Source organism: Monodon monoceros, unplaced genomic scaffold (genome assembly GCF_005190385.1).
Source record: "Monodon monoceros isolate NGI ecotype Baffin Bay Population unplaced genomic scaffold, NGI_Narwhal_1 Super_Scaffold_4, whole genome shotgun sequence".
In the NCBI taxonomy this organism is placed as follows: domain Eukaryota; kingdom Metazoa; phylum Chordata; class Mammalia; order Artiodactyla; family Monodontidae; genus Monodon; species Monodon monoceros.
In genome coordinates, this window is record NW_021703781.1 from 37676448 (window position 1) to 37747448 (window position 71001).

The 71001-nt window shown below is 49.4% G+C and overlaps 1 protein-coding gene across 4 annotated transcripts; it reads left to right on the plus strand.

Moving 5' to 3' along the window:
- The first annotated feature begins 31200 nt into the window (after window positions 1–31200).
- On the plus strand, window positions 31201–59327 carry CXCL12 (C-X-C motif chemokine ligand 12). Of its 4 annotated transcripts, XM_029244732.1 has the most exons (5): window positions 31201–31342; window positions 35358–35475; window positions 37655–37741; window positions 51821–51927; window positions 59001–59327. In XM_029244732.1, the coding sequence occupies exons 1-5, from the start codon at window positions 31282–31284 to the stop codon at window positions 59024–59026; spliced, it is 399 nt and encodes a 132-aa protein (XP_029100565.1). In that variant the 5' UTR covers window positions 31201–31281; the 3' UTR covers window positions 59027–59327. The 4 variants fall into 4 exon arrangements, with proteins under 4 accessions (XP_029100565.1, XP_029100567.1, XP_029100568.1 ...); XM_029244734.1 differs by lacking the exon at window positions 51821–51927; XM_029244735.1 differs by lacking the exons at window positions 51821–51927; window positions 59001–59327 and adding an exon at window positions 42948–46158.
- The last annotated feature ends 11674 nt before the right edge of the window (window positions 59328–71001 follow it).

Here is a 71001-nt window from a genome sequence, read left to right on the forward strand (position 1 = left end):
CTCTGCTCTCTGATGCTGGGTGTGTATGTTGGGGGGCGGGGGGGAGTGGGTTCAATAATCCACAGACAAGACCAAGTCCAGTCACAGATGCCAGGCAGGCTGGTTACTGCCAGCTGCTCACAAGCCCCAATGCTCTACCTGTGCCCCTGCGCACCATCAGTGTGGGGACCTGGGTGGCAGTCGGGGGGGCTGTGTGGGAGTCTGCAGCCCTCTCCCCAGTTCTTGCCTCCCCATCACTGTTTGATCCTCTGTTGTGTCCCTACTCGGCACTAGCCTCTCTCTATTAATGTTTACGACTATATATTTGCACCCTAATGGCCACTAGCAGCGCTGGCCAGTTCAGACACCTGGGTAGACGGTCCCCAGAGGTCTCTACTGTCCATGCATGTCCAGACACATGACTCTCCACTTGGGACTGGAAAGGAACAGGTGTGCACAGATGGGGTGTGGGGACGCACAGAGCAGGTAAGATATGAGGAGAAGGAGCCCAGGCATCCGGGAAGACTTCTAACCAGCAGACTGCTGGCATCAGCTCCCCTGAGCATCCTGGACACAAGGCTGCCACAAGCCTCAGGGGGCACGCCCGCTGCCTTAATCACTTTGGTAAATCCAATGCCCTGCTCAAGTCCTGGAAGCTTTAAACAATGAGACCAGACCATTCAAGTTCACCTTTTGCTGTGGGAAAGCCAGTCTCTGGGAGTGATGCTGGCCTCACCAGGAGTCCTATGAGATGCAGCGAGGGTCTCCAACCTAACCAAGCGGCCACTTTACGCCACACTGCTACCCGCTCTCCGAGAGTGGAAAGAGAGTCACCACTTTGTTCCACAGCCCCACCTGAGACCCTAAACTAGGTAGCGTGACGGAGCTAATCCTGCCCTTCTCTGAGCGTCCTGGAGATGCTCAGGCATATAGAGAAAGGCAGGCATATAGAAATCTGCATAAGCAGAAACATGGCAGCCGTGAGCCTTCCTTGGGATCCTCCTGTCTTTATTCAAGAGAGATGGAAACGAAATGAGGCTCAGGGCCTGATTCTGGGTAGCAAACACCCCGATTCTGCTTTGCCCACCCAAGGCCAGGGCAGGATGGCTCCCCCTCTGGGCTCCAGGCGTGGCCCCAACTCTCTGACTCACCGCTCTCTTGAGCAGATCATTCACATCCATGGGACAACCCTGATATCGGGGTGCCCTTTCAGGGCCACTCTCACTGCTCTGGGAAGCCCCGGTGTCTCTCTGTGACAGCAGGCAAGGCCAGCCTGGGGTCACAGGCTCTCAGAGGAGGTCGACGTGGGCTAGTAAGATACACAAGTCAGACACCGAAGAGCATGGATGACATGACAAACAAAGGGCTGGAGAGAAATGAAAGCCAGAGGAGAGCTGCTTTGGCCTCCATTTCCTGTGTGCCCGGCGTGCTGGGCCCTCCACAGGGGTCCTCCCATTAGCCCCTGTGTCAGCTGCAAGGTGGGCATCGCCCCCATGCTGTCCCTGCAGAGCTGGAACACCTCTCCCAAGAGCACGCATCTTATGAGAAGCTGAGCCTCAGCTCACCCCCCGGAACACATGGCCACAGAGCCACCCTCTTCCCCTGCCCACTGCAGTCCCTGTAAGGGGCACATGGTGACCTCGCTGAGGCCTTACCGGGCAGAGTTGTCCCTGTTATCACTTCCCTGGGAAACCCAGTGTGCCCATGGAGGCCACCCTTTGGACACTGTCCCGGGAGCCACATAAGCCACGGGGGAGCTCCTGCATCTTCTCTCGGTATCACTTGCAGCCCTGTAAAAGGAGAGCTCAGATCTGCAATCGGGTTCTGGTGGGTTCACAATGTGCTTTTATCAAGTTACAGCATCTGGAGTGAAGAAGAAATAACAGACTTTGGCCTGTGGGCTGCTGTTGGACAAAAGCCACATTTGGCGCTGGGCTTTTGGCCAAAGTAATAATCATTTTTTTAAATTGACCCCAATGGAGGGGTGCAGCCGTGGGCCACCAAGGCAGGAGTGGGCGTGCTGAGGAATTCCTCCCTGGCCAATCCATCAGCCCAAAGCTTGATGGAGATTCTGTTCAGATGTGGACACCCGGGGGCCATGTAGAGTCGACGCCCAGCCCTGTTTTCTTAATAAGCAGAGAGGCCGAGATAATGGGTCCCGGGTAAACATTAGGGTCAGATGTCTTCAGGGTCTCTACTGTCAAAATATGAAAAGAAAACTGTCTGGGAGGCACAATCAGCGTACAGACCTCTTGATTAGCCCCGTAGAAGCTGCACTTCATTTAATCATGCCTTCGATGGCGTTCAAGAGAAGGGAACTTTGAGGATTAAATGAGTTTCCAAAGCAAAGATTCTTCCCCTTGCTCCTATCTGCAATATTCGTGTTGGGGGTCAGCTGTGTCCTGGTCATTATGGGGCATGTGCAGGGGACAGCAGGGCTTGTCCAGGGCCAGAGGGTCGAGTAGGACATTCAGAGATTTGGGGAGGCCCACCTCCCCCTCCAGCTCATGGTCAAGAGGCAGAAATGTAAAAATGAAATGAAAATCCAGGAGCCAGGAAGTGGGGAACAAAGTGCAGGGAAGCAAGAAGGTGTCCTCTAGAGTTAAGGCAGCTGGGGTGAAGGACAGGCTGTCAGGGAGCTGGGGCTGCAGATCACCCCTACCCCTGCAGATGGACTTCCAGCAGCAGGGAGGTGTGGGTGGGAGCTGCGTGGGGCAGGGGCAGGCCGCTCAACCCACTGTAAAACCTGCAGAGAAGTAGTGAGGGACGGCCTCCCTCGTGGTCTCTCACCAAGCAAGGGGCAAGGCCTCCATCTCCCACCACCCCGTGGAAGCATCAGGCTGTGATTCTTTCTCGTGTCTTTTTTCAAGCTGCCCCTCAACTCACAATGCCCTCCCCCCACTCTCTTTGGTAGACAAAGCTGAGGCATCTCACCCTCTGGAAGCTTCCCTACAAGTTCCCTGGCCCCCTCCCTGTGCACCCTGAGCCACGAGCTTCCCCTTGGTTGTGTCCTTAGCACCTTTATCCTTACACTTTTTAGTATGTTGTGGTTGTCTGTCTACTCCCATTCCACTGGGAGTGCCTTATGGGCACATATCAACTCCTATTAATTTATATATGCCTAGAGTCAGTAAGCCCTGAGCTGTGCTTGTAGAATGAATGCATGGATGAATGAGTGAATGAGAAAGGAGCAGTGGCTGGAGGGCAGGCCCCAGCAGCTCAGAGGGAAAGAGACCGTGGGCTTGGTCTTAGGTAACATGTGCTCTTCTGAGCACCCCTGCTCCATCTCCAAAGTCTGGTTGTTAACCTCCAAGTCAAAAGAAAACAAAGACTTCCAGGCCCCGGTGTAAACTCTGTCCTTAACGTATTTAATAAATGCCTCAAATGTGAAAACAGGCTGGGTGTCTCCCACAGAAAGCATCAAGAAATCCAGTGGGGAAATGCCACAGTAAGCAGGAGTGTACCCTTGGATTTCATTTACAAACTAGCCGTGTCTGAGCAGGGCCTCTCCTCGTCCCCTCCGTCAGAGTGTGTTGTTGCTGAAATATGCTATTCTGTATTAGCTCTTACTGCCGCTCTTGGGTATTGAGGATACCTGGTGGCTGGAGGATTGTTCACTAGGAAGAAAAAGTTCCCATTTATTTAAACTTGATAATGACTTAGATTTTAAAACACAAACAAGAATGGCTTAACTGGAGAATGTGAAATTTCAGTGACTGGAGACGCGCAGATGGGATTTGCTGTGGTGTGAACGAGGCAGATGGACTTGACTGAAGCATTGGCCTGAGCCCAGAGTCTCCCACCTCTATGAGCTCTCCCCCCAACACACACACACACACACACACACACACACACACACACACACACAGTCTTATCAGAATCAGAGAAGGCAGGAAGGCCCAAAAAGGCTAGACTCTGAAAGCTAAGTGACATTTACTTCTCACAAACCACAGGAGCATTCAATCATTGTTTCTCAACTGTATAAATCTCTTTGCATGTATTTGTCATGTGTCCCAGCAAGGAGCAATGGCAGGGGGCAGAATCATTCTCAAAAGAGCTAGAAGATGGCCAATGGGAGAAGGACAGGCACGCATTTCTGCTACTCCATGCAGGGAATTCTCAACAAATAGGATGAAGGGATCTGGGCTTGGCTGATCTGCGTCTGGAGGGGAAGGGCCCATTTAAACTTGAGTGCCTCGACCTAGATGGCAACTCTCAAAGAGGATATTCCAGGGAGCTGTCAAGATTACTGTCAAAGATGGGCAATTATGGGACTCCATATTTTCAGGGGGAAAACCTATGTACTTTAGCCCCAGGGAGAATGTTCAGGAAGAGACTCAGACAAAGGAAATGCAAAGAGAGGAAGCCAGGCCTGAAGCACAGAGTTTGCTTTGTCCAGAGAGACAGAGTCAGGCTCTGCTCTGGAAAATTGTCCTAAAGCGTGGGCTCTGAGGACAGTCTACCACCCCACCCTCTGGACACCCCGGGCTGGCCTGTGTGTTGGGAAGTGGCTGGTGGGGCCCTGACAGCTCAGACTCAGGTCCTACTCGTCAAGTCCAAAAACGCCTGACACTTTTTTCTAACTAAACCCAGATTGGCCAAGGCAGAAGTCTTCCTTTTCCTGACTCTCCTTCATGATCAGCTGTCCCAAAGACTGTCCCCTCCTTCTTTCCAGAATCAATGGACAGCTTCTTGTCAATAATCACACATCTATTTTTCCTTACCTTTCCTATCAAACCAGATCTAACAACATAGACAAGATGTGTATACATAAAGCATAATAATAATTTCTCAAAGGGTAGCTTTACTATAGACAGCAGTGGTCCTACTAGGGCAACCAGTCAGATAAATTACTTCATGGAGAGTTAATGTGGAGTTCACAGGCCTCCCACTTTGGGATGACTGATCACTGATGCTCACAAAACACATCTGTGTCTCCTGAAAGAGGTGCTCTAAGGGTGGGCATCGTTACCATGTGGCAGGACGAGGATGGAGATGTCCTTTTCAGTTCCTTGATGGCTCCCACTCTTCCTGACACTGGAGCTAATGGCAATCTCATTGGCTGAGCAAAAACAACTCAACAATCCACACACTGGCTAAGAGAGCCAAGGAAATCTAACTCCGACAGTGGCCTTGAGCTCCCCACACTGCTTCCAGTTTTCTGACTACACAACTATGGGCTCAAATTCACTTTTATATATAAAAACAACAATCATGTTTTGCTTAGTGTTTTCCAACTAGTAACTTAAATGCAGTAAACCTGCAGAGGGGATTGGATCCTGGTAGGTGGCTAGGTGACCTGCTATATGATTCTAAGAAGGCGCTGATGTTTTTGTAAATGAAAGTAAGTGGCAGGCAGATTTGTGTAGCTGTAGAGCACCCAGGACCAGAATGGTAGAAAGAGAAATGCGACATCAAAAACACGGAGCTTCAAAGACTCCTGTGGCCTCCCAGCTTGTGTCCCCACTGTGTACAGAGGCGCAGGTTGAACACTTAATTGTGCACTTAGGTAATTAGATCCCTGACAGAGCCTCTTCTCCCCAGCTTCGCAGAAGGCCCGGCACTACTGCCATCTGGTTTTGTAATATGGTAGCGCTTTGCACTCTCAAGTGCCTCCCTTGGAGTCCATGATCAATAATTTTTTCCTTTAAAGCTGAGCTGGCAGGGTGTTTGTCAGTGCGCGCTCCCACAAGCCTGGTCAGCAGCCCTGAGCAGTGCCGAGCTAGAGAGCCATGGTTTTTCTAGGTGGGTGTCAGAGCAGGTCAGGCCTGGGTGCAAGCCCTGGTTCTTCCATTTACTCAGTAGCTTTGTGATTTCAGGCAACTTGCTTAGCACCTCTGAGCTTCAATTTACTCATCTATAAAATGGGGATAATAATAGTGCTTATACTCAAGGTTACCTGAGAATTCAGACGATGCACGTAAGCCCCTTAGCACAGTATCCACCCTATGGTAGCTCTCGTTAAATGCTGGTTAGATGTATTTTTGTTGTTGTTCAAAGTGCCTCATGGTACACATGTTGACAGAGAATAATTGAGTTAATAAGTCTGAGAGGACCTTCTGGAGAAAATGGGTTTCCAGAAGATTTTCAGTGAACAAAGGACAATGGGAACTGATCACACTGAAGCGAAGTATTGTGTGTCCTGGACCCACTCTCCAGATACAGGGAGACTTTGCGGAACACAGCAATGAATGCAATTTTTATTAAATCCCCCTGTGATAACTATTTTATATAATATTGCGAGATGGAATATGATTGTCACCACCACCCTTCCAGCTCTTTCTTCTGAAAGTGTAGGTGTGCTGTCTAGGCAGGGAAGACACCATCCTCCACACACCCCCACCAACCCACACCCTTCATAGATGTTCACTGAGCCAACTTAACCCTGTAATATGACCACAGTATTTAACTAGCAGTGCTTTTTCCTTCATTCCTCCTTATTTTATTTCCTTCTTCCCCCCTTTCTTCTTTCCTCTGCTGCTCAAACACGGATCCAGAACTTACCATGTGAACAAATCCAAGCACGGTCCTGTGCACTGCGGAGCCCAGCCCTGAAGAGGCCTCCCTCTAGGGAAGATGAGCTATGCACATAACTCCACCACATGGCAGGATGTAAAGGTGCCAGGAGAGGGGAACCTACCAAGTCCTCAGGGATTCATGGAGAAAGGACCCAACCTCCAGCTGGGAAACCAGAGCTGACCCAAGATTAAAAGTGCCATTGAGGCTGAGACTAAAGGATACTTAATGGATGGGTAATATCTTGAGAGATGTGGAAGCAGAAGAAGCTAAATGCCCATTACCTTGCCCTAGAAGTGCAGATATGATGAAACGTGGGATTTGAGGGCTAGAAGGGAATTTATGGACCACTTTGTCTGTGCATGCCCCCAACCATCAGAATGATCTTCTTTAAAAGTAAATAATGCCAAGTAACCACCAAGTTCCAATCCCTCCACTGGCTCCCCATGCACTTAGCGTAACATCCATGTTCCTGCCCTTGGCCCCTGTGGCTCTGCATGATCTGCATTCTGGCTACCTCTCCAACCTCGTCTCAATTCATCTCCTCTCACCCACTGCAGCAAGGCTGCCCTTCTTTCTTTTTCTCAGACACACCAATCATGTTCCCACCATAGGGCCTTTGCATGAGATATTCCCACTCTCTGCAACACATTTCTGCCACACCATTTTGCGACTGTCTCCACATCATGATTCAGATCTCAGCTTAAATCTCACTTCTCACCAAGGTTTCCATGGCCACTCCTAGATGAAGGGGCTCTTCCCCAAAACATAGCCACCCAGGTAATCTCTAGATATAGGGCAGCACCCTCTTTAATATTTTTCAAAATACTTATCCCTCCCTGGAATTGCCTTTTTGTGTGTGTGCGTGTGTGTGTGGATTGTCTCCACAATCTTCTCACTAGAATGTGAAGTCCACAGAACAGGAATCGAGTTAGATTTAATCATAGTGCTAGCCCCAGACAGTGCCATACAGCTGGCCCTCAGTAAATACCTGTTGTTGAATGCCTCGCTCTCACTTCATCTCCCTTCTGAGTCTCAATAGCCCATCTCTAAAATGAAGAGTGTTATGGATTAAATTATGCCTTCTGAAAATTCATACATTGAACTTCTAATCCCCAGTACTTCAGTATGTTGCCTTATTTGGAAATTGGGTCTTTGCAGATGGAATTTGTTAAGTCAACATGAGGTCATACTGAAGTAGGATAGGCCCTAATCCAATATGACTGTTGTCCTTAAAAAAGGGGGAAATTTGGACACAGAGACAGGCATAGAGGGAATACAGTGTGAAGACATAGGGAGAAGATGGCCATCTTCAAGCCAAAGAGAGAGCCTTGGAATAGATCCTTCCTTCACAGCCCTCAGAAGGAACAAACCCTGCCAACACCTCAATTTCACACTTCTAGCCTCCAGAAATGTGAGACAATCAATTTCTGTTGTTTTAACCACCAAGTCTGTGGTACTTTGTTACAGCAGCTTTACCAAACTAATACAAAGGCTGCAAAAGATGATTTCCAAATTTCTCTCCTATGACTCCCCAGTTTCTTCTCTCCCCTGGTCCTATGGGAAGGACACTTTCCATCATTCACTTGGGGAGAATATGTGGCCAAAAGTTCAGGCTGAGTTTGCTTACTTAACATTCTTTAGCAACTGGACTTATTCACTTCCCCCTCACGTGAAATTAAATTCCTTGGCTGGACAGAGTCCTAATCTCTCCACACTGTTCCTTAAATAATATTTGTTCTACCATTTCCAACAAACAACTTGGTGGAGGGAGTTTATGACATGGCTTACAAGAGGAAGCTTTTACTTCCTCTCTCAAACCACTATTACAAAAACTTCTCCAGGGAACTGGGAGCCCATCCAGTGCCAGGGCACTGAGAAGGTCCTCCAGGGCTTACCTTGACAATCCTAATGGTCCAGCTTCGTTTCTGCCTTGGTGCCATTCCATCCATAACAATTCTTCTAGCCGGCACCCCTCATGTCAGAATACATAAACCCTGGTTAAAGCACAACTTAATCTTCATTCCCATTTTCCAAAGCTTCTTCCAAAATGGGAAAACTATAGTGCTCTGGAGACTGGCTGAACGACTTGCGGTTTCTGGCAAATACAAACATGCGCAGATGTGTTTTTCAAATCAAGAGCAGGGCCTCACCAGCCAGTTCACATGGGCCCTCTCTCCAAGAAAAAGAGGCAAGCAGTAGTTCTGGCTCACATATCTGAGAAAGTGTTGCTCTCTGTGGGCTTAGATCTGAGGAAGGGGCTTCTAGGTTCAGCTCAAGAGATGCAGAGAGCCGAGAAAAGCATCAGCCTTACAACAAGAAAGACACTAGACAAATTGCAAATCAATGATATTTCTTGAACCCATCAGAGAACTGAGGTCACAGGTCAACCAACAACCCAAAATCTGGGGAAAGACAGACGCATTCAGGGAGAAACAGGATTTGAGTGTTTGCTTACCTGGGGCAGATACCACTGGGTGTCATATAAACTGGTAAGGAGATTCAACTAAAACATTTTGATAAGTTGATAAATGCCACCTGTGGGCTAGCATGAGCAAATCAAACTCCTGAGGAGGAGGTGGTGAATGGAGGTATAGGGACATTATCAGCCTCTGGCAGGCTTTTCCTCCATGAAGCCACAACCAGGCACTTACAGGGGAGATTTGGAAAATTCTGAAATACTCTAACTCACTGTGATGGATGGGGAAAGGTAAAAACAGACTTAAACTTCAGAATAAGAGCAACAAATATTGCCACCTTAGGGCACTGGTAGAAACACAGTGCATCTGGGAGAACAGCTAAAGTAAATCTCTATGCCTGGAGAAGCCCAGAAAAATGTGCTAGGCCCAATGTTATATCTGAAGGAGGTAAAGGAGGACTCATGAAAGTCATGCCCCCTGACACCCAGCTTCACTGTGCCTGCCTGAGTTTGAGGCTTAACCAGAACAGCAGAGATTGTTTTTTTCCCCTTTCCCCAACACCATGATAACAAACATCAAGTAAACATAACAGTGGACATAGCTGGGAGAGTGACAACAAACAGACTCTCTCTAGGGAGCAATACAAAGTGGGGACTGAACATGAACCAGCTAGACCTCAAGCCTAGCAGGGTGCAGACAGTGGGAAAAACCCTTTGGAAAATAAGGTTACACCCTGAACACAAGGTATTACCAGAGGAATCTGAGCTCTCTGGTCTCTGGTGTGCTGTGGGTAACCAAAGCAACAACAAACTTCAAACATAACTCAACTCCTAACTATGTTAACACAAACTCCCAAACAAAAAGCCTAGCAGAAGTAAAGGCATGCTCATATCCAAGCATAAAATTATATCCCTACCTCAATATCTACCATCCTACATAAGATGTCCAACTTTCAACAACAACAACAAAAATAGGAGGCATATGAAAAGGCAAAATAATATACTGCATGAGACAAAGCAAGCATCAGAATCAGAAGCTGGAACTGTCAGACAAGGAATTTAAAATAACTATGACTAATACGTTAAAGGTTCTAATGGAAAAAGTACAGCATGCAAAAACAGGAGGGTAATTTCAGAAGGGAGATAGAAATTCTAAGAAAGAGTTCAGTAGAAATGCTAGAGATGAAAAACATAGTAACATAGATGAAAAACACCTTCAACATGGGTATGACACCAATGGGTATGACATAGCTGAGTAATTAATCAATGAATTTGAAGATAAGTTGATAGAAGTCAGCTAAACTTAAATACAAAGAGAAAAAAAAGAGTAAAAAAAAAGTACATTAGAAAGCTATGGGACAATATCAAGTATTTTAAGACACACATAGTTGTGATACCAGGAGAAGAGAAAGACAATGGAGTAGAAGAAATATTTGAGGAAATAGCAACAAGAACAAGAATTTTCCCAAATTAATGACAGACACCAAACCACAGATCCAAAAAGCTCAAAGAACACTGAACAGGATAAACATCAAAACAACACAAGATTGCAATAGACTTCTCATTAGAAATTATTACAATGAAGTGATTTTTAAAAATGCTTAAGGGAAAAAAAAACTGTTAGCACAGAATTCCATAGCCAGTAAAAATATCTTTCAAAAATGAAGGAAAAATAAGGACTTTCTCAGACAAACAAAAACTGAGATAATTCACTCCAGCAGACCTCCTCCACAAGAAATGTTAAAGGAATTTCTTCAGGAAGAAGGAATATGACATAGGTTAGAAAACAGAATCTACGCAAAGAAATGAAGAACACTGGAAATAGAATAAATGAAGGTTAGATAAAATTTATTATTTTTATTTGCTCTAAAAGATAATGGAATTTCTTTAAAGCAATACTAGTAAAAATGTATAGTATATTTATATCTTATGTAAAAGTAAAATATATGACAGCTATAGCACTAAAGATGGGAGGAAAATTGGGAATAAAGATCCTTATATGACATTTGAGGTGGTATAATAATATTTGAAGGTGAACTCAGATTATTATTATTATTATTTATTTTTTTGTGTGTGTGGTACGTGGGCCTCTCATTGTTGTGGCCTCTCCCGTTGCGGAGCACAGGCTCCGGACGCGCAGGCTCAGCGGCCATGGCTCACGGGTCTAGTCGCTCCATGGCATGTGGGATCTTCCCGGCCCAGGGCACGAACCTGTGTCCCCTGCATCGGCAGGCGGACTCTCAACCACTGCACCACCAGGGAAGCCCAAGATTATTTTAAAATGTATATTGTAAACCCTAACACAACAACTACAAGATTTTTTTTAAGTGTATAGATATAGACATACTTAAATTGAAAACATAAAATAGAAATAGACTAGGTAAGGATTTCTTTCAATGGAGTCTAAACAGGTGCGGAGGGAATCAGAGCTGGAAGGAGGCAGGGTTGGGGGAGGGTGGGTGGGGTGGGGGTTGTGATCACTTGGTTAAAATCAAGAGTACTGCTTGGGACCAGTGTCCACAACTGCCTTTTGTTCCTTAGCTTATGCAAAAATCAGTACTTCCTTTTGTTACTAGACAACTTGTCCACTCATAAAATGATTTTACTGAATAATTTCCTTTACCTTTCAGTTCTGTATCTAGTCCTTCAAGTTAACAGTGGCCAAGGGATTACAACAAAAATACCAGACATACTTGAAAAAACTTTTTTGACCAAAACAAGGCCTACATAATGCGGCGTATTTATCAATAACGAGCTACGCTGTTCTTAATATTGTATGTTAGCCTGTTGACTATTATCTTTTTATCCATCTTTTGCTTCTAAACAATGAAAAATTACCAAATTGGGAAATAGGCATGTACACAATTATCTTCTTAGTGACGCAACATTAAATCCTTTAAATTTACCAATCCATTGATCATTCATGACTACAAAAAGAGAGAAGAGAAGATGAGAGGTGAGGAGAAGAGAGGAGAGGAGAGGAGAAAAAATTTTAAAAAAGTGATTTCTATACCAGCATTTGTCAGGGTTATTGACATAGAATCTAGAAGTAGTCTTTCAAATTTAGAACAGCAATTTATTTTAGAAAAAATAGACATCCATTTTCAGATTAAATTCTATCAAAAAGGGACCATCTACATATAGCCGAGGCACTGACTCTCTTATAATGAGAATTTGGAACTGTGGTCACCACACAAGCCATATCGAAATTTAAATAACTTCACCAAAAGCAAATTTCTCATGAGAAACCAAACTAAAAGCACTAAAATACAACCAAGCAACTGTAAATTTTCACATGGAAACCACTTCTCCAGATGGTTGAGGCTCTTGAGGACAGCATCATTGCTCCAGAGGCTAATTTACTGCCTATATGAACTTGAAAATGGTTCTTCTTCAGTGAAAGTTAAACTTTCCATTCAGAACTTTGGCCATTAATAATTTTTCCCAAGGAATTTCTGGATTTTTTCATAATAAAAATCAAGATCATGAGAAAATGCACTCCAATTTTTTTTTAATGCTTGTTTTAAAGAGTAAATCTTTCCTTTTAGAAAATAAAGCTTTCTTTTTTCTGGTGAGGTATTTGTAAATTTTTAGTTATTCTAAAATAAAAATTGTATACATTTAATGTTTACAACATGATATTTTGATATACCTATACATAGTGAAATGCTATAGTCAAGCTAATTAACATAGTTGGCTTCCTCATATAGTTGCCATTTTTTGTGTGGTAAGAATATCTGAGATCTATGGTCTTAGTAAACTTCAAGTATCCATTACCATATTATTAACTATAGTCACCATGGTGTGCATTACATCTCTAGAATTTATTCATCTAGAGATGAACTTTGTACTTTGTACTATTTGACTAACATCTCCCCATTCCCCCCACCTCCCCATCTCCCGGCAACCACCATTCTGCCCTCTACTTCTATGAATTCGACTTTTTAAAAAGATTCCACATATAAGTGAGATCATGCTGTATTTGTCTTTCTGTGTCTGACTAATTTCACTTAACATAATGTGCTCCAGGTTCTCATCTCAAAACAGTACTATTAGCTACACTAAAGATGGAAGACAAAGGGTCACATTGTCCAAATTGGGTATTTATAACACAGAAAGGGCATATGGCCTAGCTGGTAGCAACTGTGACGGGAATCCGAACCTGAACATCAGTTGTCTGTGCTGGAGACTAGAGGCTTCCAGCCTGCACACCATCAAGGTACGGGCTCCACAAACATGCCCTGAGCCCTGCTTGTCTGCTGGCATCTAGACGGGGCACTAGAGGCCCAAACATGAAAAGGACACTCCTCCTCCTCAAAGAGTCACATCCTGGAGAAGACAGACAGACTTAGAATTAATTAAAAATGCCATTTCAAGTAAATGTAGCCAAGCCTCCTGCTCAGTAATTTCTCAAATGAACCAAAATAACTTAATCTAGGAAAAATGAAAAATATTCTTCTACACAAAACCAGGGAAGTCCCGCCTCATTCCAGAATCTCTGTAGACTAGCCTCAGACACACCACAGTTGGGAATGAGCTCAGGGACAGAGGTCGTCACATCACAAAACTAGCCACCCCAGGACAACGCTATCTGGCTGAGGGCGTGTCCCCACTGCCCTCCAGCAAGGAGAGTGAGGGCCAGCGGCTGGCACTCCCCTGAGACTCGAGGGTAAACCCCAATTCACTTCTCCCACCCAGTGCTGGTCCGTATGGGCAGAAGGACTAGAGAAACGTGTTACCAAATAAGGTTTCTATTTTCTGTGACCAGGTTTCACAGACGGGAGGGGTGAGGTGAGGAGACATCTGACTTTATAACAATAGATCATAAATGACTCGATAGAGGAAAAAATACACTGACGTCGAATCATGAAAAGTTCTTGAGCCACAAGGCATTTTTCTAATCTGACTTTGTACTGACATATCAAGTCTTATAACATGGTAGTATATCTATTTATTTTAAATTTTAAGTTATACAATAAAACTAAAAATCAACTATATCCCTTCCGAGTTCCTGAAGATGGTTTTTGAGATGGAAGAAAACAGACCATAGTTCAAAAGATAGAAAAAAATTTAAAACAACAAAGAAGCGTTAAAATAGAACACAAAAGCTATGTCTTACAGCATCTATTTTATGCAGTAAATATAAATGTATAAACCCAACTCACAGAAGAAAGGCTTATCTCAGTCAGGACTAAAACAAAACAAATCTCAGGCATTCTACAGAAATATGCAATTAAAATAAAGGAACTTAGGAAGGTTGAAAGTAAAGAGAATAACAAAAATACCCCAGTTCATTGTACCTAAATAGAAATCTGGGTGTTAATATCATACACAGTTACATTCAGGGCCAAAAAAGAGGATTGTGTCATAATAATATTGAACTGTATTCAATATAAAAATATTGTGCTCAACATAAATATTCAATATAAAAATATAAAATACTGTATGATTTTTTGTTCAATGATTTACAGTCAGTTTTATTTATTAAATAGCATAGCACTAATAAACAAAGCAATAGCCAAAGTAAGTAAAAGTATAAATTTGGCAAATCACAAAATCATTAGAAGATTTTAATGTAGCTCTCTCATTCAAATGAATAAGTCAAGAAATTAAGGATGATTAAAATGCAGAGAATCTAAATAATACAATTAATTAGACTGATCATATATATAAAACACATACATATATTTATATAAACACATTTATTTATATGAGTAGGTCTCCATGCATTGCAAACATAAAGTTTACATTCTCTTCTACTGTCCGTTTTCTTATATTACTTCATGAAGATCTCAAATTAAAAAAGAAAATAAGATGAAAAATAGCAGAAACTACTTTCTATAAAATCAATAGAGTCAAACTAGAAATACATAGTAAAGGTTAGTCACTGCCAATAATAACAAGGAACAATTTTGGAATTTTAAAAACTCTTCCCCAAACAATACTTTGGTCAAGAAAAGCTGAAGATAGCTCATGGAACTTTCTTAAAACTCCTTATCAAAAAATGTGGGATTCTGTTTATAACTGTAATCATAGGAAAATGTGCAGCCATTAATATTTTTAGTAATAAATATGAAAAAACAAAAACAAGTGAATTGAGAATTCCATTCAATACATTTAAAAAATTAAATTTGCTAAAAAGGACATTAAACAGAATATAAGCAAATTAAGAAGTTAACACAGAAAAGCAGCATACAATTCATCATGATACAAAAGGTATTTCTTTGGGGGTAGGAAGGAGAATAGAATACAATACAATAGAATATTTATTTGCCTAGTCAAGAAAAACAAAAATAAACTAATAAAAGAAAAAGAAAGGAAGAAAGGAAGATGGGAAAAAATAGAGTAAGAGAAAGCACAAATATACAAACTTAGGTATTAAAAAAGAAGAAACAGAATTATACATACATGTTAGTGACTCTGAAAACCTGAATAAGATGCCCTCTTTTCTAGGAAAATACAAATTATCAAAATGGACTCCAGAAGAGATAGGAAAGCCTAAAGAGCAAATCCAAACAGTTGTCAAAGAACTACGCCCTTTAAAACACCTGATCCAAACTTTTTTCTAGCTGAGCTTTTTGCAAACACTGAATTTAAACTGATCCAGATTGTAAAGTTAGGGGGGGAAAAAAGCCTCTCAATTATTTTTTGGAAAGCTAGTAGTACATCTCTGACATGAAACTAAAAGAGATAGCACAGAAAAAGTATAGAAAACTCTCACAGATATTGATGCATAAATCCTAAATTAAACATTAGCTTAAGGATGCATAAATGAGAAATGGGGCAACGTGCCAACGGCAGCCAATTTGTGAGTATCTTTCATGGTCATTGAGTCCAACTACGTTTCTGAGACTGAAAGCAGGGTCCTGGCTGGAGGAAATGGAATGCGATTGAGTGCTTGGACCAAGGGCCTCTGGGGCTTGACCAAGTGCGGCTGGGCTAGGGGTGTTTGTAGAGGACGGGTCTGGAGCAAAATGCAGGTACCAGGCAAAGACTCTAGGCGGGTCTGAGTCTGAGAGGTTGAAACGCCTCTGTAAATTGTTCTGGGACCCTGCTGGAAAGTAGCGGTGAGCACTGACGCCTGGCCTCAGAGGTGCGGTGGGCAATGAGGGCTGGGCTCCCCCTCCAGGACAGAGGTGCAGGGGCGTGGGGTGACCACAGTGGCCTCTGGGAGAGAGAACTCTCCTCTAAGCAGGAACAGAGTGGTCTGCAAGACAGGGGCCTAAAGCCCAGATCCAGGGGCTTCACAGTTCCTGATCACAGAGGAGATTTATCTTAGATGGCGGGGAGGAACTTTGAGAAAAATAAAAGTGTAAAGAGTGAAAACATCAAAGTAGCAACAAAAGACAAAGAGAAATGTGCCATGCTTTACAACTTACCAAGCTTCTTTACAGCTTTTAGCCTGTTTCTTGTCAAGGTTTGGACAATGACCACGCCCAGGGAGGCTGGGAAGTTAGGGAGCACACGCCTCTCCTGCTGTGCTCCCCCTCCAACTATGATGAGTCACAAAATAAGTCACATGCCAGGCCCAGCCACCCATCCAGGCCACGTTCTCCCCACTGTTGGGGCTTTCCAGCTTGAAGTCCAACCCAGCTTGGAACGCCCCAGCGTCTTCTGAACCCATGAAGCTGTCCCTCTGCCCTTTGCCACATTTAACTCCATTGATTCCACACCCTCCGCAAGGCCCTGGAGAAAGTGATTTGTGTAAATGATGAGGTAAAGCGAGAAGGTTATATGACAGAGCATGATTGATTCCCTGGGGCTTTACTGTAATAACTTTAATCTTCTGGAGCTCATCTGGTATGAATTTAGGAACAGTGCGGCATTTTGCTGAAATTCCCCCTTAATGCAGCCCTCGCTCTGCTGGCCTCGGTGGTTACGGAGTTTGCCATGTTTATGATTTGGCCCCAGGCTCCTTATTAATAGGCCTTGAAAAGAGGGTGTGGAATGTGTTGGCGCCTTTAGTTGTGCTTTTCTTGGGGGAAGAAACAAACAGAAATCTCTACCTTGAACCGTCTGCGCTCTGCCTTCCTCGAAAGAGAAGTAAATCAATTTGTGCTTCCCAGGCCCAGCTGGGGTTGGCAAGAGTCTGGCACCTGTACGGTCTCTGAGCTCTTGATGTTTGCAGATCAGTGGGGAGAAGTGGGCTTCCTGAGGTCTTTGTAACAAGGAACTCAGGTCCTTCCACCGCTGGGCCCACCAGGGTTAATTTTTAAAAAGACACGTGATTTGGGGTGCAGCTCCCTCTAGTTTAACAGCTCTCCAGGTCAAATCTGCCCACACTGGACATCAGGAGACTTGGGGTCAGATCCCCAGGCTTACCGACTTCGGACAGGTCACCTAACCTCCCTCCACATCAATCCCTCAGAGCACTTCCTGGAGTGGCCTCCAGGAAGGAGGGGTCCTCTGTGCTTTGCATCCACTGGGCATCAGGGTACCAAGGTCAGGGAAGCAGAGGCTGATCATTCCAGTGACAGTGAGTCTAGTGCACCTTCCAAGCTTCGCATTCAGAGCCTCCTCTGCAAAACCACCTGCCAGCAGATGACAATAGGCCAGGTGCTGCGTTAATGGAATGAGACGTCAGTGTTCCCATTACCCTCCGAGGCTTTTGTAAATCAACAGAACGCAAGCACACAGAGGTGCCCTCGTAACCTTGATGGAGCCGTGTTGTGACCAGCTGAGATGGTAAGAATTGTGGCACCTTAAGGTGCAATGTGCCCTTCACAGTTTCCAAAGCACTTTCACATACTTATTCTTTGTAACCAAAGGCTTTGGTCAGCCTTGTCTGCAAGCATGGAGGCTCAGCACTGTTAAATGACTTTCCCTGGAACACAGCAGGAGTGCTGCCTGATAGAGACAGGCAGTGTGGTCTTCCCAGGATTCAATCAGAAAGCCCACATTTTAGTCCTGGACATTCATCAGCTCTACGGTTGGGCAAGTTATTTATGTCTCCTATGCCTGTTTCAAGTTAACAAATGGTAATAAGATTGCCTGCTTTGTAGAGTTCCTGTGTCAACTAAAAATCTAACGTATGTCTATTTCCCAGGAGCATGTCAACACAGTATATGCTCAGTAGAGCTAAGTTCACCTCCTCGCTTCTTTCACTGTGTTTCCTGCACTGTAGATATTGCACAGATATTAACAGACAGTAGTAACCAGAAGAGAATGTTCAATTTGTGCACTTGCTGGCACATCTGTTTGAAGGCTGGTGATGCCCAGACCTGGCTCTCGGGTCACCTGGCAGCTGGTATCCTCCACGCCCTCCTTGTCTGGCACTGTCTACTGTGAGCTCAGGATTAAGGGGCCCATGAGGACCAAATCCCTCAAAGCATCCATGTGAGCCCCCCACAATGCCACTCTTCACCCTCAAGGGGCCTCGCCAGGCCATATGACCCAGAGGGAGGGTATTATTGTCTCTGACCAGACATCCTGAGTATCCTACTACGTTCTGAAAAAAATCCAGCACTAAGAAATAAGGCAGAAAAAAACCAGCTGTGAGAGCTTACATTGGATTCTGAACCCTGCCAGCCCCCCGCTTCTGCTCTTGCCAGCTCCCCACTCTGGGGAATATCCAGTAGCTCATCTATATCCCAGTAGCTGGGGAAGAAAGGGAGTGGAAGGGCATTAGAATGCAAGGACCCTCCACCAGGATCGGGACTGCAGCCACAAGACCCACATCTATGCACCCCTGGCTGAACCGCTGGGGCCAGGCCGCCCCACTCGCCAGCGAGCACTCCCAGGCATCCTTCGCTCTGCTCCTCCACTGTCCCTGGTCAGGGGCCCCACTGAGGCCCCCCCCCCCCGCCCCGACCTGCCTTAGGACCAAGCCCAGGCGTGAAATACAGGAGGGGTCCACATCCTCTTCTCTGGAGCAACCGCTCCTTCTATACTTTAAATATGCAACGGGGGAGGGAACCAGAGATCTAATCTTCCCTGAGGCAAGTCCGCCAGCCCTTCCCTTCCTCCATCTATTTAGGAGAAACAGTCAATCCCAACGCCGTGCCCCCCAACCTTGGCCTGAGTTTGTTCCGTTGGGTTTTAGTCACCTGTGACTGTAAAAAACCCTTGCAAAAGGTTTGTAGATGTTCTATTCTAACAAGCTGGTGGAATTTTTATATCCCTGCTGTTTCCATTATAAAAGCTTCTTAGAATTACATTTCATCTTAAACCAAGCCAAACCGCTACTCTGAAAGGTGTGCCATGAAACTCCACTGGGCACCCTGAGATTTCAGAGGCCTTGTCCAGCCGGCTTGTCCAAACAGACCACCCACACCCGGGAGCCTCCTGCGTGCGTGTGTGTGGGTCCTTATCACAGTCCAAGGCCAGAGCCTTAACAGGCCAGGTCCCCTTCTAACAGAAAACACTTCCTGAGAGACAGGGCTTGGCAGGCAAGGGGCGGTCTGTAGTAGACGCTGCGATGGGTCACCAGGTCCCCTTTCCGGCCCGAAGGACTTGTTTCTTCCAAGTGCTGGGAGTGTCACTGGCTGAAGGCCACCCTGCAGCTGCCCCATCTGAAGCTGCCGTCTGCGGGAGAGAGCAGCCTCACCCACGGTCGTACTCTTCCCAGGGCGGCATCACCACCAACCCAGCAGGGTGGGAGCATGAGGGCCCCTTTCCCTCAGAGTCTGGGCTCTTAACTGGCACCTTTTTAAGGCATCCCCCTCCGCTCGGTCCTGCTTCCTTCCCTCCCCTTCCACAGGTATCAGCCTCGGGGGTACTCCAGAATAAATTTGCTGCATATTAACAACGTACACAGGTAAATAAAGACATCACCTGCAATCCCAGTAGTCCTGGGCTCAAACATTTTCAGGGGGCCCCCTTTATCCCCCAGAACTCTGCTGCACTCCCCACCATGGTCCAATGAGGCCAACCATGGGGGTTCAGGTCATCCTGGGCATGTCCTGCCAGGGATGGACTGGCTGGACTCAGATGGCCAAGACAGTGTCTAGAGAGAAAAGCAGAGACATGAAGCTGTAGGTGGCGGGACAGGAGGGCTGCGGGGGGCATTCTGGCCCCTGGCCAAACCCCCTGAGTGCGTCTGAGACGGCCAAAGGTGGACAGCTGCCAAGATGGAAGCTCTGAGGCCTGGAGCATGGTGCAGGGAACAAACAGGGGCTGCTCCAGCCAGCACTGAGAGGAGCACGGCCTCTGCCTTGGCAGCTGGAGAAGCGTGGTCCCACTCGGCCCATGGCACGCACCGTGGCTTTAGGGTGAGTCCCAGTAGGAGGGCCGGCGTCAGCGTGTCCTCAAATAGCTGTGCGGGCCGGACACGAAATAGCCGGCCGCAGCCAGATGGCCTTGGAGCAGGGTCTTTGTGAAGGGGGGGCTCCAGTGAAAGGGGGCAGAGTGACCATCTCCTCCAGATGAAGCCCATTTGTGCCCATGGGCTGGGAAAGGTGGGGACAGTGAGTAATACCACCCTACTCCTTGGTCAGACACTCGAGGTCTCTGTGACCTGGTCACAACCTGCCCTCACTGTTTAGCATCTGATACTCCACCAAATCATGCTCCTAGGTGTCCCCAACATGCCCCGAGGACAGCGTCCTCGTCCTCTCTTTTGCTCCCCTAACCCTCTCCCTCCACCTGCCTCATCTTTACTTTTTAGATCTTTTCAGTCTTAAGCATTTAGGAAACCGCCTCCTTCATCCAACCTTTCAAATCTCCCCCACGATGTGCCTCTCCTCTGCCCTCCCCCCCTCCTTTTTGTAGCTCAAGACCTCAGGCCCATCCTGATGAGACACCCCCTTCCTCCTGCCCTGAGAGGGTGTGTGCCGCATAAAGGAGGGGAGAAGCTGGGATTTGTGGTTGAGTGTGAGTTCAGATCCCATCTTTTCCATTTATTGGTGACAAACTCCCCGAGCCTCAGTTTCCTCTTCTGCAACAGAGGGATGGGTAACAACGTGTAGGCACCAGGTGAGCTCCGAGGACTCTTCATCCAGGGAGCAGAAGAGCTTCTGGGGAGTTCGGGTTGTCCACTCTTGCTTCTGCCTGAAAGCCGTACTCTTGGGGGTCAGCCTCTGCCAGGACCTCCAGTTACCCCCTGAAAGGGAGGGAGGAAGAGCCCAGGGGACCACAAGGGAGGAATGTGCCCTTGCCACTGCAGGGCAGACTGGAAGCAAGGAGCATCCGAGGGCGGCGCTGGGTGCCCAGGAGGGCCAGTCCTGGTGCTCAGGTGTGACTGCTGGGGCTGGACATGTGGCATCGCTGAGATGACTCGGTTTGTTGGTCCCTCGGGGAAAGCAAAAACACAGGGTGTGGGGCGAGGGGCCAGGGAGGCCGCTGAGTGCCCAAGGACAGGAGTAGAGGTGCCTTTCCAGATTCTTGCCCCAAATAGATCCCAGAAGGTGGGGGGCTTACTGGGCAGGAACACAGAGCCTTCATGGCTGCTGGCTGGCCTGTCTCACCATTAACTCACCCTCCCTGAGCTGACCTGCCAGAGGCAGAATGTGTGGGGCTCACACTCATGCTGGGCTCCAAAGCATCCCAAATCTGCAGCTATGTAAGCCAAATGGGTTCTGTCCAAGGTGCCTGGCTGTTGGGCGGAGACTCCCGCTGGCTGCAGTACTGAATGCCCCTCTTCCCTGCACGGCTGTGATCTGAGCTGAACTTAGCACTGGCTGAGCAGTGCCCAGGGTCCTAGCGTGGACACTGCAGGAGGGGCTGGGAAGGTGGAAGGGGCCAGGCTAGGGACCTTAAGGCTCTTTTTAGGGGCACGCTGGGTGCTACCACCTACTGGTGCCCCTCCTCACTGGGCACAGACCCTAAGGGGAGCCTGAAGTGGGCAGCGGGCCATTGTGAGGTCTGACAGGTAGCTCTCCATCCAGTGCAGTTTCTTCCTTTATCTTATCTGCAAACTAAACACATCTACCATCTGGCAACCTGGGGAGATGGAGGTCAAATTTTGCACACATGAAGAATTTCTGCCTGAATAAACGAGTTTTTTGTTCGTTGGTTTTTATTTTTTTTTTCCCCTCTTGGTTCCTGGTTGTTCTCAGAATCGATCCAGCTGCTCACAGCCTGGGCCACCTCCTGGCCCCAGAAGTACTCTGGGGTAAGGACACCCCTGGGCTGGCTAAGTGAGAGGAGGGGAAAGGCAGGTCTCACTTCTGTGGCCGGGGCAGGAGAGGCCTGCCCTTGTTTGGGGTGGAGGGCAGACAGGTGGCAGCCCACCCCAGCCTGGCCCTGCCCTCACTGCTTTCCCTGGGGTCCTGGAACTGGAGGCTTGCTCCAGGAAGGGTGACTGACTTTTACAGACAAGCACCCTCTTCCTCCTGCCAAGATGCAGCTCCTAGGAAATGCCCTCCCTCCCCGGACCTCAGTACAGCTCTCCTATCCTGCCCTCCTGTCTCCTTCCACCTCCCCTTTCCCCTTCCCCAGTGCTGATGGGGAGCTGCCCTGGGTAAAGAGATCAATTTATCTTCACTCCCATCTCCTATCAGTTCCTAGGCCTGCAGACAGGCTGGTTCTCACTGAAACCATGATTGCCCAAATTCCAGGGGCTGGTGTTTACAGAAAATAAGTTCCCATTTAAGAGCCTGTTAAGGTGCCAGGCTGAAAGCAACAAGGGGGTGGGGTGAGCAGTGGGTGCTCAAAACCTGTTTTTCTTGCTGTCAGGTCTGACGCAGGGACCAGTTGCATGCAGACACCTGCCTGAGAAGCCTCTGTGTTAAGACTGAGGTGGCCGACCGTGACTCCAGGCAATGAATTGTTTTCCTGGCGTCTTGCTAAGGTCAAACCTGCTGAAGCAGCTGCACCTTCATCCCTGCACGAGCTGCTTCTTCCTGACGGCACTCCCAACCCTCTCAATGTGTACACCAGCCTTTAGAGGTCCTGCAGCTGAGGACATGAAACCCCCCAGGACCCTGCCTCTCCACCCGCCACCTGAGCGACCTCCCTCAAGTCTTTGAGTCCTGGATTCATTCCTTGTCATCAAAATGGGGATGAGAGCCCCTGGTTCAGTGGGAGAGAGAAATGCATGCAAGAACTGCTTCATAAACCAAGAAGAGTTGTAAATTGGGAAGACGTAAATAATAATAAGTGCTGGCATTCCCTGCACTTACACAGAATGGAAGTGTGCCGTCCTCCAAGCTTCTGGCTCCACCAAAAGGGAAGAGCAGATCCCACCACCTCTTCTAGCTCCTGTAAACAATGTTCCATTCTAAGAAGCTGGTGCTTGGGCATGATCTTAGCTGTGAGGAGTCCAGATCTGCTAGGGCAGGGATGAGGGGAGCCCACGTCAGGAGCCCAGAGAGCCATGCCTGGAATCCTCCAGGAAGGCGCCAATGGGTATGAGACAGGAGGCCCATGGCCCACGCTGGGGCTCCCAGCCGGCCTGGGCCTCCAAGGCTCTGCAGACCCCACAGCAGGCCTCAGACACAGACCGAAGGACTGGGGGCCTCATTCTGGTCTTTGCGGTCAGCTCCCTGTAGGGTTATTAAACTGCCTCCTCTCAGCTCTAGGGTAGAACCTAACTGTGAAGTTTCAGATCCCTACTACATACCAGCCAGTACTCTGCGAAATGGGCCTTGGGTCAGGGGGGAGTCTTCCCTTCCACGTCCAAAGCAACCAAAAGACAGGCACCTCCACACCCAAACTGGAGCGAGCCGGGAACACATGGGCCATAGCATGAGTTCTGGGCAGAGTCTGGTCTGCACTGCCAGCTCAGCAGGTGATGGGAAGTCCATTCACTGTCTGGGCCCGCGTGTCAGCATCTGAAGAGTGGGTCGAGCACGCTCACCCTACAGCGCTGCTGGGAAGCTCAGCTGAGCTGACAGTGTGACCCAGCTCTGGAATCGTCAGGATCTGACATTCGGCCGTGGTTATCTTCACACACAGGACCTCAGGCTAAATGCAGCCTCGAAAGGCTTCGCGCTTGGTCCCTAAGGAAGGACGCCTGTCCGCATAAGTTTAAGCTTTGCTTTTCCTTCAGACTTCAAGATCTGTGTGAGGTCTAATGGGCTCTTTCTACTGAGGCATGAGATTCTTATACAGCTAAGACTGCTATCTCTGCATGGTGGAATATCAGAAAAGCGTGGGCCTCCTGAGGGCACTGGGACAAAATACAGCCTACAACTTCACAAACCAGTGGTGCTATTGGACCAGGTACAAACTGAAGTCACCCATCTCTGTTGATAATGGCCTGGTGTGCAGCGACTCTCACCCCGCCCAGCCAGGACAGGACAACGTGCTTTTCTTGGCCCACTTTGGGCAGGGGTTCCTGACCCCTCCTGAGTTATGAGTGCTCAGGGTTGGAGCTTCCTGCTCAAAACCTCAGCTCCAGTCAACTGGTAGACAGAATTATACCCACCCTGACCTGCGGAAGAAGCCGCAGAAGTAAATATTGCCTCGGGTCAGAGCCCCTCCTGGAATCTCAGAACTTTGTTGAAAGCTGCCAAGGCAGGGGTAATACATCACCACCACCCGTCTCTGTTTACAACCGGGTAATGCCTTTTATGACTGCCTCTCTCTATCCTGAATATTTGTTTTATTGCCCCTGTAGGGAGATTTTTCCATTTGGCAAAAATCATCAGATGGCTTTAGTCATGTTAACAACTGCTCATTAAATGCAAAGGAGTAAACAGTGAAATAAAGGTTTGTTTCTTTGCTGTTTTTTTCTTTTCTTTCTTTCTTTTCTTTTTTTTTTTTTTTTGTTATTTATGGAAGAAAATCATGGGATGGGCAATAAGAGGTAAAGGGTACTCAGATGTCGTCCCTCCTTAGCGCCTTGCCTGGGTGGGAAGCCAGGAAACCTTCCCTGCCTTTCGGGGAGCCCATTCCTTCAGCAAGGAGAGAGCAAAGGTTTTGATCTGTTTCGAGGTGAAGGCTTGCTGGGTGATCTCTGGGTTTTGGGCCCTTTATGCTTGATTCTTCTTCCCCTGTGGCCCAGAAATCAGGAGGTACATCTTTCTGTTCCTGGTGGAAAAGGTATCTCAGGGCTAGAGCAGTACCTGGAGAGAATTGGTGTGGAGTGGTTGAAAGGGAGAGCCAGGTAGATGGGTGGCTGGATGGATGGATGTATGGATGGGTGAGTAAACAGATGGAGGGGTGGATGGATGGATGGATGGATAAGTGGACAAATGGATGGATGTATTGTTGGGTGGATAATGAACAGATGGGGGATGGTTGGATGAATGGATGAGTGGGGGTATAGAAGAATGGATAGATGTATGGATGGGTGGTGGAAGGGTGAATGGATGTGTGGACGAATGGATGGAAAGTTGGATTGCAGACTTATGAAAGAAGTATAGCATCTCTTGGTGGCAGGCCTAGGGCTGTGAGGCAAAACTTGGGTACTTTACAGAGACAAAGGGAGCATCAGTGATCCATCAGTCTGATTACAAACGTAAAAACTTCATTCTGGGAACCTAAGAAGAGAAAGGTCGCTGGAAGCTGGAAGCCAGTGAGATTTCATGGGTGAGACTCAAACTCCCAGTCAGCATCCTGGATTTGCATTGCTTAAAAACAACAACAACACCGCTAATTTACAAAGTTTTATCGATAACTTATTCCCAAACAAAAATATCTTTTAATGATCAACTTGTTTAACCTCTTCAGTCTGCTTCTGAGCAGTGGGGTGGGAGGATGTGTACCTTAGAGGTGCTGGCAATCCTCACCCGAGTCCATCTCCCACTTATATCCCCTGGGCCAGGCTGCCAGGGGGACCCGCCTTTGCACTTGGCTTTGAAAGCCTCTCTGGGCAGCCTCCGTGTGCGGTCTTGTCCAGCACATCTGTGAAGAAAGACTTCAGACTCTGGCCACAGGGATGTAAGGTGGAGGAAATGTACAAGTCACTCCTCTGAGCAGGGAGGACCAGTGGGGCTGGGATCCTGACTTCTCTGACTAGGGGCCCAGCTGTGCAGGCAGTAGGCCCAGCCCATCCTCCATGACCCACAGCAGTGCTTGACCTCTTTATACATCTGAGAATCCCTCCAGATAGGATACTGCTCATGTGATGTTCATTCCTGGCATGACGGCTTCTCCTCCTCCCCCGTACACAGCCCAGGCCTCCTAAACATACAGAAAGGGTGTCAGTAGCTGGACTTCACATTCACCTGCCCAGACCAGAGGAAGAGGAGGGCTGGTGATGCTGGAGAGAAGAAGCCTGGATCTCCTTGCCTCAGGCATGACCAGGACTATTTCTGGAAGGTCAGGATTGGGGCTATTGTGTCATTAAACTGTTCATAGCAAAAAGGAGAATAAAAAACGATCACTCCCATACTGCTTTAATGTGCCACTTGCCAGCATAATAAGACTCTGTTGTAGTAAAATTCAAGAAATTCTCTCACTGAGAAAGTGGGTGATTTCAGAACTTACCTTCCCAATGCCCTTCCCACCCTCTGCCCACAGGTCCTGAAGTTGCAGGCAGGGAGCCCACAGAGAGGGGCTCCATTGTGTCGTGAAGAGTGTAAGACCCTGGGGTCGGGTTACCAGACTCAACAAATAAAAATCCTGCACACCTAGTTAAACTTGAATTTCAGATGACCAACGTATAATTCCTTCCAGTGTAACTATGTCCCATGCAATATTTGGAACATATTTATGCTAAAAAAAAAAAGACACATTTATCTGAAATTCAAATCTAACTGGGTGTCCTCTAGTTTATGTGGCAAATCTACTCTTCTATCCTTCACCAGGAACAGCTCTACCGCAGAGGCAGGCTAAGCGGGTTTAAATCCCCGCTCTGCCAAAGAGTAGCCGTGTGATCTTAGTTCCCAAATCTGGGCAATGGGGTTAACACTGAACCCGCCTCGCAGGTAGATGTAGGGATAAAGGAGGCAAAAGGTATACAACACGGAGTAACTCCTGTGTAAATGTTACTTATCCCCCAGGGCACACACTTCCTATCACCCAGGGGTTTATGGTAGGGGCTGGTGTATACTCCAGCTCCAGAAACTTTGATGGAGCTCCAGATGCTGAGGCCAGTCTGCCCAGAGGCAAGGGTACTAAGAGAGAGGGGTAGGGTTAGGATTGACAGAGCAAATTTGGACCTGCCTCCACTGATTTTGGCGATGGGGTGCACACAGAGTTGCGCTGGTCTGTGGGAGCTGGTGTGCAGGCTGAGGGCACGAGGATATCCCAGAAAATACCACCCCTGCTTTACAAGTGTCCATCAAGGGAGAATCTTTGGGTACAGCCACCTTACACAGAAGATCTGGCTTGTTGGACGTGCACCTTCACCTAGGGTGAACCCTGCCTGCAGGTATGTCCCAAAGCCAGCCAGGACCCAGCACAGAGCAAGCCCCATGTAGGAGCCCTGCCTCAGCTTCCCTGGGTTCTTCCCTCCAGGATGAACTGGGGCTCTTGGAACTGGCTCCTGAGGTCAATTTTGGATCCAGTCAATGAAAACATAGTCAGCCTGACAGATGCTAAGCCCAGGCCCTGGGAACAGGACTCCAAGAGGTTCCCTAGACACCTGCCACAGAAGTGACCTCCATCCCCGCACACACTGATGTTCCAGAATCCAGAGACGCTGGTCTAGAGAGTTGCGCCTTTGTCCTTGGCCAGCTCTGCCATGTTGGCCAAGGCCTTGAACTGCTCTGAACGTCAGGCTCCTGTCTTCAAAGCTGAGATATTAGGGCTTATCCTGCTGGTGTGATCTTTGTCAGAACCAAATGTGACGAATTCAGAGAAAGCAAACTGAAGTAAATATCCTCCTGAAGACCTTCTCTGTGCCAAGTGCTTTCACACTTAGTAAATCCAAAGGCCAACCCTGAGAGATAATGTACACATTCCACAGATGGTAGCATCGAGGCTTTGAGGTTTTGTCTTTCTCACGGGCCTCCTGGTTCCCAGGGTAGGACATATACCAGTGAACCCCGATGCGAGATGTCAAAGGTGGGAGAGCAGGGGTGGGTGGGATGTAGCCCCTCCAGGCCCGCACTCAAGGCTATATGAAAGAAGACTCATGATTGGGGTGGGAGGGTCATGGGTATCCAGGGCAGGGGGTTGGGATCTCATGTATCCCCACACCCTTCCTAGGACCTGAACACTCCTGGGTGAGCATTCTCTGGCCTTATCTGGATGGCAAGAGCGAAGATGCCATATCTCCCTTGTATTATTTTGTTTTACCACTTTGAGACCAAATGGTTTGTTTCTAAAAGGGGGAGTGTCAAGCAATTTTAAAATGTTCTTTATTTATTCTCAAACTTCAGATCTTTTTGTACCCCTGTCTGATTTTTTGCTATCTCCCCAACCACCTATACTATTGCATGCTTTGTTAGTTTAAATCTACTTATTTTTTAAAACTTAAATCATGAAATCAGTCTTGAGCAATACCTGAAATGTCTGCTTTAATGTGCTAGTTATTTTTTTATTACTTTAAAAAATAAGTTTCTAAATCTATGTTGTTTAAAGTAATGTTTTCAGAGTACCACCTGAAGTCATCTTGTTGGTTTCACACTGGGAAACAATGATTGGGTGCAAACTTTCAACCCTGTATTAAGGTCCTTCTCCAAAATCCAGTCACTGAACTCTGAAGGTGTGAACAGCCTATGCTGGGCAGAGGGCTGTGGGCAGGCACCTGGACTGTCACTAGGGGTCTAGAGACCATAGTACAAAATCGAGCCTTGGAGATGCACCTGTCTGTTAACCCAACAGCCAGACCCCTGCCTCCCTCTCACCTTGAACTCCTCATGACTGAGGTGTCTCTGAGGAGCCGCAGCTCTGAGTGCTGAGTGTGGGAGAAATCTGCAAGATCTCATAGGGAAGGTGGCATTGCTTTGGGTCTTGACAGGGAACTGAGTTTCCTGGCAGAGAAAGAAAGGTGGAGCCTTTTAAGCAGAGATAGTGCCATAAGCAAGAGACAGAGGAGAAAGCGTAGTGGGCCCTGCTACCCTGAATTTGGGAGGCACCCCTGTGACAGAGCACAGAGCCCAGGTTAAAAAGGCACAGTCTGGTCCCCAGAGTGTTGACTTGTGCAGAGTTTTAAATTTAAGTAGCTTGCCAACTGGTCCATCTTCTCGAAGCACTTAATGACCTTCCATAGTTTATGTGCTTAATTACTTATGTATAGTGCCATTTTCTTTTCCCCCATCCCCCAGAATGTACACTCCAGGAGGAAGGGGGTTTGGGTTGTTTCGTCTGTTTGTTTGTGCTTCCTTTACTGAAGTATTTCAAACACTTATCCCATGTCTGGAACATAACAGGTGCTCAATAAGAATTTTAATGAATGAATGGAGGAAGTGATGGCACTGATGGGTCCCACACTAATGTCTGTCCTGGGGTTGCGGGGCGCGGCCAGACAGAAGGCCCTGGTTTCCCTTCAGCCCACGCGGGTCCCTCCCAGTGGCTCCCTCAGGCTGTGGGAGCAACAACCGATTTGTGACCAAAAGCAAACAAGCGAGATGCTTTGACATTGGCTTTGGCAGGACTTGCAGGTAAGGCTCCACAAGCGCGGCTGTCGCCGGGCTCTGGCCTCTGTGGTGTGCCCCTAAGTCCCGGCCACCCGATATATGACTGAACCTTGCAGCTTCACCCGTCTGTGCAGTGATCTGGGGCAGGCCTGAGTCTTGGTCCACTCGGACCGCAGGAGCGCGGGAGAGGGGGAGGAAAGGGGGGAAATGAGAGACTTCGCCACCAGAGGGCGTCCGAGCTCAGCTGCCGCGCGCCAGCTTGTCAGCAGCGGGCTAGGGCTCCAACTGGGACATTACCCGCCCCAGGTCTCCCTAGAGGAGGTGGAGACCGGGGAATGCCGGAGGACCGTCTTATCCATTGGATTGTTAGTTCTTTAAGGGCAGGGACCAAGTCAGTGGGATTCCCGGCTCTACACCCAGCACCCAGAAGCGGGCTCGGCCCGGAGTGAATGAATGAATGAATGAATACAGGTTCACAGAGCACCTAATTGGGCGCGAAAGTAGTTTGGGAAAAAAAACGAAAAATGCAAAAGACACCCGTCCCCACGGCCGGAATCCCGGGGCTCTCGCAGCTTCCTGCTGATTGCCCCTTCCCTTGGCCCCCAGTTGGAGCAGCTGAGCCCAGGCCGGACGGGCCCCGCCCACTCCCCCAAAGCCAGAGATCCGGGACTCCAGAGACTTGTTCCCACCAAACAACCCCTTGAATGGACGCGGGGACAGAATCCACTCCATTGTCAGGTTATGAGGGAAAGAGCAGAGGGAGGTGGCTGGAGAGGCTTGTGACCACTAGCGAGGCTCAGAAGGGCACTCTTCTCACTCCTGCGCCTCCCAGACCGCCGCCTGCTTGCAACCGTGTGCTCTGCTGGGGCCATCTCGGGTGTCCAGGTTAGGGTGCGGCAACCTACCAGGAGGGCTGGACACCGCCGAGAAACGACCCCGTGGGTGTAGTTCTCTGCACCAGAAAGACGTGGAGCAGCCTCCTGGTTGTGGGGGGAGAGGGGAGTTCTTTCATCACTTTGGGTGGTGCTGGGCATCCTTTGGGGAGAGGGAGAAAATAACTGAAGTGTAAACAATTATTTCTAGCTTCCATTTCTTGAGTACAGACTATGTGCCAGACGCAGTGCTGAGCACTTCGTGGTGGTCGGGAGGGGAGTCTCAAGTCAAATCCCACAGTTCCCCTCCGCGGGGTGGGAACTGGGTTTATTCCATTTCACAGTGGAAAGAGCAGGGGTGCAAAGGGCTAAGTAAATTCACGTTTACTAAGAGCCTCCGGGGCGAACTGCCATTATTTCCTTTTGGTGGCAGAGCACTCTATTTTAGAGCTTCAATTTCACAGTTGAGGAAACTGAGGCTTGGCTAATAAGTTATAGCTCTGGCTTGGAATCGAATCGGAGTCGCTCTGACTGCAAAGACTAGTCTGTTTCCCTTAGTCCCAGCTTTCCCGGCCGCGGAGCAGCGAGCTGAAGCCGGTGGTCACCTCCAGGTCCTACACTCCCCCAAAAGGACCCTCATAGCTACCCGGGACGCAGCTGGCCTAGCTGGCCCTCACCTCTAGGACCGATCTGTTTGTTTTTCTTTGGTTCTCATTCTGTTCCCGCCTCTGGGACTCAATCTTTCCATCTGCATAATGGGAACAGTAACCAGTCCCATCCCCGACCCTCACTGAGCGGCTGACTTCCTCGGTGCAGGTTAGGCCTACAAAGCAAGGGCCCAGCGTAACCAAGAGGTCAAAGGCTGGGGCGCACCGCAGGCCCAGGAGCATCCCGGGCGCGGAGCAGGGGTGGGAGGGAGGGGACAGGGGGAGCGGCCGCGTGGGAGCGGACTCTGGTCAGAGCCCCGGGCCGCAGGCAGAATTCGGCTCCAGGCCCGCCCCTTGCCGCGCGCCCGCCCCGCCCCACCCCGCCCCGCTTTCGCCTCTAAAGTGCTGGGCGCGCGCCTCCTGCTGCCGCACTTTCACTCTCCGGAGTCGCATCTCCTCCGCGTCCTGCCTCCGTCCACCCGCCGCCCGCTCTTGCCATGGATGCCAAGATCGTCGCTGTGCTGGCCCTTGTGCTGGCTGCGCTGTGCCTCAGCGACGGTGAGTGCGCCCGGCGACCGAGGCGTGGGCAGGCGCCAGGCTCTTGACTCCGTGCGGGGCCACGGCTCCTCTGCCCCGGCCCGCGCCGTCCCGAGCGAACCTAATCCGCGCCGCTTTGCACCCGGGAGGTCGAGGCAGCCCACCTCGCGGGGCGCGCTCCCTCGGCGTGCGGCGTTTGAGGTCCCCAGCGTAGCGCCCCCCGCGCTGAGTCTCGCACTCCGCTGCTGAGCTCGGGTTCCGGGACGCGGGAGCGGCCGCCAGACCTCGGGCGGGCTGCAGAGCGAGGTCGGGCAGGATAACTGGATGCGAGGGCGCCCAGGGCGCTTTCGGAGCCGGAGCGGGAGGGCGCGGAGGTGTGGAGCCGAGTCGGGAGCCGCGGGTCCCTGGCCCTTGACCATCCACCTCCCAGCTAGTGCCTTCCCACGGCCCAGCTCGGTTTCCAGAGTAGAATGGGCTCCTGGCTCCGTGCGGGGCCACGGCTCCTCTGCCCCGGCCCGCGCCAAGGCCCCGCTGGGCACCGCGCTGGAGATGCGTTCTGCGGTTCCTGTTGGAGAGAGCGCTTTGCAAAGCCTGTCTGGCATCGCGACTTGCTTGTGGTGGCAATGCGATCGGGTGCAGCTGCGAGGCGTCCCTCGCAGTCTTATCGTTCCGAGCAGCTGTCGGGTTTGCAGCGAACGCCTGGCTGCGCTTCTGTACCGCAACGCGGTCCGCAGCGACGCGGCGAAGCTGGAAGCGCATCCAGACAGTGCCTTCCCTGCCTCTGTCTGGGGTCACCCAGGAGAGGCCCAGGGGCGATCTGGGTCATGCATGCGCCTGCCCAGCCCCCAAAACACACCTGCAGGCTGGCGCCTTTGTCACCAGACAGGCGAGCACTGCTCTATCTCGGAGTGAGCGCTGCAGCAAAGTTCAGTCGCCAAGGCTTTAGGCCATGGGGAAAGGTGGTGTACCGTTTCACTGTGAGAGGGAGAGACCTTTTTTCCTTTTGAGGCTTAAGCGAAATCTCACTGTCCTGTTACAGGACACCACTGCTGCAAACCAAAATAAACTGTTGCCTCTGAACACACAAAACAAAACCATGTCAGCACGGTCAGGCCATGCCAAGCTTTCTTGGCTGCGAAGTTTCCAACGAATCCTGCAAAGGGTTGAAGGACACTGTCCTTGGTGCAGCTGAGGTCTGTGCAGGGCCCCAGGCCCTGGAGCAGTCTGCTAGGTGCCAGCTGAAGACCTCTGCTGTATTCTCACTGGCTGGTGGCTGACCACCTGGGAAGTGTTCTTTAAAAGTGTAGCAAGTTGCTGGTCAGAGCTGCAGAGAGACTGGCACCAAAGGGAATTCAGAATTTTTCTGTAAGCTGAAAAAGTAACCTAGCCTGTGTCTTTACACTGACACTGACACCCCCAACCCAGGTCAAGGGGCACACTCTGGTTTGGGTATTAACAATTGAATGGTTTGGTGAGAGTAGACGTGTCATCATCCAGCTGTGGGAGGAAATGGTGCTTCTTCTAGCTGCCCCCTCCCCTGGGGAACTGCAGAAGTGACTAGAATGCAAGGACCCAGGTCCTTGAGTCCTGGGCACAGCTGACCTGGGGGGAGCACAGAAGGAGTGGGGGCCTCATCCACAGACTCCTCCTGACTCTGGGAAGGGTTGGTTGCTTGCCCATCTGAGTTGCCCTCTTGGCAGCCAAGTGGCCAAGTCAGGGTCCTGGGCTCCCGCTTAGTCGGGCTCTCCTTGCACGCATAGGCCAGAATGAACTTTTTGACCACCTGGAGCCTGTGTACCCATGCTGGGTCCCCTTGTTCAGGCTCTGACTCGGGCTCCTGCCCTCCCTCCATTGGCTAACCTCAGCCAAGCAGCTGGGTCCCCAGATGCCCTGGGCTTCTAGGGGTTAAAGTCAGGGTGGGCCCCATTCCTAGGCCTGGCTGGAGGGGCTGGCTTGGGGGCTTTTGTCTCTGCATTCGAGTGGAAGGACTGCTCCGGAGCGGAGCCAAGTTCACCAGAAGCCAAGTTCCCCCGAGCCCTGGGTAACATCTGGACCAGTCAGGCCTCTTGCCTGTACACGGACCACATGCAAAACAGTTGGAAAAGTTAGTAATATTGACAAAAAGCTGGCAGGAAGGTCACCAGCTGGACACAGCACCTAGCTCTCTTGGTAAGAACACTTGGGGCTCTGTCACTTTAAAAAACCTGTTGAAATTCTCCACTTGAAAGGCAGGCAACTGGGTCCTGGGAGCAGGAATAAAAATTGCCTTTGAAGGAAATGGATAATCCCAGGAGGTGGAGAGGAGAGAAGAGAAAAAGAGAAAGCTTGTGTTCTGAGCTCAGAATGGGCTCTGATTTCTGGCCTGATCGCCACTGCTTCGCTAATGGACTCAGAACAGCATCTCAGGGACACGGGGGAGGAGCTGCCCCCAGCAGCTGTCATACTGTGCACCTTGCAGTTTGCTGCTCTGGGGTTGGGACCAGTCCTGCCTCACCAGTGGGCCCCACATGCCGGTTCTGCTCAGCTCTGAAGGACCCCTGAGAATTTCAGGGGAACCTGGAGGCAGGACACTCGGAGGGGAGACTTTGGCTCTTCCTTTACCCTGGCCACCCAGCCCCCAGCTGCAGGCCACTTTCCCAGGTGACCTGGTTACAGGGCTATACAGACTTCTGCAGGGACCCGGTACACTTGCTAAAAGCCAGGCCCCAGCAGCGACTTTCTGGACTTAGCCCAGGTGTAAACCTGAAGCCTGCTCCAGGCTCTCCAGTGCCACGAGTCACTGAGAGCCTTGAAGCCAGGCTTTCTTCTTCCTGGTTTTCAGGGAGTCAAGTTTGGTCTTGGGGGGCCAGGTGGTCTGCTTTCCCCCTGACTTGTTGGCCATGCCATCTCTTGACGGAGTTCAGCCTTGAGGAAAAAAAATTAAGTCCCTCACTCACAGGCCTCCCCAGCTCTCTTGCCCCAAATATGGAACTTCAGAACCACCAGGAGCCCTCTGGGAGCTCTGTAAACAGGCAAACTTTTTTTTTTTTTTAATCTCTGGACTAAATATTCTCAGACCTACATTTAATCCCTGATGAAAGGATCCACAAATTCAAATAATTTGGGGTATTAAGTAGGGCTTGGATAAAATCTGCAGAAAACATGCACACATACACGCGCGCACACATATACGTGTGCGGGCGCGCGCACACACACACACACACAAAAGTCAGTACCCACCCCCCCACCCCCTGGGGCTTGCAATTCTAGACTTCCAGGGTGAGCTGTGGGTTCTGCAGGAGCCCTTTGCTAATTTACACTAATGAGTGTCAATTATGGCATTTTGCAAATTGGTGAATTGGCAAACAAAGATGTAATACAACCCAGGAGGCTGGAGCATCCCTGCACAGGCAATGAAAGCCACGTTTGCCTTCAGCCCTGGAAGTGCAGGGAAAAGATGGGCCCTTGCCTGCCCTCTGGGGACGCCCAGGTAGGAAGCCAGTGGGATTCTTTTGTGATTGCCTGGGCTTAAGGTAAATGTGAGGACAGAGAAGACTGCAGGTGGGGGAGGGAGCATTCCCAGGGGAGCTGCAGTGGCTCCTGGGAGAGAGCGAGCCTGGAGCCTCCTTCTTCCCCCTCCCTGTTCCCTGAATCGGGAAGTCTTTCTCAGTTGGCCATGGAGCAGTTTATTTTGCAAAGAATAACTAGGAACCTCAGTACCTTGGACTGAAACAGTTCTCTCCTGTGATTAATGTCCTTTATCTTGAGACACCCAAGCAGGGGCCTTCCGATTTTAGCTTCCCTCCCTCCTAGGGTCCAGCTCTCCTCAGGTCCTTCTGGCCTCTTGCCCTGTAGAGGCTGAGCCTCAGCCCACTCAGAGCTCCCTGTGCTGCCCAAGGAAAATGTCTCTGCCAGGATGCACCCATGACTCCTCCCATCGTTCCCCATCCTACCCTCATTCCACCATCTGATCACTCGGCTGCAGACTCAGACACACTTGTATCCCCAAGGCCTGGCAGGATAATAACAAGCTGCTTTGTTCTCGTTACCTCTCTAGGGAAACCGGTCAGCCTGAGCTACAGATGCCCTTGCCGATTCTTTGAGAGCCACGTCGCCAGAGCCAATGTCAAGCATCTCAAAATCCTCAACACTCCGAATTGTGCCCTTCAGATCGTGTAAGTCTGAACATCCTCCTGCAGGGATGTTACATTTGATGGGCATAGTAACACCTAATTAAAGCTAGAGAAATGACACAAGCCGAGTGTCCAGGCTCGAGCCTGGCGTAATTAGGGGCAGCTGACTGTACCACCAGGCAGGAGTTTTAAAAGCTCCTCTTACCCTTGGTGCCCTAACCTTGGTGCCGTGCTCACTCAGAGAGGGTCCTTGCCTCTTCTTGCCAAGTTTCCTCCCTTTAGTGCAAGAGATGGGAGCACATTCAGATGCACCCTTAGGCTGGAGAAACATGGGATTCACCAAAGTTTCTTTCTGCTGAAGAACAGTAAATTAGCCAGCCCCTTGCTAGTAATAGTTCTGCCAATTTCAGGGCTTTGGTGCCCTAATTTAATCCTTTATCACATAGCACAAACTCACAAGACTCAAATTCAGTTGAAGTCATCGTTAAACTGTTTGGTGAAACTCAAAATTACCAGCTCACTTAACTGCATTTTCTGAAAGCCAACACACAAGGTTTTAGTTTTGCTGGTGTTGATGGCAGCTGCTAACATTTGATTTTATTCATGTGGGAAACAAGACATACCAAAATCACACATACATGAGACACTAAGATCTCTCCTGGAGAGCAGGAGGCTGAACCAAGTCCAGAAAGAAAGCCACACGTGGCCGTCCATTGCTCGGCCCTCCGGTGCCCATGTGTCCCCGTGCTCGCTCACAGCGAGCTTGGCCATGTGTCTAGATGTCGGGGAGTGGAGGCTCGGGGTCTCCTGGGCAGAGCTCACCTCCTGAAAAGTCCCAGCACTAAAAGCAGGATGGGAACAGGGCAGTTGGAGCAAAAGCTACACCCATCTGACGACTCTCCACCCAACACCAACTGGTTTTAGGTTTGACTTTTCTTTTTCTCTAGCCTTTGCTGCCTTGAATGTGTTTGTCATTTACAATATGCTTTAGGGCACTAGAAGACGAATTTTTTTTGTTTTCATTTTCTTTGCTTGTAATAAAATACTCTCTTTTGAGAAGTATTTAATCAGATAATGAATTCAGCAAGGATGGGCCCACTTTGCAGTGCAGACTCTGTGGATTCCCTCGCCTCGAGGTTGAAGAAGCCAGATAGAATCCTCATGTCTTTCCCGGCAAACACGTTAATAAACAGCAATCCCCAGAATTGGACCTGGATCCGCCTTGCTCTGAGCCAGGCCCTCTGCACAGCTCATTGACTCAACAGGCAGGCTGTGTGAAGACTCCTGGTGTCCACGAGCCTCTGTGCTGGCCCCATGGGTCCTCCTAGACCCCAAGTGGCTGGGCGGTGGTGTCCTCGGGCTGCTTGAGATTACCTGGTACCCAGGGGCTTTATGGAGAGGGGTCCAGAGACAAGTCCAGGTCCTCTTCCAGGAGTCTTCAGAGAGGGAGGCTCTGAGTAAAGGTGAGAATTGGGAGGAAGGTGCAGTACGAACTTTCAAAGAACAAATGAGACCGTGAACATTCAGTGAACTTGTAAAATCTCTCTGGAAACCATTTTCTGGCAAACTACCTACACTACCTCTCCCCTCCCCCTCCCCGTCCCCCCCACTGCCCCTCCCCGCACTGTACTCTCACCTCTCCCCATCCCCCAGACTATGCGGTACCTCTTTGTAGGTCTCCTGCCTCTAGGCTTACTCTTAAGTCTGTCTTCCATGTACTATCAAGATGGTCCATCAAAAGAAAAATCTGCTTCTGCCACCCCACAAGTTCCCGTCATAAACAAAATTGCAGATGAAGCCCCACTGCTTTGCCCCTTACATCTGGCCGCGGGCTTCTTGAATGTCCTGTCTCCCAAATTCCTCACGTCTCTCTGCACTGTTACCCCTTTGGGCTATTTGCTCTTGCTTTTCCTCCCCCCTTTACTTCACTTGCCCAGCTCCTACTTATCCTTCAAAAGCCAACTCAAATGTTCCCTGTGTGAATTCTCCCTGGACTCCTTAAAGACTTTTCTTCACTCCCCAGTGTCTCTGGGGTAAAACTTGAAGCACGGCTAGCACTGTCTCCCCAGCACACCTGGGGTTCCTCCCGAGCCTGAGCCTGCCAAGCGGGGCACCCCGCTCCAGTTGGGTCCTAACCTGGGTGTCGGATGAGCAGATGTCCAGCTCACAGCCAGGTTCCCCTCCGATCAGCTGCACACTGTCGCCTCTTCTGTTTTGCCAGGGCAAGGCTGAAGAACAACAATAGACAGGTGTGCATCGACCCGAAGTTGAAGTGGATTCAGGAATACCTGGAGAAAGCTTTAAACAAGTAAGCACAACCACCAAAAAGGACTTTCCACTAGATCCACTTGAGGAAAGCTAAACCCATGTGAGATGAAAGGGCAAAGGTGTGTGGGGGAGGAAGGCCTGAACGGTGAGGACCAGGTGTGCCTGGGGGGCAGCGCATTGACCTGGGCATGGGCGAGAGGTTTGCCCAGCATGTAGACAACTGCATTTATAGCCTACGGTACAATATCGCAGCGTGTGTTCATCTGTGCCCCGTACCTTTCACATTGGCTGTTTTATAACTGGGGTTTTTCTAAGAAATTGTATCATCCCAATAGCATTTCCCACCTGTCCGTTCCCTCATAATCATCACAGTCATGATCATTCTCATTACCTTTTTTAAATCGATGCTTTGTATTTGGTTTGTTTTGGAGATTCTCCTTTTCTCCCCGGGGGAGTCTGAGCACAGTCAGGTGATGGCCGAGCAGGGAGCTCAGATAAGCATCCTTCCTCCAGACGCTGAGGCTCGGAGGAAGACTATGGGCGACTCCAGCAGGGGGTGCCTCTCCTGAAATGACAACCCACATGCTGACCAGTGCTAGGCAGCGGCCACTACCTTCGCCCCCTCTTTCAAGCTCAGTGATTGGATGGGTGGGCTCCACGTAGAACCGCCATCACTGGGGACTGTGCTCAGAGACCCTCTCCGGGTCACTCCCGGCCTCTTCCTGCCTCCCAGAATATGCTTTCATCTGCTTCTGCTTCTCATTTCTCTACGCACCCAGCTGGAGGAGGGTGACCGCAGGGGCTCCCACCCTGTGGCCCCCTCCTCCCTTTGCCCGCCCCTCCTCTGCAGGCCCTCTGTGAGATCCTTCTCTGGCCTCCTCCAAAACGGGGCTGGCCCTCTGCTGGGGGTGTGAGATCATGTCTCCTCCTTCCCATGAAAGACGGTCTTTGCAGAATCAAATGCAGTTTTCAATCTGAGAGCTTGCTTTGAGGAATTTGGTTTCTGTAATTGCCTCTGAAACCTATGTATGCCATGGAGGCTCTACAAACTCTGAGGTTTCTGAAATCAGAAGTGAAAAAATAGAAGAATCAACGAGCCTCTTGCCACTAACCCCTCCTCCTGAAGCCACAAGATGGTTTCAGGTTCCAATCAGAAACGTTGGCGAGATGAAATCCCCTGCATAAATGTGATCCACAGATGGGCCTGGTGGTATTCGTAACTTTTTGCAAGGCATTTTTTTATATATATTTTCGTGCACAATTTTTTAAACGTTACTTTAGTAAACAAATGTATTTCAGAATATATTTATAGTCGAACAATTCCTATATTTGAAGTGGAGCCATATGAATGTCAGTAGGTTACATTTCTCTATTACCGTAAACTACTGGCGATTTGTAAAGAATTATATATGATATATAAGTGTGACTGCAGCTTTTTAATGTTACCCACAGTGTATTTTTCCACTTGTACTAAAATTGTATCAAATGTGACATTATATGCACTAGCAATAAAATGCGCATTGTTTCATGGTATAAACCTCCTACTGTATGTGGGAATTTATTTACCTGAGGTGAAGTCCGTTAGTTGTCAGACATGGGGCTCACACACATTTCTGGAATTTATTCGGATAAGCTGGCCTGCTGGTCAGGTGCCTTGCATCCCTCCTACCGAGTTCACATGCAAGTGACAGCACATGGACCTTGCTCAGGAGCAGATTAGATCTGCAGCTCAAGTTTTTATGTCTTTTTTTTTTTAAACCCAGTAGAAGCAGTGGGGCTAGTTTTCTGAAGAATCATATTTGACTCACTAATTCCTCCTCCCCTTCTTACTGCTCCTTGGTCCTCCTAACATCCCCACGTAATCTCCAGAGACTCAATCCTCATCATATCCAGCTTTCACACTTTCCCATGTAAAAATCCCATAATTCCAGCCCATGGCTAATATCAAGCTTTCTCAGGAACAGGTGGCCTTACCCCATAAATCATTAAATACCATTCAGCTTGAATCATTTTAATGTGACAGTCAAGAGCCAATTGCTCTAATAAAGTTGCTCTAATAAAATTCTGCTAACCAGCTCTCTCCCTTGCTCTCCAGAACAATCCCAGTCATTCCCAGGGGGTGTGTGCACAGGCGTCCAGAAAGGAGAAGGTGGGATCAGGCTGCTTTCTTTCTCTCCTCCTGGAAGGCCATCTGAACCTTGGGCCTCCAACCTCCAAAGCTTATTCGATTTGAAATGCAGAGATTTTAAAGATAAAGCAGAGAGTTCAGCTCTGCATTGAGATGTAAAGAAGCCCTAGGAGAGCAGGTTGGGGTGAGACGGAAGACCAGTCCAGCCTGTCCCTGGGCGTGCCTTCCCACCCTTTCGGATCAGTTCACGGGTATCTGTGTTCTGGAAGCCCGACTAACATTTTTTTGAATTGGGGAAAATGTCTAACTTATTTTAATGAAGTACTGACAGACAGTGCTTTGCCCGGGGGCCTCCAGACCTGAGACTAAAGACAGGGTTAAACAAATACACGGGCCACTTTTAAATATTGTGCAGACTGAGAAAGATTCCTGTTTATTTCAACGTTATTAATGGTTCTACTAATTTTATCTAAGGGGGCGCAGAGAAGAAAAAGTGGGGAAAAGAGAAAAGATAGGAAAAAAGAAGCGACAGAAGAAGAGAAAGGCTGCTCAGAAAAGGAAAAACTAGTTATCTGCCACCTCGAGAAGGACCACAGTGCACTCTGCTCTTGTGTCTCCCGGCGCTTTGTAAATCTGCCCTAACCCTCCTCCAGGGCAGAGCCCCTGCTTCCCGGGCGGGCGCTCAGACTTCCATGGGGGAGCAGCATTTTGCCGCCACTGTGGCCACCCCGGGTCCTGTATTTATGTGCTTTTTAGGGCCTTTCCTGGTCTGCTAAGTTAAGAAGAAAGTAGTTGTACAAAGACCGGGGTTGGAGTCTATGACACAGAGCCTGTGTGCTCAGGACTCTATCTAGAACAGCCTGGGACTCCGGGATGGCCCAGCGCTCCATCTAGAATGGCCCAGGGTCTCTCTCCAGCATCACCCTGGGCTGGTGAGCCTCCACCCTGCCCTCCGCTCCCTCTCTCGCAAGGCCCATGATCATGAGCGCTCAGAGCTCACACAGCTCCACACTTTTACAATCTGCGTTCCCGTCTGAGGCCAGCGTGTGGCCACCTGGCCTGTGCACAGAGCGGCCTGCTGGCCCAGCAGCTGGCATCTCACCCAGCAAGGGCCATGTGCCTGATACCCTCTCACCTGCCACTGCCGGTGGCATCACTGCCTTTGCGGGGCAGAGCTGGCTGTGGCCATGCCATTTGCAGGCGATAACTGACTTCTTTCCCCAAATGCCTGCTGCCTGGCTCTCCACCACTCTGCCACCTGGGGTAGGACTTTTCTGGCCTCTCCCTCCCTGGGCCTGGGGCTGTATGAGCGGTTTTACCTCCAAGCTTGGGTGGGTTTCTTCAGACCGTGTGGGGAGAATGGCTGACAGCTCTGCATTTCCAGAGAGCAGTTGTGGAAATGCTTCTCAGGGAGCCTCTTTGCAGGGCAATTCACTTTGTAGATTCTTTAAACGGGTCCCTGATGCAGAGGAGTTGTGTGAAGGGCCTGTAGCTCTGGGGACCCCTAGCCTATCCCCTTCCCCCTTCTGCGTGACCCCAAGTGATTAGGTTCTGGGACGCAGCTGCCTCAGTCCTCACTCACTACCCCGACCTCAACACACATACACATGCAGATTCATGGCTGAGCTTTCTTGCCAAGTCTCTCTAATTTGGACTGGAAGGAGGGGGATCACAGGGGAGAGCAAGGCCCTGATTTCAGTAGTGCTTTGAAAAGGGAAACCTTGAATATCTACTCTTCTCCCCATCCCCCTGTCACACATGGACACACACTCACCCTGTCCCCCAGACCCCTGGTCATAATTTCAGTACATGGATCCAGAAAGACGACATAGTTGAAGGATGGGGCACATGGATTTCAGGAGAAGGAACCCAAGGTCCTTGCCTGTCACCTGGGTCACAGAGCGCTGTGTCCCCCTCACGCTTTAGTGCGCTCCTTTTAATTGCAGCATAAGGAATTACAGCCATTACTTTTCCTCACTGGAGAAGTGTCCCCCTAGGGCACTGTAGCCAAAGACTTTTACTTCCCACTGCCATCCCTTGTACCTGGCTAACTCCCCCAGCCTGTGGCCCTCTTGCCAGCAACAGGGATAGCAGGCCTGCTCCCGGGCGTGTGGGTTGCCCACTTACCTCATCCTGCCTGTGGTGCCTCCGAAGGCCTCTGGATGGCTGCTGGGCTACCCAGGGCTGCAGTCCTTTCCGTGGAAGCCAGCAGCAGTTCTTGTCTGCAGGACCTTGGCCAGGGTAGCGCTACTCTTACAAAAGCACCTGCAGAGGGTCAGACCTGTGACTCCACGCTCCCTTTTTCACACCGCAGGAGCAGTACATTTCTGTGCCAGAGAGGGTGACAGGTCTGTTCTGGGAGAGCTGTTTGCCCTGTAGCAGCTGTGGGTCAAGCTATTGCTTCCCTGAGGTAAGCAATAGCTTACAAACCGCTTTCTGCAGTGCCCAGGGAGACAGCATGTGCCACCTCTCCGGGGGAAGCCGAGGCTGCGGGGACTCAGAGGGTTGGACCCACATTAGAAAACATAGGCAAGCCCCTGTCTGTCCTTATATGACTCCATTGGCCCTGGGGCCTCACTGTATCTGACCAGCGGGCCTCAGCCCCGCTGAAGGCAGGGTCGCCGTGGAAGAGCCGAAGAGCTGGACCTCCATTCCGTTGTGGGTTGAAACTGACTAGGCAGCGCTCGCGCGTCTGCCACCAGGTGCGCATGCGCGGTCCCAGTGCCGGCTGCCTGGGGGCCTAGCTCCGGGGCCGCTCCGCCGCGCCAGCCCAGAGGTCCTGGGGCTTAATGTCTATGCTGGGCTAAGGCATCGCACTTCGTCCTGCCTTGTGACCACTGTGCCATGCCATCTCCGTGCCCTTGTTCGTCCATCCGCCCTGTGCTTGCTGTGCCCACCTGCCCTCTCTGCTTCCCGCCTTCCATCCGTCCTTCGCTTCTGCCATGCTGTCTCTCTCATTTCAGTCCCCCTGCTCAGGGTCTCGGAAGGCAGAAGCACCACAGAGATTTGGAAATCAGGGGTGTGTCCCCGGCTGGAGCGGGGCTCAGCGTCTCAGGTGTGCGGCCCGGCCACTGCAGGAACCCGCCTTAATGGTGTCTCCCTCTGTTCTTGTTAACAGGAGGTTCAAGATGTGAGAGGCGCAGGTTGGGTCAGACGCCTGAGGAAACCTTACAGTAGGAGCCCAGGTCTGAAATCAGAGTTAGGAAGGGTCTGTAGCTAGCCACTCCCCTGCACCCAGGCAGGCCTGAATGCATTTCCAAGGGCCTTGTCTTGCACAGTTTGCCTTACTTCACCATTTGATTATGTAGCAAAATATATGGCGTTTATTTCTCATTTAGTCTGATTATCCAGTGTCACTGGCGACAGATAGGAACTTAGATTAAGGCCATTCTTTTACCTGCTTTGTTATAATATCCTTCCCGGAACCCCTTATCTAGCCAGAGGTTTCTGAGCTGTGCAGGCTGGAACCCCAGACGGAGGGAACCTTGCCCACATCACCATGTCCAGGGTGGAGAGCCACCAGGAGGTGTCAGCACCAGTCAGCGTGGGCAGACCTTAGTGAAGGCTGCCCTGTGCAGGGGCGGAGGGGTCGGGGAGAGGTTCTGGGGAGCCAGGCAGGAGCCTCACCCTTCCTCAGGGTGAGAGCAGGGTTCTGCCTCTTTGGCGAGTACCGCAGGGCTTCCCTGAGCTGAGGCAGGCAGGAGTGTGAGGCCAGGGTAGGGTGAGATTCACCCCTCATCCCAAGCTCTCCTCTACATCCCATCACGTCCTTCTCATCATTCTCTCTCTCATCCATCATCATGTGTATCCAAGACTGTCTCCATGACCCAGGAAAAGGACTCTCTCAAGAGCAAAGCTTTACTTTAAACTGGGCACCAAGAAGTAAATCAAAATGTCTCGTGTTACCCGGTCCTGAAAGCACTGTGCACGTCTGTGGCTTGTTTGGAATATCGTCCATTGTCCAACCCTGTGTTTTTGTTCAAAGCCAATGTCCTCGCTGCATGCGCTGTCAGTTCCTCCAATGCAAAGCCTGAGAGTGAGGAGATGCCCCTTGGGGCCTTTGACCAGGTTTTTGATTAGGGCTGTGATCCTTTTGGATGGAACCTTGTTTTCCCCATGATCACAAACCCATGTTGGATCAACAGAGCCCAAGGGAATTCGGTTTGCTGCAGTATGACCTTCGAGGATGCAGACCCTCAAGGCGTCTATAATTGTTGGTACCTCAGAACTACAGAGAGTTGTGTCTTCGTGGTGTCAGCACTGTTTGGGGAATAACAAGAAAAGAATTTTCAACTTTTTCTTGGTTTTGAAAGCCCAATCCCTAAAATAATCAATCCTGGACTTGAAGATTCCTTCCCGATTAAAATCTAACCTCACTTTTTCACCATTTGATGATCCCATCATCTCTTAACTTTGCACAGTGGCCCCTGGACCTTCTCTGCTGCCGCTGTCATCTTGTGCTTACAGGATGTCCAGCAGGGCATTCCTCTTAGAAAAGAATGGGCTGATTGGGAAAGTAGCTTAAAATTCCTGACATTTAGGTTGTTTCCCTTTATTGAGAGCGGTTTGTAGAGCTGCGTTAAACAGTTTAAAACTCTCACTTTCCGAAAAGGAGGCACTTGAGGGCTTTTGGCTTGTTTTGTTTTTCATTTGGTCTCACTAATACTTTTCCCCTCTGGTTAAGTTTTCTTTTAATTAAGAAAGTAGAAAAAAAGAAGGGCAAAACAAGGAAATGTATCAATTGACAGGATGATGTAAACAACATGCAGAAAGGATATTCTTGTAAAATAATCTTGAATTGTAGGTGTTCTCAGATTTAATAATCTTTGGGTTATCAGTAACATGTGTTAGGCATTTCCATAAATATGCCTTTAAATTAGATCTTCATGCAAATAGACGCAAATCCATCAACCAAACAAAAATTCACATCCTCAAACCAGCTTTGTTATATTGAAAACAATGGAGTATGGAGGGGCCTTTATTAGTTATAAGGGATACAGAGCTGGTTTCAAAACCCTCTTCTGAAGTTAACCTGTCACTACAGGCCTTCTGAATTATACATGAAATGATCTAACTTTCAGTGGGAGGGTCATTTTCCAAGTAATTCAAGACATTTTAAAATCATATGGAAAATTTGGAATTATCATCCCCTGGAGCCCATGAACCAGAACCATTAAATCTCTTTCTCCAAGAAAATTAACATGGCCCTAAATAAATCTTGACTACAGTTAAGAATAATTTTTGTTTCTCCCCATAGGGGGAAAAATAGATAAGAGGAGAAACTGCAGGAAAAATGATTTGTGTGGCAATCCCTCTACTTGCAATCTGCTCCTAAGTGGAGACTGCCCAGCTAAAGCAAATATGCATTTAAATAGTCCATTTGCAAAGGAAAAGGCTCTCCTGATCCCCTTTTGCTTTCAAAATACAAGTTCCGTGGATCACTTTGATTAGGGGTCACCTAGCTGTTCTTCCTGGTCCAGTGCTGCCTCTACCTGACCTTCCCTTGGGCTCCGTGTAACCTCCAGGGTGGTCCTCCACTGCCAGCCTTTGCATCAGGACCCAGGCAGAGAAGACTTGGGGGGACTGAACCCACAGACGTGCTGTGTGTTGGAATCCGAATCTGTGCCTTGTGTTGTTTTGCACCGTTCTTTGTCCCACTCCGGCCAGGTGCTGAGACCCCAGCGAGGCACCTCTGCTTATCTGCCTGTTCTCCAGAGAAAGGAGGGCCAGCTTTGAGCAGAGGGCCTGAGTAGCAAAAGGTTGCAGTCCCCACTGTGTGAAGTCCAGAGAACTTCTAAGCCTTTTCACTTGATCCGATTTGACCTTCCTTTTCTGACTGCCCCCTGGTGTTATCACTATGGGATCTCTCACTGGGATGGGAGTTCATCACCTTTCCCAGGTGGTGCATCCTTTTGTAGCTGGATGAGAATTGTGGGGTCCTGATCTCTCTACACATATTCCCTGGGAAATTTCCCATCCCTGGGAAATGTTCCCTGGAAACCTTCAAGTCCCCTAAGGAGACCACTGACATTGTCAAGTTGAAAAAGCCCATAGACTGTTACTCTGCAACCTCGCTGGACTCTCAGTCTCTGAGCGGTGATGGGTTCAGTGTTAAATGCGATAAATACTGTATTTTGTATTGTTTAAACTGCATCTCCCACATAATGTGAAAATGGTCCAGGAGAAGGCAGCTTTCTATATGCAGTGTGCTTTTTTTTTTTAACAAGTAACAACTCCTTTTGAGAAACAACAATTTCTACTTTGAAGTCATATCAATAAAAAGATGTATATGCACTTATAATTTTCCTAATAAAGACATGTACTCAAATGTAGCAGCCAACGGTTTGAAATTAGTGTTACCATTTGGAACTCTCCAGACTTGGTTTTTCTTCCTCAAACCCAACACAGAGGGGTTATGTAATTCTAGCTGCAATAGTCAGTGAAAAACAGGCCATTGTAATCGTACTCATCACAGGCAAGAATTCTGGGGGCAGACTTGCGTCTCCTAGTCTGTGTACTTAGCAGGGGGAAAGGCTCTCCCTTTGCTCTCCAAAAGCGAGCCAGCCCGCTACTCCAGAAGGGATAGTTTTGTGCAAGGGCCTGGGTGTTTGCCTGTCAGCCGTGGGGAAAGAAACTTCCACTCTGTACTTCTCAGGCTTAGTAGAAGGCAACAGAGGCCCCGTCCCTGAAGGCATGGCCAAATACCCAGCATCTTTTGTATTTTCTGTCCTGCACCGGGGCCTCTGCTGGAAGCCAGTTGCTGATTCAGCCAGCAGTGTCCTGAATACTGGGGACAGGGGCTGAGCCCAACAGACAGGGTTCTGCCCTCACAGAGGTCGGTCAGCCTTTCCCACTTTCCACCACATCCTCTCTGATCCAGTCAACCATGCTGGAAAGGAGAAGCCAGCACAAAGCCCCCAAACCCAGATTGTTCTGTCCTCCAGACCCTCTTGCCCACATGCCCAGATGTGACCACGTCACCCCTGTGCTCAGTACATCCCGGGTATTTCTAGGGTGACTGCAATGTGGTTACCAAGTTGCAGATGAACTGGAGGAAGAAGGAAGGATTAGAGGGACCACGTCCAGAGGCAGCGTGGCGTCCTGGGACAGGCGTGGGGGTGAGGATTAGCAGGTCAGTGCTTGAATCCTGGTCTTCTTTCTGCTCACTGTGTGACTTGAGACCCTGGCCTGACTCTCGGTCTCCCCATAGAACGCTGGAGCTTAGAATCACCAAGAGTTGTGAGGATTAGACTGGGATCCTTCTCTCTCACCCCACTGCTCCCCGGGGTCTACAGTGTTGGGATAAGATCCTGCCTGCCTCTGCTTAGACCCTCAGCAAAGCTCTGGTACCAGCTGGAGCTCAAAGTGATCTTAGAAGTTGAGCTTCACCCGCTTAGCCAACAGATGGGGGAAGTCTGTTGGTTGGGTCTTGTAGGTGTCCCGGTGCCTGTGCGGTGCTGGTCCCAGCATGTCCCACCACTATCCTGGCAGCAGGAACTCACAACCTAACCTCTGGATTAATTCCATGGAATGATGTTGACTCTTCAGAATGATGTTGCATTAAAAAATAATAATAATAAATAACTGGATCCATGTCCTATCATGCTTTACACAGCGGATGGCCCTCATTTAGCCAGCCAACAATACCTGCCACGCCAGGCCCGGTACTAGGTGGGTAGTATGGATACTGTGGTGAGCAAGCTGGCGTGCCCCCTGATTTCAGGGAGCCTGTAGTCTGGGGGACTGTCTTGCAATTAAGTGAGCATTTTCGTAAAGCTTGGTAATGTAGGTCAGGGTGCATCCAGGGGTCAGGGAAGCTTAGAGCACCATCGAGGGCTCCTTTAAAAGAAGTGCTGCTGAAGCTGAGACCTGAGAGAAGTAGATTATTTCCAGGGAGGGGAGTATCCACTGACCCATGAGGACTGCCCTTGTGAGCCCACACGGTGTCCTGCTGTGAGTTAGAAATGGGAGCTTATTCTGCCAGGGGCGCAGCTCCCATGGGAAGCCCAGCGTGACGGCAGAGAGAGCTGGATTTCAGCCCCTCACTCCCCTGCTGCACCCTTGCGTAAGGCACAGACTGTACACGGCGGCTGAGAAGGCCTGGGCCCCCCACGCGGATGGGGTCCTGACAGCTGGGAAACATGATAAAGGGGTGCCCTCGGTACAGCTGACTGCATGGTTTAGACACCTGACCCTGGCTGCCCGGTCCAGTTTTCTGCCCCAGGAGTGCAGAGTTGTGATTCACACTTCATCGGGTTCTCCGGGTTTCTCTGGGCCTACAACTGAGAGCCTTGTTCTCGGGAGTGTGGGTAGCTGGAGAGAGAGAGACGTAGAGGGAGCTACAACTGGATGAAACAGATTCAGGGAGAGAAGGGGGGTGAGAGGGCAGGAGGCCCTAGATGCAGGTGAGAAGTAGACAGGGAGGTCCAGCCACACTCACTGTCCTCGGCTTCTGTGTGTTCCAGATAAATCCCTCTCAAGAGCTAGGATGAGGATTTCTGCTAATTACACCCAAATAACCATCATTGGAGGCAATTAGACAGGCATAGGGGGCAAGGCAGGTGGGGAGCAATGAGGCTCTGGACATGGGCTCGCACTTGCACAAGGAATCATTTTGGAGACCTCCCTACCTCCTCCCCAGCCTCCCCAGGGGTCTTTTCTGGGGTTTGTCCCTGGCTTCAGCTTGAACTCCAAGGAAAGACCCCTCAGGCCTGTGCTTGCTACCTTGTTAAGACTGATAAATGACCCAGAAGCATCCCTAAGCCCCTCCCCCCATAAAAAAGTACACAGATTCTGTTTAGGACCAAGATGCTCTTCCTTCCCTGAAAAGCACCAACCCAACCTGCCCAGCATAAACTGTGGTGAGATGGCTGAGCCATCAGCCTGTGGAGAGCGCTAGCCCAACCCCAGATGTGTGGAGGGGAGGCTGCAGTCCACCCACAGCCTATGTGTCCAATGAGAACAAACTGGGACAATGGATTCTCAAGTGCATCCATCCCCAGGGCAGGCTGCAGGCTCTGTAACGTCCTGTTGGGGATGGGGGAGCTCTGCGGTGAAGAGCGCTTGTCATAGTGGGTGTTTATAAAACATTTGATATGTGAGCCGATGTCCTCGAGTTGTGAGACATCAACAGACCCTAGCAGCAGCTTCCCGGGCAAGCCACAGCCCAGCCCTGGTGTTCCTACCTGGCACTGGAGCTAATCTCAAATTCCAAGGAGGTTGTTCTGCTAAGTTTCCAGAAGTTAACACTCATTTTAGAGCAAATGAATTGCAGCTACCTCTCGGCCCGTGAAACCAAACAGAAACATAGCAGAGTGAAGCCCTAGATGGAGGGGGGGGGGGAGTAGAGTGGCAAGGGGTGCTTATGGGTGGGAGGAGCCTTGGATTTGTAGTGAAAGCGAGTAGCTGCGGATTGCTGTATGACCCATCCCCAGTTCAATCTAACTCAGTGCACAGGCCGCCTGCCTGCACCTCTGTAGCTGACTGGAGCTCAGAGAAAAAAGTACATCCCCGCCATCCGGTCTGTTTAAATTCCTGACACTCACCACAAGTGGGTCCTTAGTGCCGCCCGGATGCTACCACACTTCCCTGTTCCATTTCTCCTACTTCTCCTGGGTGCTGATTCCACACTTTCCTCTCTCTTTAAGTCTTCATCCCCCTCTCCCTCCACACTCCCAGCTGATGGTCTGGCTTCTATGTCAGAATGAAAGGAAGAGGTAAGAAGGGCATTTCCGTGAGTTTCCCCTCTCGTCCACTGTCTGTCCATCCTGTACCCACTGTCACTGCTGTCACCTGGGAGTGGTGCCAAGTGCTTCTCACCTGCCAAAGAACATTTCTCCTAACTTCCCCCGTCTCCTACACCATCAATCTTTCACTGTCTCCGTCATGCCAACATGCTATGATAGCTCCCTTGGAAAGCAAAACAAAACAAAGCAAAAATAAAAACAGCCTCTATACTGTACCTTCTACCCCTAGGTCCCCCTACAACTTCTACAGTATTTCTGTTTCTTACCACACAAAAGTCCTCAGAAAAGTTGCCTGTATTTCCTATGTCCACTCCTCTCCCCCTCTCTCTCTTAGCCTTCCTGAACCCACCCTACCACTCACTCCACTAGAGCTGCTCTTTGTCGAGGGCGTCATTGAGCCCCGTTGGGAAATCGAACGGTCGGTTATCAGTCCTCAGCTTCTTCAGTCTCCTGGCCTCATTGGACAGCGTGGAACACCCTCCTGGAAACACGTTTTCTGGTTGGCTCTCAGGAGACGACTCCTGACTGTTTCTTTGGCTTCACGCCTTCTCGTGTCTTTGCTGCTTCCTTCTCATCCTCCAGACGTCATCCAGACAGGAACACCCCGGCACTCAGTCCTCAGATGCTCTTCTTAAGCACCAGGTGAACTCACTCACTCTCTTGGCCTTGAACTCCATGTGAAGGTTAAGGAAACCAGTGATCTCTGTCCTGGACTCTCACCTTGTAAACTCAGCACCTCCTCTGAAATTTACCATATGCAAAATGAAACTGCTAATTCCCAATTTTCCCCCAACCTGCTCATCCCGATTTCTGCAAATAACAGCTCTATTTCTTCCAGTTGCTCAGGCCAAAACCTTTTAGTTATCTTTGATTTACTGTATTATCTTACAGCCCTCAGCTAAACCATTACCAAACCCAATTAGTTGCCTTCAAAATATATCCAGAACCCAATCACCATGCTACCATCTGATCCAAGCCACAGTCATCTCCTCTTTGAATCCTTACACTAGCCCCTAAGCTGGCCCACCGTCATGTCCTGCAATGTCCTCTCAACAGCGGCAAGGGTGGCCGGGCATGCTGATGTCACTCCTACTCAGACCCTCCAGTGGCCAACAGAGGCTTACGCCTGTGGGCCCCTGTCATCTCTCTGATGTCCCCTCTCTCTACTCTGGCCACGCTGGCCTCCTCTCCCTTGAACAGGCCAGGACTGCCCCTGGCAGAGGACCTTTGCACTTGGTGGTCTCCACCTAGAAACCACATGGTTTACCCCCTCCCTTCCTTCCATCTCTGATCGCCATCACCTTGTCAGAAAAGCCTTTGCAGACCCCCGATCCTGTACAGCAGCTCCTCACCTGCATGTACCCTGGCACCTTATCCTGCTTTTTCCTGTCCACAGCACCACCTGCCCTGTTTACTTGCTTGCGGACTGCTTCCCCACAGGAGAGGTTTAATACCACGCAGGAAGAGAGGGGCTTGGCCTGTTTCACTCACTAATTATTCTTCTTTGCGGCTGGTACATAGAAGGTACTAAAGAAATATTTTTTGAATGACTGCCTGATAAATCAACAGGATGCTAACATATTGGATGTTTTCTTTGCTTATCTCTAAAATAAAGATAGCAATGCTCGCAAGGTTGTGCGTTCATTCATGCACCCAAGGTCACACTGGTAGGTCATTACTTGCATCCAATTCATCTTACTCTACTGTCCGTACGTCCGTGGTCACACACATGACCCTTCTCTAGAATCCCCTGTGCCTGACCCTTCCCCCTGAAGTCCCCATCACATGAAGAACTATAGTGGTTCATTTCCTGTGAGTCCAGATTAAAGAATCATCCCTTTCCCCAGAGGCCCCTCCTTCTGAGCGTTCCTCCCCGCTGTGAGGATCTGCACACACTCCCTGTGCAGACCACAGGGGCGGTGAGTGCTGGGCTGGGGTCCAGTTGGCCTGGGCTCTGCAGCCGGGGGCTCAGGGGGAGGACGGCCACAGCCAGTACAGGTCCCCAGGGACAAGATCTCTGCTGCTGGCGCTTCAGCACAGGCAGTGGATGGCTGGCCAGACCTTAGGACCCAGCAAGAACCCTAGAGGAGCACGATTCCCGAAATACTGAGCAGAAAAGAACAATCTACAGGGGTCAGCTACAGGAAACTGAGGCTGTGTGACCACAAATGGACACGAGTGGGAAGTGACAGGCTGGAGGGGTTCCAACCTCCATAACCATCAGGATTCCCTGCCTCATTTCTAGGGATGCCCATGTCTTTCCCACTGCCCTTCCCAAGTGCAGGGCTCCAGGTACCTGGATGCTGCTGGCTTGGCCTGAAGGCGGATGCTGGCAGCCAGACCCAGGAGGAGGTAAGGCCAGGGGCTGAGAGCTCAGGAAGGTGGGTGGCAGCAGGGACTGTGCTCAGCTTTCCTCGGCAGCAACCAAGCACTGCACTGCAGCTGGAGAAGTTGCTCAGGGGAAGCGGTGACCTGTCAGCCTAGAAGGCCCCAGATGCAGCCACAGGCTCTCACCTTGTCCTGGCCTCTTCCCGGGCATTTTCCTGAACACGGGAACATCAGCCCAGGTCACACAGGCTTGTAGGCCGTGAGGAAACAACCATTCTGAGCATTCCTGAGCTGTGGGGGAGGGGACTGTCCTTCCGGCCACTGTGGGAACCCCCAGCACCAAGCCAAGTCCTTGGCACCTAGGCACGAGGCCTGTGAGGGACCAGCTCTTTCCAGTTCTTCCCCTGATAGATCACCTGCCCAGCCAAGGCCTGCCCCCTGCTCAGGAGGCCAAGGGGAACCAGAGGCTAATGCATTCACCATGCGTGTCCTTATGTGGGCAGGACAGAGTTCCCAGTGGGGAAAAACAAACCCCTTGGTCAGGTGCTTTCCATCCTGCTGACATTTCTGGTGCAGCCTGTACCTGCCAGGCCCATAGCAGTACTTTCTAGGCATGGTCTTCTTGTCCTCCCAACAATCCCACGAGAGACCAGCCCTCTCCCGTGTGATGGACACAGGCACCAAGGTCTGGGGTGGCCATGGAGCCTTCATGCCTCAGAGCTGGGACGTGGAGATGGCAGATCTGATCCTGGGCATTTTGGCTCCAGTGCACCAGACAATCCGTCCTTGCTGTTTGCAAAGCGGGGCCCCAGGCAGAGGTGGTGCGCAAGGGCTGCCGGATTTCAGATCCCTTCTGCCCTATGTGGCCCAAGCGTATTTCCAGACCGCAAATGAGAATCCATTTAGAAGAAATGCTAGGCAAACTCTGGCTGTGATGTCAGTATAGCCTGTCAGAAGCAGCAGTTTTTAAAAATGAAATAGCACTGAATAGAAAAGAAGAGAATAAATTGGAAAATATGGGAATATGTCACACTTACTAAAGGGAAGAACAATTCACACTCATGTGGGTATGTGTGTGTGTATGTTTCATAACGTCAAATGCAATTTTTATTGTAGACAGTGGTCAAAAGTGTACTGGTCTTGTGTACATACAACCCAGTGATGAATGTGTCTCACCCTCCCTGAGTAGAAGGAAAGAAGTTAGAGGATAGCACTAGATTTCCTTGATTTAATGAGTTAAAAAAATTCTTACGTTTCTAAAATGAGGATGCAGTAATAATAACAGTATGTATCAAATGGCTACTTACTTTTTTTTTCTTTCCTAAAGAGCTGTAGGCTTCTCTAGAATAGCAAAATCAGATCTAATCCACAGTGTACTTTTCTGGCCCATGTTCTCAAGTGGCAGGGGGGCAGGAGCCAGGTCGCCATCATTATGCCTTTCCAGGGAGTCCAGTTCCAAAGGAGATCCCAACTGACCTCCCCAAGCCTGGTCTGTACTCAGGAAGCCCAAGGAGCAAGGGCCTGGAGCCTAGGTTCCAGAGAGGGTAGGGCCTGAACCTCAAGGTTCCCAAAGAGCGAAGCCAGAGGGAGTAGTCCCCCGGGCAATAAAGAGTATCGGTGATGCTGTTAAAATGCCCTTTCAGGGTCCTTAAAAATGGAGTGATCCTGGCCCCCGATGTGCCCAAACAGTCCCAGTGTCTGCCTATTGTCCCAGCAAAATCACTAATAGTGCCCTTTCTCTCTCAGAATGTCCTAGTTTGAATGATAAATTATATGGCCGCCTTATCAAAGGATGAATGAGTGTGTGGACTCCGCTAAGCTCATGCCTGCTTCTCCCAGCCCTCGTTCCCCTCTTTCTCCTCCCTCCCCTTCAGGAAAGCCTGAACAAGCCTCAGGTCCCTGTCCCACTTCCTCCCCTGGCCCTCATCTCCTCTGCTCACCCAAACCGGAGCTGCTTTCTGGGCTATCTGAATCCCTGGCCCAGCCTTGGGCCCCTCATTCTCCCCAGAGGCCAGGTACAAGATAGGGCGGCTGGCCCAGGAAGAGGAGACATCACAATCCACAGAGCTTTTGAAGAGTCACTGGACCCACGGTCAATGCCCACCTGTCCCAGACCACACTGGGGACCCAGGGAAGCCTCTGTACCTCCCTGAGCCCTGGTCTCCTTGTCTGTGGTTCCTCATCTGGAGCTCACAGAGAGGGGAGAAGGGACAACCCTGGATTGCCCTGGAGGTGGGCAGGGCAGGCGCCTGAGTGCAGGGAAGGTACCAACGTTGCATTCATTGCATCTTCCTTGTGCCCGGCACACAACACACACTAATGGGTGCTCACTGCAAGGGAGATGGTGTTCCTATTTTGCATATCAGAAAAGTCGAGTTAAGCACTTTCCAAAGCCATGTGTATAAAAGTAACAGAACCTTGAGTCTCCACATGTTTTATTGTACCATCTGTATCACCAGTTAGTCCTCCTTCCTGTGTGTCTCAGAAGTAACCATCAGCCGTGGAGGGATGAAAGGGAGGTGCTGGGGTGGGGAGGGGTTATGATGACAGGAGGGAGTCACTTTGAGCCTAAAAGTCAGTGGACACTCTTTCACCATCCACTTAGCTGGGGGCTGCCCAGGGATAGAGGGGTGACGTGATTGCGACTCTCATGGGGTCTGCACATGCAACGTATACAGAAGTGTCTCCTGGACGTGACCCTGTTGACTGACATACCCCCAGCCACGCGCAGCCATGGGCTCAGGAGTGTGGGTGGAAGAAATGCATTCTTGGGTTGGAAAAGGGGGGGCAGGGTTAGACCTTGCCCTGAGCAGGAGGCATGGAGGGAGCCAAGGTAGAGGCTGATAAAGAATAACAGGAATAACAAGGACAAAAATGATGCCCGCTAACGTTCCCCACATGCTGATTATGTGCCACACAGGGCTGGCTGCTCTAGGTCTGCGACCTCATTCAAGCTGGGAGAAAGGGAGTGAGTTGCTCAGGGACACGCAGGATCAGTGGCAGACGCGGACCAGATCCACCCCATCTCTGCATGGTGTGGGTTTGAAGGCTAGCAATGGGGGCTTTGCAGCTTGATATGTTGGGTTCCAGGGAGTGCGGTGCTGGGCTGGGGTTCCCCTCCGTATCTTTGCCCCTCAAAGCTGCCAGCATGAGACTCTTTCATTTTTCAGGGCTGCCTCCCACGTCCTCCATTTGTAATCAAACCCATATCTTTATGAAGTGCCAGGGGCTCTTGGTAACGTTCATCCCCTCAGCTGTCTGTGTTGAGGGTGTTCCTTTGCTGGAGACCAGGCTGGGATAAAGGGTTAAAGCCCACCCCAACCCCCCCCTTCAGCTTTTTCCCTAGGGCTGTCTCCCAGTGGGCTCCTCCTGGGGTGGCCTGGGCTGTTTGAAGTACCCAGGGCAGGATGTTCTCATGATTTTTTCAGATTCATGTGGTTAGGCTCTGTCCTTGGCCTTAGGGTACACAGGCCCACAGTCCACCCACCCTGGGCTCAGCCTGTTGCTTCCTTTCCCTTCCTCATCCCCACGCTGCTCTCTGTCTGTAGTCTCACCCCATCCACAGGGACCCCAGCTCCTAGCTCAGCCCTTCTCCAAGATTTCCCACTCATCCAGGGCTTTGGGCCCTGTTCCCCTGGGCCCATCATCAAGAGTCACCAGCTCTGCCCAATTTCATGGAAATTTCCAGCTCCTAAGTCTCCATCTTGGGTCCACCACTCACTCATCGCAAGAAATTTTAATTACTTGCTGAAGAAAATATTTAAACAAACAACTGAGGTTATGTAATTGCCACTGGCTGCAGCTCCCTGACCCGCAGCTCTGGGAGCGTTGGGACAACTGTGCTCTGGGCTGGACCCAGAAAGAGTTGCCCATCCCTGTGACATTTCAGCACGCATGGCACATCTGATTATGTCTGCTAGCGAGGATGCGGTCTGAAAGTCATTTCTGCTGCTCCGTCTTGAACTGGAAGTCTTTTACCTGGATTCTACCATTGCTTAATTTTCCTGAGGGTTCACAAACCACAGATCTTTACAGTGTTGAACGTACGTATTCTTGGGAGTTCAAATTCCCAACTTTCATCCTTCACTCCCAACTGTTCCAGCTTCAGCCATTTCATTTCACCAGCTGTCCTGCCAGGGGACCCCAGCACCACCTCATGCCAGCGTTACAGATCCTTTCTCAGAGCAGCCAGATGGCCTCCTACGCAAAAAAAATTTTTTTAATTAAAAATGGTTTCCAAGTAAAATAAGACAGGCAGACAGAGTCTTCCACCTCGTCCCCTCAACCTAAGCCACTCACCGCTCAAACTGCTCTCCACCCAGAGGTTGCTTAGAAACACGTACAGAATGTCCAAGGCAGCTTGGAAATGACTTGCATCTCTTCTCCCAACACACACCGTGGGCTGTTTTACAGGAATCAGATCAAAGTGGAACAAACTTGTGAAGTTTCCAGCAACTAAATGCAACTTCCCCATTGTTTTCGCTCACATGCTCGCACGATTCACTATCAAAGTGAAACGAAAGACAGAAGAAGGCATCTTTGGCGGGTTAGGGCTTGGAATTGTGGCTGGAATTAAAGACACATGAGAAATCCCGTCTCAGGGACCCAGCCAAACCCAAACTGAATGAGTCAGGGAGCTGCTGCCAACCTTTGGGAGTAACTCTAGCCTGATATGTGACTCTTTGGGTATGCCCCCAATGCTTAGGACAAGGGAAGACATGTTTTCGGAACTTTGCACTTCCCAGCATCCAGAAAGAGAAACAAAAGAGGTTACCTGATTCCCTGGACGTGGCCGGTGGGCGTCATCCATGGTGAGAAAAGAGATGCAGTGATTTAAGAAGAGCCTGGAGGGAAAAACCAAGCAAAAATGGAAATGGATGGAAGGAAAACATAATTTACAAAATAATATTAAACACTTAATTTTAAACAATGTGAGGAGAGTCTTTGGAATGGTCTTGAGCCTTTTAGGGTTTTGGATTCAGTGTCTTTCCTCACAGAAGAATGAAAAGTATCTCAAAGGTAGCAACGTGTTAGATTCTGGAGAAGAAAGATCAGCCTCACCTTGCTTTGGGGTTCCCTGTGTGTTCAAGAAAGTGTGACTTCATTGTAGGCACTAAATAAAAATGCTCTGCGTGGACCTTAAGATCCTTTATTTGAAACCCTCCAAGAAATTCCCACAGCTCCCCTCTGCAGCCCCACTTCCCTTCCCCCTCCTCAATCACACCATCTCACCAGGGTCCTCAAATGCATCTTTCCTTTGCCCAAGCCTCTTCCCAGACCTTCCACCCCATGGCTCTATTGATCCTTCATCTGGACCCTCCCCTCCACCAAGATGCCTCCGTGATAAGCATTTCTGCTCCACCCTGTTTCCCTCACAACACACAGATCTCCACATCACCTTCACTCCCTTGTTCACGTGTCTGTGTCTGTGGTCTGTCCTCCCCCTGGTTGCCAGCCCCACCAGGCACTCTCTTCCACACCGCACCCCAGCTGTCCCTGGTAGGACAGCCTCTGCGGGCAGCTGGCATTCTTCGGTCTTGTCTCTCTGGAAGTTTTCTCCTGTCACACGGCCAAGTCCAAGTTTGTTTACCTTCTCTTTAGCCAAAGCCTGATCTACTATCCCAAGAAGGAAGGCAGCAAAACTGTCTCCTGTTAACTATTTACAAAGCAGTACCTTTTTTGTTGCTGTTGCTTACATGCCCTGAGGGTTTTGCATTGGTCAAATTGACATAATTTGAATAATGTGGTAAGTTAATATTTCTCTAAAAACTTTCATGTGGTTACATTTGTAATGTATGTTAATACATTAATATAAACTGTAGTACTCATTTTATTTAAAAAAATCATTTGGCAAGTTTCATATGGAACACTGTTAAGTCCCCAAGACTACAGGCTGAAGCGTTAGGAAAAATCGAATATATTATTTTTAACATACTGTGCAAAACTCCCAGAGGATTTGCTCACAAGGATCTATCTTGTTTAGGCACTTTTTTTTGGCAGTGCATGTTTGGAAAGACGATTATCACCCTAACTTGTTTTCAGTGAGTAGATGAAAAAACGAGAAGGCAAATCCAGGAAGAGGATTTAGTAAAAAGAAATATGGGAAAGCAAAGAGATAGGAAGAGAAAGTCTAGAGGCAACAGAGTCCTCCTGGGGGAAGGCCCAGTCCAGGGGCTCAGCCCGAGCTGCACGTTAGGACCACGATTCCCAGACTGTGACCAACAAAATCAGAGTCTGGGGTTGGGAACCAGGTGGCAGTACTTTCTTTGCTCTTAGGGAAACTCATCGCGGGAAATCACTGCTGTAGACCACAGGTGCTCAAGTTTGAGAGGTGATCAGAGGGCTTCTTAGGACACATTTCTTGGCAGCACCCCAGAGCTTCTGACTCAGCAGGCCTGGGTGGCCCCTAAACAGGTGCATTTCTAACGGGTCCCAGGGGATGTGACGCTGCAGGTCCAGGACCACAGGATGACAGCGAGCCTGTGCTCTGGACCTGGGATGCTTTGCCTTGGGGAAAAGACAAAGCCCCAGGGATTGTTTGAGAACTAAATCAAACACTCTAATAGCTTCACACAGCCTCTGGGCCCCCATGCCTCATTATACCTGCTTTTGCCTATACCTCTGTGGGCTGCACAGGAAGCTTTCAGGGCTTGCGGGGGGAGAGTGGCACGTGGAAGTGGGAGGGGTGTCCGGAGGCAGAGGCAGGGCCAGCCCTGCAGCCGTGTTGGGGCAGGTGTCCTGCCCATCTGCTGCCTTCAGCCATGGGCACCCTCCTCTTCCTCTTCTCAGCCTGTCACTGAGGACCCAGCCTCGGTGTTGCTGCTCCCTCTTCCTCTGCATTAATTTCTTTCCCTCTCGTTTGATTAGTGGGATTCTCTGAGTGTATATGGCAGACCTCATGCTACTCACTCAGTGCCCTGCAGAACTTGAGGGCAGTGGGCTGCGGGGGCTTTGGTTGGGAGGAACGGTCCAGGTTTAGTGAGTGTGTCGAGCACTCAGTTCCTAAGATGGTATTTAGAGACATAGCTGCCAATAGAGGTTACTTTATAGGATGGGATTCTGGGGCACTCTGTGGAATATCTTCTGTCACCTTCCAGACCCAGTCCCACACTCTTGGGCCTGACCTCTGCCCTGGGAACCAACCTGGCCAACACCACTGCCGGCATCACCAGCAGGAGCTGAGGACGACGGGGTGTTTATTCCCTGGAACCTTGAGCCAAGTCATCCCACCTCCCCCACCCCCCACCCCCACCCGCTTCTGCTGATGGAAGGTGGGAACTCTGTCCCTCTGTCCAGGCCTGCTCCCTGACTTTGTATCTGGTGACTTCTCCCTCCCCTCCCCCCTCTCCAGGGGAGGTGACTCTGTGTCCTGCCTGCACTTTTGTAAGGAATTCCTTTATTAAACTCTTCTGAAATGATGTTAACTGGAGTGTGCCGTCTCATCTCTGCTGGGACCCTGATTGCTACATTTACTTTCACATTTTCAGATTATATTTTTCCATGACGTTTGCATTTCTTATAACAAGCCCATGTTACTTTTACAGTAGAAGAAGTAAACAGCAAAGAGGAGAAGCGAGGAAAGGCAGCAGTCAGTATGCTGCATGGGGCAGAGAGCTGCTCCCTGACCTGGCCCACTCTGGGCCTAGGTTTCAACCCCCAAGGGGACACAGAACTGACCCAGGTCCCTGCATCTGTGCATAAAATACCCAGGGGAAGATTTTAACTCAGCGAATTATGATGATGCAAAAGGATTTGCCAAGAACGACTCAATTCACCCTCTGGAGTGAGAAGGTTATAACTTTACTCTGCCTTCATTTCAAGGTCTACATCAAGCTCAGAGGCTACAAGGCCAGGCTTTGGAGTTAGGCAGACCTGGGCTCCAGCCTGTGTGACCTCAGAGAAGTCACCTAACTTCTCTGAACCCCAACCTTGTCATTGGCAGAATATCAGCTGTGGAGAGAATTAAATGAGATAATATATTTTCAATCTTTAGCAAAATGAGCACCCAGCAAGTCCTCAAAACACGGAGATAATTCTCATATAATTATTATAAATGCTATTCCATACCTTGAGCAATCGTGAGTACAGTAAGATGGATGATGATATACACACTTCTAGTTTTTCACATGGCATGTGTGGCAAGAGGCATTTTTGGTCCCAGTCTGGCCTGGGCTGCTCCAAGGTCTTCAGCCCCTATTCTGTCCATCCTCAGCTGAGGGTCCCTAAATACCTGAAGCCCAATTTGCTCTGCCTTGGGGTGGCAAGCCCTCCTCTCAAGGGCTTTGCCACAGTTGGCAGAAGATCCGCAGTCTGAGGATCTATAGTCATTCAAAGGTCACTTCACGCACAGATGTGTTACCACCTGATGTCTGAGGAAGGAAGCTTCCCTCCAGTAAGTTTCCCAGGACTCCAGCCGCCAGCCTGGTGGTCAGTTGGGACAAGCATCTTGCTGTCAGTCACGCGAAGGCTCTGTGTCTGGCTCAGTGTGGTTTTAGGGCTGCCATCTTAAATGTTTGCTGTTTGGGAGCAGTCTTTTCCAGAATGAGATTCAAGCTCAGTGCTCCCACAGGACATGGGACAATTCCCCTGTAAAGGCACCCTGTCCTCTCTGTACATACAACCACTCCTCCATGGTCAGAGGGCCTCAGTGGAAAAAGCACTATGTGTTTGACCCTGTCCATCAGGGGTTCATCAGAGATGAAGGTAGGAATGGTCACCTTGAAGCTCTACGTCTCCAGGCCTGAAAGACCGAAGCGACTTCCTTGTCCCACCCCTATGGGCTGGGAGCAAAGGCTCGCACAGGAGCCTCTCGGGATGGCACTCGAAGGACAGCTGGTCTCCATGGACTATGTCACACTCTTGTTTCTGTCCTTCCCTGGCCACTCTCCCTCTATGGCCCAGGTCTGTGGGAGGATCACGGAGATCATGGGTGTAGGGTCCGCGTGGCTCGGGGCTCAGCTCTTGGTGTTCACTATGCAACCCCAGACCCAGCTGCAGGACACGTGTCCACCAGTGGGGTTCTCTATGGCACCAGACCCTCTACTGGGCATCCAACAGCTCCCAGCTGCCAGACTGATCTTTAAAATATAAATTTGTTCATACCCTTCTCCCTGAGTAAAATTCTTCAATGCTTTTTTTCTGTGCCTTTATAATAAAATTCAAGCATCTCTCTAGAGCCCACCCACAGGCTCAGGAAGCTCTGCCTCTGGTTACCTTCCAGTGCTCATCAGAAAACACCCCATCACCTGTTTCCTGAGATCCAATCTCCCCACCATTTCTTTGTCCCTTGACCAAGCCCCACTTGCTCCCTCCTCAGGACCAGGACGTTTGTACTTAGGGTTCCCTTGCCTAGAGCACTGTCCCCTACATCTTCCCACACTGCCCCCTCTTCACCCCCAACTTAAAGAAGCCCCCCCAGGGAGCCCTCTTCTGGTCCTCAGGCAGACACCCTCTCCTCTTCAGTCCTGCCTGCACCCTAACTTCCCCCAACCCATTTATCATTTGACATTTTCTCCCTCATTGTCTGTCTGTGAACGTAAGCGTGTAAAAGCAGAGAGCCTGTTCATTTCCACCTGTGTCAGCAGGCCCCTAGGACAGTGAAGAGAACATAGTAGGGGTATCATAAATAGGTGAGGATGGGTGATGATTCCCCAAGTGCCTTACAGTTTAGAGACAGGGGGGTCCTGGCTCCAGGCCAGAGAGCCCAGAGAAGCCCAGGCAGCCATGCCCCCTGTGGACCAGTTACACAACAGGGAAATAGAGGTAGGAAGTGTCCCAGCCTGGCTTCTGAAGAGTGCAGGCCCCCAGTGCACCTAATGGAGAGAGACTGGGGATGCAGGAGAAGTGGGTATTCAGAAACCGAGGACACTCAGGTGTGGGGAGCACACTCAGGTGTGGCGGAGGACAGGTGTGGATGCAGTGGGTTTCCAGCAAGCCTGAGCCCGACACCAACCAGTGGGATGCTGGGCTTTGGAGATAGGCGGCTTGCCCAGGCCACAGCTGGCCAGGCTCAGCAGAGCCTCCCCAGAGGGGGAGAGCTGTGTAAACAGGAAGTCCACTGCCCGGACGCTGATGTGCCTTTGATAAGGGTGGAATCCTCGGAGGTCTCTTTCTCCCAAAGAGTTTCTCTGTTGGTTTGAAGCCACAGCTCCAGTGCAGGAAAACAAACTGGAAAGTGTGGACAGTTTCCTCCTTCCTGACTCAATCTCCATGGGGGAGGGAAGGGAGGGGAGAAGAGGAGAGGGGAGGGAGGGAGGGACTAGGGATACATGAGAAAAAGGGTGAAAAGCGGAAGAAAATAAGACGAGGAAAATGAAGGAGAGGGTGAGACAGCGAGGAAGAAGCAAAGGAAGAGCTGAGTGATTACGTAATTTCTCTGAAGTAAAACCAGCTAAACAAAATGGAACTTTGAAAAGCTAGAGGTACTTTGAAGGGATCAACATATGAAGTTTCATAGGTTAGAACTTCTGTGGAGCCCCTGCTTGCAAACACCCGAGTCAGAAGCACTCTCTTTCCAGGAACGGGTCTCTCCAGAAATTCCGTTTTCTAGTGTGTGCTCTTTGTGGAGAAGAGAGATAAGGCAGCTTAGCGCCATCCCTGCCGGGTCTGTCCAGCCCTCTTCTCCCTGCTTCCTACGCAGTCTCCCACCCAGAGCTTATCTAGCCCAATTGTTCCATTTAAATCGTTCCCAAATCTCCACTCTGTCCTCATGTCGCTTCCAAAATTCAGTCTCACATTTTCTACTACCACCTCCAGCCTGATGTCCCATCGACCCCTCAAACTTACTAAAATCTGGCCTCTGAGCATCAAGTAATATACAGAAATAGAAGGAATGCATCAAAAATGAGAAGTAGAAGGACTGCTTGGAAAGCAATTGTATTTCTGCAGTATTCCTCCACCTCCCCACGCATTACTAGGTCCTTTGCGTGAAGCAGGTGATCAATGGCTGTTCACTGAGTGAATAAATTGATAACAGACACCACCATCCACCCTTGTGAAGCCCATTGAGCCCCACCCCTGCCACCCTCCCTGTCCCCTCTCTGCCTCCCCAACTCGTCTTCTTCTTCAAACAGTACTATGCGGTAGCATCTTCATTTGTCCCCCTCTTCAGTTTTCCTCCATTCCAATGCATTTGGCGAGCTAAATCTTTCTCAAGCCAAGGTTTAATATTTGACACGTACACATATGTCCTACTGTGTGCCTGGCCCTGTGCTAAGCATCTCGCATACATGGTATCAACCTGCTCATCAAAGTCACCACGTTACGCAGGTACCCCTATTTCTCCCCCCATCCCTGTACGAGAGGAAAACTGAAACCCTCGTGCAATATTAGTGGCATTGTCAATTGGTACAGACACTATGGAAAACAGTATGGAGGGTTCTCAAAAACCTGAAAATAGAACTGCCATATGATCCAACAATTTCACTTCTGTGTATTTACCCAAAGAAAACAAAAACACTAATCTGAAAAGAGAAATGAACTCCGGTGTTCATTGTAGCTTTACAATTGCCAAGATGTGGAAGCAACCTAATTGTCCATCAATAGACAAATGGATAGAGAAGATGTGGTGTGTATATACACATACATACATACATACATATATATATGTATGTGTATATACACCTTGGAATATTATTCATCCATAGAAATAAAATATTGCAATTTGTGGCAATATGGATGGACCTAGAGGATATTATGCTAATGAAATAAATCAGACAGAGAAAGACAAATACCATGGAATTTCACTTATATTCTAAAAAACAAAACAAACAAATCAAAACAAAAACAGACTCATAGATACAGAGAACAAAGGGGTGCTTGCCAGAGGGGAGGGGAATGGGGGAGCGGATAAAATAGGTGAAGGGGATTAAGAGGTACAAACATCCAGTTATATAATAAATAAGTCACAGGGATGTAATATACAGCATAAGAAATATGGTTAATAATATTGTAACTTTGTATGGGGATAGATGGTAACTAGCCTTATGTTGGTGATCATTTCATAATGTATGCAAATGTCAAATCATCATGTAGTACACCTGAAACTAACATATTCTTGTAGGTCAACTATATTTCAATTAAAAAATAAATAAATACATAAATAAATAAATAAGAGGAAAACTGAGCTTAGAGGTGACACAGCTCACCAGGTTAAAGCAGGGAGCCTGCGGTGACTCCACAGCTGATCACTACATTGCTCTCTTGGGTTCTCACTTAGCGCTCCCCAACGCTGGAGAACATAATAGTAAGTCCTTCCCTCTGACGTTCCAGGCCTTCCCAGTCTGCGCCCCGCCCCCTTTCCAGGAGGATGCCACCTGGAGGTCTTGCAGTTTGGCTCCTCTGAGCTCCTTCCCCACATGCTCACCTTTGTTCTTTCCCCTGCCTAAAGGGTCGTTTCTCAACATATTCAAACCCCACGCATTGTGGAGGGCCAAGATCGTATAACATGTGACATCTCCTTTTGGAGGTACTTCCACGTGACTTTCCTGTGTAGCCAGTACCTGGCCCTCTTGTGCTGATGTAGCCTCTTGGGGAAGTATGTCCTGGCAGCACCATGGTGTCTCTCCCTCCCGGGCCTTGGGGCAGAAAGGAATATCCACCCTCTAGTGGTCAAACTGCAGGAGACCTCCCAGCTGTTCCTGCTGCCTTCTCCTAACAACCAGACTAAAAGGGGAGCTATTACTCAGAGCTCACTATGAACGCCCCTTAAAGAGACATCGTCACCAGGGAACTCCATCTGACCAGCCTGCACCCAGGGAAGTCAGTACGTCCAAACCCTTTCCAAAGAATTCCAGAGCAGAAATAAATAATTGCTCTTCCAATACGCACTCTGACTTTATTGCCAGTTAAGTAATTTTGGTGTTTTTAAACTTTGGACTCATTACTCGAGGTCATTAAAAATAATCGTGAGCTTCAACATGCGGTACACTAATTAAGAGTTTGTGGCAGATTCCTGTCATTTCCTTCAAGTCCCTGAAATCCAAGTTCTCTCTTTCCCCAGTTTATTGAAATTCGAAAGCACGTCCTGTGTTCTGTCAAGTTCCAGGTGACCCTGTATTAAGAAGCCACTTTTTGGGCGGGATGAGTGGTTGGTATGAATCTGAATGTAAGAACAGATTGATTAATTTTTAAAAGTATAGGACATGTAATTTTTTATCCTTTCAGAGTCCCCCCACCCCCTAAAAAAAGCCATGGGATTCTTCCCCCAAAGAGCCCCAGGGACAACTTAGCAATGTACAGGAAATTCAGAGGAATCTATGTTAGTTTGATGCTTCCAAGCCCCACCTTGGAAGAAAGTACAGAAAGTTAAATGCAAGAAAAGTTATGCCCTGAAGCTACGCTAGTTTAACTAAGAAATGAGATGTGGCAGGTCAGGTTGGGAAGCTAGATCTGGGCAGCTGCCACGTCCAGGTTCACATGTAGCTGGCACCCTGTGGAGGCACTCTTAACTGCCCATGCACCCATGGCTGCCCTGTCCTCTGCCCTGGGGCTCTGCCTTTTCAGACCGACAGTCTCCAAAATGTGGGGTGAAAGGGCTGGTCCCTGAGCAGTGCAGAGGAGAAGTGTGCGTGCATTCGGAAGGCTGCAGCTGATCTACACGCCCCAAGATCTCAGTAACCTTCGAGGTAGCCCTAAGATGCACGATTGCTGCATGTCCAAGGCTTTCAAGTTCTCATCTGTCTTTTTCTCTGCAGTAGGGCTTGCTAAATTGTGTACATATTTCTGGGTTGGTAGGTTAACTTTGGATCTTGGTTCTTTCATCCAAGGCAGTTGAAATTCCTCCCATCTACACGCGGTCAAAGTCTTGATCAGAACTTATATAGTGGACCAACGTCTCAAATGCCCTTTTGGCACCTCAACCCTTCTTCCCCTAGTCTGCAGGTGATGAGAGAGACCTGGGCGACAGGTCTTGTTGAGGACTAACTTGCATTATGTCCCCTTCTTTCCTTTGGGACGTGTCTTTTAATTCCTTCACTATTGTCATGGATCTCTTCCGTACTGTTCAAGTTTTTTAGGTGCCTTTTAAGAAATGGCACCAAGAGCTGAGTTTGGACTAAAAAGCAGGACTCTGAGACTCCCCGCTCCCTCAGGGGAAAAGGTGGAATCAAGGATTCCCCTTCGTCTAATCCATTTGACAGTCATCCTTGCCTCTCTCAGCTGGATTGTGACTCATTTACACCCCATGTGGAAAGGATGCCCCATGCTGCCCACTGCAATCCCATTTTCATATCTTAGAGATACACCAAGGCTCTAATGACATTTTTCCAAACATTCTTGCTCAGAAAAGTTTAAAGAGAAAGGATGAGCCTAGAGTCCTTCTGCAGGTGGGATGTGGAGAGCCAGATTTTCCATCCCCTTGTTCCCTCCCCTCAACAAAAGTGGGCATGGCTCTTTACACCGGTCTGGGCTGGGCGGTGGAGTCTGGGAAACAAATAGTCTGTTCCTTTCTCTTCCCTCCCTAAAGAAATGCATTTCCCTCCAAAGCAATCTTATTATTTGTGTATGTTCTCAGTGTCCTTCATTACAAGTGGCTCACAGCCAGCTCAAGGGAAACTGTGAAATTCACAAGAGAGCCCCTGTAGATGGAAAGAATCACTCACTAACTCCAGTAATTATGATGGTTTTTTTTCTTTTTATTAATAGAGTAACCCCCAATGTAGCCTCAGCTAAGTAATTTATCAAATATAAATTCCAGAGCCTATATATAACTGGATTCCTTTTAAAGCTTTTAACGGATCCATCCTATAGACTTCTTTTGTTGAGGGTTCTGTGGAACACGAGAAGATGAAATGAGGGGAACTCGGGAGTTAACCCTTTAAAATTGAGATTTCTTGAGCTGGTTCAGAGAAGGCTATGTTTCTGGGGAAGAAAAACAAAGAAAGATGAGACAGGAAGAGGTGAGAAGTCTTAGTATTTGGTGTAATGAGTACTGTTTGGGGAGCTATAGGCCTTCAGCCATGCCAACAAAATCCTCCCTCAGCAATATTTCAGGACTATGTAGGAATATTTCTCCTAAAGATGTGAGTAGTTCAGTTATGTATTACTGTCTACCAAACCATCCCAAACACAGTGACATAAAGACACTTCACCACCACTTCACTGTGCTCATGGAGTCTGTGGCTCTGAGTTTGAACAGGGAAGAAGGGGGTGACTGGTCTCCCCTCCATGCACTTGGGGGCCTCAGCTGGAAATAACTGAATGGCCAGGAGTGATGCTCACAGCTGAGGGCTGAACTGAAGTCATCTGGAGGTGCCTTCTCTCAATGTCTGGCACCTGGGCTAGACAGCCGGCAGGTTAGGCTCCACTGTGATTTGCCAACCACAGCACGAAGGCCTTGCCTTTCCTTGTAGCCTTTCTTGGATTCCAAGTGAAAGGGCCTGTGATGGTTAATTTTATGTGTCAACTTGACACGGCCATAGTACCTAAATATTTGGTTAAACACTGTCTGTATGTCACTGTGAAGCGGTTTTTTTTTGTTTTGTTTTATTGTGGTTTTGGTTTTGTTTTTTCTTAGGTGAGATTAACATTTAAATCAGGACTTTGAATAAAGCAGATCATCCTCCGTAATGTGGGTGGGCCTCATCCAATCAGGTGAAGGCCTTAAGAGAAAAAGACTAACCTCTCCCAAAGAGGGAATTCTGCCTCCAGACTTCCCTGGAACTCAAGACTGTAACATCAACTCTTCCCTGGGTCTTCAGCCTGCCTATCCACCTACCTGCCGATTTTGGATTTGCCAGACTCCACAATCAGGTGAGATAATTCCTTAAAACATGTTATTAGTTCTGTTTATTTGTTCTGTTTCTATTAGTTCTGTTTCTCTAGAGAACCCTACCACCTAGGGGCTCAAGACAGACAATCCCGAGAGACCTAATCGGAAGGCTGAAGCATCTGGGCCTTTCCTGGCTGAGCCCCAGCAGTCACAGAGCGTCACTGCTCCATGCTCTGTTGGTTAAGCCCAGATTCTGGGGGAGGGCATGTAGACCACCTCTCAACAGGAAGCATGTCAAGGAATGTGGGTCCATGTCTTACAGCCTGCCCACTATAAAATCCACAATGGCCCTTTGAGAACTAGGATAAGACACAGGGTAAAGTTTCCCAATAATTATCTAAGGAGCCAGACGAAGTACAGATTGAAGATCGTGTCTGTGCCAAGAGCCCTGGCATCATCACACAGCCTCTGAATGCATTTCCTTACTGGAGACAAGAGGGGACGGTCAAGGTCACATTTGTCCTGGGTCTTGGGTAGGACCAACCGTCGAGAGAACTGCTGCCTTGCTCTGAGCTTTGGGAGAAGCCTGTGGCTTGTGTACCACGGGTCTAATCTGTGTGACAGAGTAGGCAACTTGGAAGAGGGCATATAGGCAGAACCTAAAATTTTAATGTGGGTCAGGTTGAGGCGATGGCCGAGTGCATGCACCACAAGACGCCTCCTCTCAGTGTGCTTACTGTATAAGTTTGTACTCAAACTCTTTCATTGTCTCATTTAACTTTTCAAATAAGCATGTAGACTAGTTATCCGTTGCTGCTGAACCAATCACCCCCAGATCTAGTGGCGTGCGGCAGGAACAGTCATTTCGTTATCCATCCTTGTGGTTCTGGGTGGACTCAGCTCAGCTGGCAGTGCTCCATGGACGTGTCTCAGGTGGCAGTGAGGGCCGAAGTCACCGGAGGCTCACTCGCTCACAGGTCTGGCTGCTGAGGCTGTCACGGAACCACCACTGGGACCGTCAGCTGGAATGTCTGCATTGGTCCTTCATGGAGAGTGACTGGGTGCTGAGAGGGAATAGCCCAAGAGAACCAGGCAGAAGCTGGCCAGCTTCTTGTGACCTCACTTTGGAATCACGTAGCATCACTTCCACTGCATTCTATCAGCTGCAAGCATCACTGAGGTCAGGTCATATTTAAGGGAAGGAGTATCAAAGCACTTTCAGACATGCTAAAAACCATCGCAGGTTATTGTTCCTCTCCTTTTACAGATGAGGAAACTAAGATCTGGAGAGGCTGAGGTGAGTGGTGGTTCACATAGCTAGTAAGCAGCAGAGAGGAGACCTGAACGAGCTCAGCTACACCCTGCCTCTACGTGAGCCCACATTCTAGCAGGGCACGTAAAACACAGATGTATAGGACCAGAAATTGAGGTTGAAATTGATAAGTACTAGAAGAAAGGAGCTGATAAATTATTCTAAGAGCAAAGAAGGAATGAACCTGTCCTGCTCAGAGAAGTAAGGAAAGGCTTCCTGAAGCAGGTGGCTTGGAGCAGAGGGGGGAAGGATCTGTGTAAGATACAGATGTGCAGAGAAGCTGGGGGAATGGTGGGGAAGGTGGAGAGGCACAGGCATTTCTGTCAGGATGAGTGGATATGCAGAGGCAGGAACACACACGGCAGCCCTAACTGTTAACAGCTGAATGTGCCTAAGATATTCCATGGAAGTAGATGCAGGACACGAGGACTGCTACCTGATGATGAAAAAGGGCTGGGATGCCAGGTTGAGGCCTTTGGCTTTTATTTAAAGCTGTGCTTCTCAAAATGTGATCCCTGGACCAGCAGCATGGGCAGCATGAGCACCACCTGGGAACTTACAAGAAATACAAATTCTCAGTCCCACCCCAGACCTACTCAATGAGAAACTCTGGGGAGGGGGCCCAGCGAGCTCTGAGGCAGGCTCTTGTTTGAGACCCTCTGCTCCCAGGTACTGGGGGATCCCGCAGCAGTTTTGAGCAAGAGAGTACTGTGATCTAAGATCCTCTTAAAGCAGATTGCCCTGGTTGTGGTGTGTTGGGCAGGCTGAAATGAGAAAGCAGGTACTTGTCTCCAGGAAAGAGGTCCTGCACAATCGTACAAGTGCAGGAGGAGTGGAGGATGGGGCAGAAGTGATGGGCGAGGCACCGGGACAGGCAAAGCCCTGGGACTTGGAAACTGGTGAGGATTGTGGTCCCTTCCCCACAGCATCCCCTCTAAGGACAAATAGTTAACAGGCACAGTTGGGCTATTTAGAATTTCTCTAAATATTTGAACCACGTGGCCCAGGAACCTGAGTATAAACTGAGGACCCGGGGGTTGGATTACAGACGCGGTTTCCTGTTACACAATCAAGCTACTCTCTGCAGTTTTCCCGGGGGAAAGCATTGCTTGGTCCAGCGTTTTCTTCTTGCTTCATTACAAGGTCTGTTGGTTCCATCATGCTGTTGCAGAATGGGTTTAATAATATGAACTATCACATATGGTTGAAAATTAAATAATTCCTGCAAACTCAATATATATTAGCTATTTTAATTATTATCATCCTCGTTGTCATCATCAGTATTCATTTATTAAAGATACATTTTCTGTGCACCTACCGTGTGCAAAGCACTGAGAACATAGTGGTCCGTCCTCTGGATCTATCCTTTACTGAGAGCTCACCTGTGAAACAGACAAGAACATGGATCTTAGACTCTAAAAAATTGGGTTTGAGCTTTAAGTTCTGTAAAGTCTTAACTAATCTTGGTAAACCACATCTCTAGGCTTGTTTAATCTTCTGCAAATGGAATTAAAAGACTTGTGTGAGGATCAAATGAGAAAAAAAAGGGAAGACAGTTCTTCACGTTTTGTTTTTTTTTTTGCGATACGCGGGCCTCTCACTGTTGCGGCCTCTCCCGTGGCGGAGCACAGGCGCCGGACGCGCAGGCTCCGGACGCGCAGGCCCCGGACGCGCAGGCCCAGCGGCCACGACTCACGGGCCCAGCCGCTCTGCGGCACGTGGGATCTTCCCAGACCAGGGCACGAACCCGTGCCCCCTGCATCGGCAGGCGGACTCTCAACCACTGCGCCACCAGGGAAGCCCCGTTCTTCACTTTTTAATCATAGTCAAGGCTATGCAGACTCAGAGGGGTGCTGCAGAATCAGTGTTTCTTGCCCCTTCCTCCCCCATCCGCACATGCCCCTCAGCTCCGAGGCCACATCCATTCCTGGTGCCTCCCTCTCCCTCCCTGCTCAAGGCCCAGTTCCCCACTGGAGTGTTGCAGATTTCATTGTCTCTTTTTCTGGGCTGTCCCCAGCTGCGCTGCCAATTCAATGAAAGCCAATTAAGTCACAAATCAATTGGCAAAATGACTAAT

Bases quoted from the DNA above. Each gene is read 5' to 3' on its own strand.
- CXCL12 (XM_029244732.1), top strand. From the start codon at position 31,282: ATGGATGCCAAGATCGTCGCTGTGCTGGCCCTTGTGCTGGCTGCGCTG. The intron at 35,476-37,654 runs GTAAGTCTGAAC...CTGTTTTGCCAG, and splicing joins AATTGTGCCCTTCAGATCGT to GGCAAGGCTGAAGAACAACA. The intron at 51,928-59,000 runs GTAAGGCCAGGG...GTCACCTTCCAG, and splicing joins GCAGCCAGACCCAGGAGGAG to ACCCAGTCCCACACTCTTGG.